The sequence below is a fragment of the Aristolochia californica genome, unplaced genomic scaffold (assembly GCF_029961685.1).
Source record: "Aristolochia californica isolate CCGP_79_NKW_82.1479 unplaced genomic scaffold, dmAriCali1.0.hap1 SCAF_4, whole genome shotgun sequence".
Lineage (NCBI taxonomy): Eukaryota > Viridiplantae > Streptophyta > Magnoliopsida > Piperales > Aristolochiaceae > Aristolochia > Aristolochia californica.
Genome location: NW_027182103.1, coordinates 35,480,336 through 35,552,424, shown reverse-complemented (window position 1 = coordinate 35,552,424; position 72,089 = coordinate 35,480,336). Strand labels below are relative to the sequence as shown.

The 72,089-nt window shown below is 38.3% G+C and overlaps 3 protein-coding genes across 3 annotated transcripts in view; all 3 read right to left on the bottom strand.

Annotated features, from left to right (window-relative positions):
* Positions 1-14,778: 14,778 nt before the first annotated feature.
* Positions 14,779-40,168, bottom strand: LOC137962498 (RPM1 interacting protein 13-like). Its single transcript, XM_068809399.1, has 3 exons — positions 39,338-40,168; positions 23,584-23,670; positions 14,779-16,043 (listed from the first exon to the last, which is right to left on the bottom strand). Exons 1-3 carry the CDS (start codon positions 39,671-39,673, stop codon positions 14,988-14,990), a joined length of 1,479 nt encoding a protein of 492 aa, XP_068665500.1. The 5' UTR covers positions 39,674-40,168; the 3' UTR covers positions 14,779-14,987.
* A 22,258-nt stretch (positions 40,169-62,426) lies between these two features.
* On the bottom strand, positions 62,427-63,521 carry LOC137963290 (uncharacterized mitochondrial protein AtMg00810-like). The gene has a single exon (XM_068810431.1). It carries the CDS (start codon positions 63,519-63,521, stop codon positions 62,427-62,429), a length of 1,095 nt encoding a protein of 364 aa, XP_068666532.1.
* Positions 63,522-71,319: 7,798 nt separating this feature from the next.
* Positions 71,320-72,089, bottom strand: part of LOC137963621 (ammonium transporter 1 member 1-like) — a 1,926-nt gene continuing 1,156 nt past the window's right edge. The window contains exon 1 of the mRNA XM_068810760.1: positions 71,320-72,089. This exon is cut by the window's right edge and continues 1,156 nt beyond it. Within this exon, the coding sequence (XP_068666861.1) occupies positions 71,613-72,089 (477 nt within the window). The 3' untranslated portion in view covers positions 71,320-71,612.

Here is a 72,089-nt window from a genome sequence, read left to right as displayed (position 1 = left end):
TATTTACCATCCTGCCATTAATGTATGTGGGCCTATAGGCCTTCTCCTTGAGCCCATCTTCTATATCTCTTGGTTCCATGGGTCTTCTGTTATGTCCCATTTCCATGGCTTATCCACCAGACATTCTCCTCCCTGTTTTTGATCGAAAAACGTGAAGATAACTGAGCTTGTGAAGGGAAGCTCACCCTATACCTCAAAGGGAGAATCCAACCTTACTAACAACTAATTTGATTAATACTTCCCTTCATATAGACTGGCGTCTTCCTTACGACAAGAAGGCCATAACGCTTACACTACTCAAGACATACCCTTCCCAAGCCTGGATGCTAACATTTTCCAAGACAAACATTTCCCAAGACATACATTTCCCAAGCCATGACCCTAACACTTCCCAAACCATGACGTGGCCCACACTCCTAACTCAATATTACATTAGACCTAGCCCTTGACATAACTTGAAAGTGACACCACTTAACTCCTTCTTCTAGTAATGACTCTAGATGCTATGGAGTCCATAACATCTTCCTTGGTCATATGGGTTTGGGCCCATCTTCTTATACACTTTGATATATGGGTCTTCCTTGGTCGTGTGGGCTTGGGCCCTATCTTCCAACACTCCCCCTCAAGTTGGGGGTGAGAGAACAATATGAACTCCCGGCTTGCTACAAATGATGTATAAAATATTTTTGTATAATATGCCTTCATCTTCTTACACTCCCGCTCCCGCTGGTGCTCTCGTTCATGAGGCCCAGCTAGTATAATATCAGTGAGAGTAAATCACTCCTAGCCACTATGACATTGCTCTGAAGTATCCACCTCCACCATCGTGTCCCTCCACTGGACACAACTCTCAAGTGGTAGAGTAATATATGATATTAATGGGGGGAAGTAAATAAATATAACAATAAGTTTCTCAGTCATGGACTTCCAACCACAAAAATGTGATCTTTTTTACGAGGATGAAGTTCCTCCGTCATAGACTTCCAACCACAAATATTTTGATATTTTTTACGGGGATGAAGTTCTTGCGTCATGGACTCCCAACCATAAATAAATTTGATATTTTTTACGGGGATGAAGTTCTGCCGTCATGGACTCCCAACCACAAATAAATTTGATATTTTCTATGGGGTTGACAATAAATAATGGTATGAGTCTATTTCTTCTTCAATAATAATGTCTAATCAAAAGAGACACAATAGCAGCAGCTTAAATGGGCTTGGCTTGGGCCCACTTACCACGACCCAAAATAATCCTTGTAATATCACCCATGAAATAATCCAATGCACATATAATATGTTGATCAAGGCATAATCTATCAATTCTTCAAAAATAATAATCCAGCCAGAGAAATTTTTTTACTGAGTCGAGGCCAAAATCTTGGGCACGTTTGTCGAGGCAGAAAATAAGTAGCCCGGGTCAGGTTGACCCAGACCGAGTTGACTCGGTCCGAGTTGGTCTGGGTTGCCTTGGTCTGGCTGGTGCACTCGGTCGGCTGGGAAGGTTGGCTCGCTGGTCCGAGTTCACTCGGGCGAGTCAGAGTTGCGCTGGCGTTGAACTGGCTTGGCACCAATTTAATAAATCACGTTTCCTAAGTTAGGTAACATGAAATTTCGTATCTTTTTCTTCCCCGACCGAATAGTGTGGAAACTTGGAAGGAAGGTTTTCCAATAACAGCAAGTTTCCCTTATTCATCCTCCCAAAAAATGGCAACACAACTTCGTCTTCTCCTTGGCACCGAACAAAGAGGGAAACAGTGCTTCTTCTTCCTCGACATCTTCGGCGAAAACAGTGGAAGGAAAGTTTCCCATAGCGCTCGGTGGGAGGAAACTTTCCCACAGAGGCCCAAAAGAGTTTCCGTTCCCCGTCGACGAGTGGCTGTCAGTCGTCCTGCTGTGAGTTCAGCTGGGAAATTTTCCACGCGAGGAAGGCGGAAACCGTCCAGAAACGGAAATCACGGCATCGTCGTCCTCCGACAGAAACCAAGCAGCAGAATTTTTTTTCTCTCGGGTGCATAGTCGTCTTCTCTGGCGGCGGTGAGTCGTCCTCCCCGTCAGCTGAACAAAGTGGAACAACAACGAGCTTTCTGAACAGGCTAGAACAGTCATCGTTCGTCTCTGTTCTCGGCTTGCCAAAAAAATAAACAGAAAAAAATATTGTGTCTCATACCCATGCAACCAAGCTGGCAATGAGTTGGAAAAGCTTTATAGATCTTTCAAAAATAAACGAAAAGATTCTCCTTTGTTCTGCATAAGATGCTAGCCGAAGATGAACGGCGCACGAGACGAGAAGAAGCAGCTATAATTTCTTTTATTCTCACTTAGTGTGATAGAGGAGGCTTTGACAGAGGATAGGGTAGTGAATTCTTACAAAATCAGTATGAGCAATTCTAGGGTGGTCATACATAGCAGCAACAGAAAAATTTTCATTCTACTCGTACCAATGAGTAGCAGAATACCAGACAAGGAATCACATAAATTCCCAACTCTCAAGGATAGAAAGGAGAAAGCTGACATCCACCGTAAAGCATTGGGTTATTAGTTGTAATGTTCTCTGGAATGAGCTTCACCCACAAGCAGACGATGCATCCACGATGACTCAGGGTTTTCTGAACGGGTGGCAATTACCGAAGTATAGGAGAAAAAAAGCAGTGTGTAATGCTAGTAGCAGGAAAAAGGAGCAACAAAATAAAAAAACGATATTCTAGCAACTATGAAAAAAACAAATCAACAATATGAGAAAAGAACATAATTGATTTATTAAACTATAATATTACAATAATACCCCTAAACTTAGGGTTTAGGGTTTAGGGTTTTAACCCTAGAACTTTAACATAATTATATCAATGTCATCTCTATGCGATGATCCTTTATTTACCATCCTGCCATCAATGTATGTAGGCCTATGGGCCTTCTCCTTGATCTGTGAGCATTGAGCCCATCTTCTATATCTCTTAGTTCCATGGGTCTTCCTTGGTGTTATGGGTTTGGACCCATCTTCTTATACACTTTGATATGTGGGTCTTCCTTGGTCATTTGGGTTGGGGCCCTGTCTTCCAACATAAGTGATATGAATAGCTAATTGGTTAGCACAATATTGACAAATAGAACCTTCTTTATAAAATCATAATCAGTAAGAAGGGACATAATCCATAGGAGTTCACTGACTGTGTGAGCCATAGCCCTGTATTTTGTTTCTACACTAGATCTCACAACCACGTTTCATTTTTTTCTTCTCCATGTAACCATGTTCCCTCCAATAAGAGTGCAATATCCAAAAATGGACTTTCTGTCATCAAGTGATCCTCTTCATGAGACTCCTTTTAAGTATCGTAGTATTATTTCCAATGCTTACCAATGGGTATGTTGTGGTTTATGCATTTACTGACTTATTACACTTACAACATGGTATGTCTGGTCTAGTTACCGTGAGGTAGATAAGTTTGTCCACAAGTCTTTGATATTTGCCAATATCAATAGTTTCTCCAAAACTTGCACGTAATTTAATATTCACATCCATAGGTGTGTCAGCTAGGTGGCACCCATCATTCTTGTTTCTTCGAAGAGGTCCAAGACATATTTCCTTTGAGATAATATTATCCCAAACTTGGACTGAAGAACTTCTATGCCCAAAAAATAATTTAGAAGTCCAAGATCTTTAGTTTTAAATTCAAGACATATATTTTTTGCATTTTTGTATGTTATTCGCATCATTGCAAGTTAAGATTGTTGAATTTATGGAAAAGATAAATACTTTATTGACTTATTGTAATCAAAGTACATGAACTTCTATTTATAATAGAGGAATGAAGTAGAGTACAATTACAATTCAACTACCTTTGTCCCTATTACACCCAAACTCTAACACTTAAAGATAAGTCCTAACATAATTAAATAACCCAATATAAATAGAGGATTAACATGACTAAAACACCTTTAAACTAAAACTCCTCTATGAGACCTGCTTCCATAATAAGTTAGACTTCTTATTGTGTCAGACTTCTTATGCCACCTCACGTGATCATGGTGAGCCCCATATCTTATGGGCTTAGGCCCATCTTCCAACACTCTTGGATATGTAGGCATTCCTTGGTGTTATGGGCTTGGACCTATCTTCCAACACACTTGGATATGTGGGCCTTCATTGGTCGTGTGGGCTTGGGCCCATCATCCAATACTCCCCCTCAAGTAGGAGGTGAGAGAACATCATGAACTCCCACCCTGCTACAAATGATATATTGGATCTTCTCGTATAAAATGACAGTCCTTCATATCTTCCAACACTCTCCCTCATGTTGGTGCTCTCTTCCTTGAGGCCCAACTGATACAAGATAAGTGAGAGTAAAATCACTCTAAGCCGTATGACATCGCTCCATACTCCAGTCATAACCCATGCTAGATGTAGGGCACACTCCTATCATTCTTAAGTAGTGGCACTCCTATCTTTCGCAGGTAGTGGGTCTACACATAGTGCTCAGAAGTGTAGTAAAAACTCCTCCATGACTGTGTCCCACCACAGGACAATGACTCTCAAGTGGTAGGAATAATAAATGCCAATGAAGGGGGGGTAACATATATGTAGTAATAAGCTCTTTCATCACGGTGTCCCAACTCAGGCACCGACTCTCATAGGTAAAAATGGCTGATAAATGTTTGTCTTTCACATGACGGCAATAAAAGACGTGATAAGTGGGTAATGTCTGTCATACACGAGACGGCGATAAAAAAACCCATGGGTATATATATATATAGATAAGTCTCAATGGACTTAAAACACCGGACCATGATGGACTTAAACTCCCAACAGAAGCAACACATAAAAGGTTGGCTCAAAGATGTATGTGAGAGTCAAATAATGTCTCATCCAAAGAGACACAATAGCTACAGCTAAAATGGGCCCGAGCTCATATAACACGAACCAAAATAATAAACCTTGTAAAAGTACCCATGAAATAATCCGATACGAGTATCACATTTATTATTCTGAATCAGCAATTTTGGTCTTCAATTTTCTTTGTCGAAAAATTTTCTTCTTAGATGCAAAAGCTTTATCTTTTTTGCTCCCCCTTTCTTGAATATTTTGGTTACATAAAACTTACCACAACATATGGAACAAAAGACATCTTTCTTGTACTTCTTGTACTTCTCCCCCTCAAGTTGGGAGGTAATGGCAATGATCCCAGCTTGAACCAAATAACATAGATTTAGTAATAAGTTCATCAATAACAACAACTCAAAAAGTGGCCCAAAACAATCGGCTTAAAATCGAATTTTTCAATGCAATAGGATACCAGTATGACCTTTGATTATTCCAATGTGAATATATCCTTAAATATAGATCCGATTGACATAAAAATTTCTCCTTATGAAACTAGACTTAAATACCTTTCATCCAAGTATAATTCTCTTCATAAAATATACTTCTTTTGAGATATATAATCAGATATATTTCTGTCTTTACTGAACTAAGTACTCTTTCCCCTTTTTTCCAGCATGACCATTGACTCTTGCAAGATCAATATCTCTATATAAAAAACTCAGATTGAGAATTTGTTGAACATGTAAGAAAATAAACTTACAGATCTTTCTTTTGATATATAATTCTCCATATAAAGTCTCGTTATTGATAGCATAAAATAGCTCGGTAGTAGAAGCTTTCTGCTACTGCACGAACCTCTTTTGCAATCTGACCTTTGCTGTTTCAAATATCGATTTCTCTTTGTAGATAACTTCGATTGCAAAAAATCATTTTTCCTTGGAAATTATACTCAAATATATTTTAGTCAATATATAATATGCAATATGAAAAGATCAGTATGGAGGTGAAAACGTAAATTAAATAACGGGTATAGGGAGTAAAAAAAGAGAAATATGAACCAAAAATTCTGGAGATAATAAATCAGAAAAGATCACATTACCTCTGTGGGTTGACCATGTCAACTCATAGAACCTACTCTGATACCATGTTGAATTTGTAGAAAAGAGAAATACTTCATTGACTTATTGTAATCAGAGTACATGAACCTCTATTTATAATAGAGGAAGGTAGTGGAGTCCAATTACAATTAAACTACATTTGTCCCAATTACACCCAAACTCTAACACTTAAAGATAAGTCCTAGCATAATTAAATAACCCAATATAAATAGTAGATTAACATTAATAAAACACCTTTAAACTGAAACTCCTCTATGAGACCTGCTTCCATAATAATTGTGGCTCTATTAGATTTTTTATTGTATAATACTTTTTATGCCACCTCACGGGATGATGGTGGATCCCATATCTAATGGGTTTGGGCCCATCTTCCAACACTCTTGGATATGTGGGCATTCCTTGGTCTTATGGACTTGGGCCTTATGTTTAATGTATTAACCATGGTTTGGGTAAATGTTCCTTTTAATTATTCAAGGTGATTTAAGATCTCTTTTCGAAGAATTTTAACAATTTGATTAACATCGCTTTCTATCCCTAGACATAAGAAAGCAACATATTCTGCTATATACTTTTCACAATTGCTTTTCTGAAGAAACTATGATGAATATCACCTAATAAATCCATTATGTTATTTAACACGGGATTTTTTGTTATGTCATCCATGAGGATGGCCTATTTTGAACAGACTTGGGTTTGTTCAGTTTTGAGCAATGTGTTGTATGAAGGATCGTTAAGTCCTTTTTGACTTATGGTGAATATCCAATATTTTTGGACAATTCTGTGATTTTCTTTGAATCTTTTATTGGAACCTTTCCAGTATTGATTCATCGGGCTACTATACATACTAGTATGAGCATAACTCTGATACCTGGTCGAATCCCATTCTTCGACGAGTTGTCGGTAGATTTTTAATGATAGTGTATCCTGGATATGCTTGTCATCTAGATTTATTTGTAGGTTGGGTCAGGTGGTGAAAGATATTGGGCCTAAATGTAAGTTTGCTCTATCTCCTCCTAGTAGAGCTTTTCAAAATTGTTCCTAATCGAGTTATCTACGATAGCTACGATAAAGGGTAAATTTTAGTTGATTTGTATAAGGGGATCTATTCATATACGAACTAGTCCATAGTGGACATCTTTAAATCTTTTTAGCTTTGCTAAATCTGATTCATTTAAGAGTCTGTATCAGAAAGTACCAAAATCAAAATCTTGTATTTCTATATACAATTCCTTCTAGAAGATGAAGGATTTTTTCTAGAACTCAATCCAGTCTTTGTTGTGGACTTAAGGATTACTATCGTGCATTGCACCATGCATTCTCCATGAAGCCTTCAAAAAATGCAATAAGCGTGGTGATGAGGAACCCCCCCCCCCCCCCAGGGGAATCTCTCCTCCTCGTAAAATCCTGTGATCCTGAAGTTCAAAGACTTCTAGAATCCACTAGCTCCGAAAAATCTCTAGAAGGGTGGAATAAGCAAAACCCATTTGCTGACCTCGCCCTCCTTGATCCAAAAAAGGGTATTCAAGAAAAGCCAATGGTTTATGCAGCTTTGGATGTTGAGGAATTTTCAACCCAAATCAATGAATTGCTCTCATTAGGATTAATTCAAGCAACTCATTCTCCACACACATCTCACGTTTTCCTTTTTAAGAATCATGCAGAGATAAAACGCGAAAAAACAAGGATGGTCATTAACTACAAAAAAGTTAATGAAGCCACCAAGATGGATGGATATTACCTTCCAAACAAGGAAAGGTTAATGGCATTAATACGAGGAAAAAAATAGTTTTTAGAGGTTCCCAAGCCGTACATATCAACCAATGTGGCTCCTAACCTGCTTCAATAGGGTAGAGCATAGCTCCGTTTTGTTTTCTACCTCGAAGCGTAGCCGAATAATACTAAGTTCCTAACTTCGTTCCTATTGGCACTATTTTGACACTATTAGTGAACAACACTATTCATAAACAAATATTGTTGAAATCAAACATTACTATTGTACATAAACAAACACTATAGAGATTACATAAAGAAATTTGCGGAAATTTTCATAAAAACTACTGTTGAGCTCACATATAACAATAACTGTAAAAACAAATACTGTAGAGATTCAACATATTACATAAATGCGGACATTGTTCAAAACATGAAAAAAAATTAAACTATTACATACAAACTAATTATTGTTGAAGTTACCGACCGTGTCACCAGTCGGCTTCCTCTTGACTACTCAGCCATTATAGTTGTTGCACATACCGTGCTTTGTCAAAAATCGCTCCGTCGTAGAACATCGCCTTCCGTAAGTTCATCTTTATCTGTTAGACTGCAGATTTTAGTCAAAAGGTGTGACCTATCTATAGACTGATGATTTTTTACTTCGGCTATTTTGAGAATAACCGTTTGTAATTTTTTTTTGCTAAGTTTTGAGTTTACAACCTTTGCTTTTACCTCTCTAATTGGTTCTAGTATCTGAGAGTGTTCAAATTGATTATCTACAAATATTTGTAGATCGTTTAAGGTATTTACCATGGGTTGGGTAAATGTTCCTTTTAATTCTTCAAGGTGATTTATGATCTCTTTTCGAAGAATTTTAACAAATTGATTTACATCTCTTTCCATCCCTAGACATAAGAAAGCAACATATTTTGCGGTATATTTTTCACAGTAGCTCTTCGTGAAGAAATTGTGATGAATATCACCTAATAAATCCATTATGTTATTTAACTCGGGATTTTTTTTGTCATGTCATCCATGAGGATAGCCTATTATTGACCAGAATTGGGTTTATCCAATTTTGAGCATTGTGTTGTATGAAGGACCACTAAGTCCTTTATGACTTACCAATTGGGGAGTATGGTACATTTGTGTTATACAAATGTTTTGGGATGTGACCGGTTTGGGTCGTAACATTTGGGAGTATGTTTTATCTAAAATATTATATTCATAGACTTGAACCTAAGCTATTATTAGGCTCTGATACAGTTTTTTAAATTTTGTTTAGTTTATGTTGACGATATCTTAGTTTTCTCTGAAAACAAAGATTAACATAAAGAACAATTACTTAAGGTATTAAATGCCTTAAAATCTGCTAGGATTGCCCTTATCAAAAAGAAATCTGAAATATTTTGTACTAAGATTGATTTCTTAGGCTTACATGTTTCTAAAGGAAAAATTATCCTCCAGAATCATAGTCTCAAAAAAATATCATTGTTCCCTGAGAAAATTGAGAATATAAAACAACTTCAAAGGATGAAGTTTACGCTGAATAAAATACTTTCGGTAAACAACCGATCTATTATGTTCAAGAGGAAAAACCATCCCCTAGTAAACAAAAGGAAAAGCAACAAGACAATGAACCAGAAGCTAGAACTCTGACGAAGTTGCAACAGAAATTACCAAGAAAGACCATCTCTTTGCTAAAGACAAAAATGTAGATGATCTTGGTAAAAGATTCAAGATGCTTCAAGGAAACAATAGAGCAGAATCGTCAAGAGAAAGAGACTCTATTATGGAAGACAACTTCTGAAACAGATACTCTCACTTAAAAGTCTTATTAGGAGGCCAAAGGTATTGGACAAAATACACTAATGTTGATCCATCAAATGCTACCAAGGGACAAAGTTCTATTGATAGTATAAACCCATTTGGATTTTATCTCAATTTGGATTGTCCCAAAGTCGGAGAAAAAATCCTTTTAGACTAGGAAAGAAGCATGAGCAATACTACTAATATGCATGAATCTTGGGATAAAGATTCAGCATATAACTTCTTTACCCATCCCTTACAAGGTAATGTAGCCAATTGGTGGGACAACCTTCCCAAAAACCGAAAGGCACAATTGGATGGAATATCCATTGCTTCAATTCTAAAAGGAATAGTTGCACAAATATCATAGGAATTTCTAGGACTTCACCCTACCCTAGAAACCCAACAGGAGAATTTGAAATCTATAACCATATTAGAAACTCTCTAAAAATTAAACAAGTTACAAATCTGTAACATTTGTTTCTACGGGAAGTATTATTGCAAGTTTGCAAGTTATTTCTACAAATCGAAAAAAGTTGATCCTAAACCTTATCTGCATATATTTTATTCAAAATTGCCCAAACCTTTTTCTATAGCATGTGAAAAGGATTATGTTGCGAAGTTTTGAGAAAATAACCCAAAGTATCCAAATAATACGATGGAAATCTTCCTACAAACATATACTCTAGGAAGGAGACAGATTTGTACAAGACATGTTGGCAAATCTATGCGAAATGCAAAGACTACAAAAGAATAGTTGAACGTATAAACACACGTTATGTTGTTCTAATCAAAACAAAAACATTGGAGCTTATGGTTGAAAAAACCACAGCCATAAGAATAAAAAATATTCCAAGAATTTTCCAAAAAGAAAATTCAGGATTCAAAGAAGTTCCCAAACAATATACACTCATAAAAAGAGGTATTTTAGAAAAAGAAATTTTACAAAAACTAGTTCTAGCCCCAAGACGTCTAGTACAAGTTCAAATGTATATTGCCCAAAGGGAAAATCCCCAAGCAAATGCAAATGTTGAATTTTCCAGAAAGAAGGATACTTCGCTTGCGACTATCCTAATGATAGAAAATGGCAGCAATACAATACCTATATGGTATTAGCCGACAAAAAAGGATTGGAAACATGTCATCATGATGACATCCAATCAGATGATGAAGTTTATGAACTTCATCTAGAAACAGAGTCTTCTACCTCAAAAAACTCTGAGAATATGTCAAACACATCAGTATCTGAATCTGAATGAGTCTATGCATAAGCGCAAAGCATGTAGCCTCTAGAAATTCATATATCAAGGTCGTTCTCAAACTTCTAGGCTATATAAAATTCCATCTACACGCCCTCGTAGATACTAGCATTACCTTTTGTCATGCCAGACATACCCTGCACCCCCACGTGTATCAATCGGCTCAGGTGAAATTCTTTCTCTTCCATATGAAGCCAAAAATGTTCATCTCGACGTCGTAGGAGAAAACTTTCTCATTACTTCACTTCGTAGTTTAGGAAAAACTATAAACTCAGGACTAGACTTAGTCCTAGGAAATGAATGGTTGATGTTCCACGCCCCCGTAGAACGAACACCATTATACTGCAAAATTTGATGTCTAACAAGACACGAAGTAAATGGCATTACTGTATTTGTGTATGCCATAAAACCACCTAAGGCATATGCCATTTCTGTCAATGGAAATCTTCTCCATGAAGCCTTCAAAAAACACAACAAGCGTGGTGATGAGGTTCCCCCCCTGGAATCTCTCCTCCTCGCAGAATTCTTGTGATCCTAAAGTTCAAAGACTTCTAGAATCCACATGCTGTGAAAAACCTCTAGAATGGTGGAATAAGCAAAAGCCATTTGCTATTCTCAAACTCCTTTATCCCGTAAAGGAAATTTGAGAAAAAACAATGGTTTATACACCTTTGGTCATAAGGATTAATCCGAGCAAGTCATTCTCCACACACATCTCCTGCTTTCCTTATTAAGAATCATGATAAAACGTGGAAAAGCAAGGATGGTCATTAACTATAAAAAAGTTAATAAAGCCACCAAGATGGATGGATATTACCTTCCAAACAAGGAAACGTTAATAGAATCAATATGAGGAAAACAATGGTTTTCCTAGTTTGATTACAAATCAGGGATGATATGAGTGGCTTGTTATGCGCTTAACTGCATTCAGCTGTCCTTCGGGATACTATGAGTGGCTTGTTATGCCCTTCAGGTTAAAACAAGCTCCGAATATATTTCAAAGAAGAATGGATGATATCTTCAAGACATTCTTTAAATTTTATTTAGTTTATGTTGACAATATCTTAGTTTTCTATGAAAACAAAGATCAACATAAAGAATAATTACATAAGGTATTAAATGCCTTAAAATCTGTTGGGATTGTCCTCAACAAAACAAAATTTGAAATGTTCTGTACTAAGATTGATTTCTTAGGCTTACACATTTCTAAAGGAGAAATTACCACATTTTTTAAATGACAAATTCTAGACATAAATTGTTCCCGTTTGAAGGGAAATTGTTGGAAGATAAGCTCAAGCCCACACGACCAAGGAAGGCCCACATATCTAAACTTATTATAAGATGGGCTACACAACCAAGGAAGGCCCACAAGATGGGCCCAAACCCATAAGTAAGACCCACAATGATTACCTTGAGCTGGCATCCTTATCACATCAGTTGGAAGAGCAAGAAAGACTCACAAAAATATATTTATCTTAGGGTCACGACCAAGAAGAGTTTTAGTTTAAGTTATGTTTGTCTTTTATCTATATTGAGTTATTTGATTATGTTAGGACTTATCTTTAAGTGTTAGAGTTTGGGTGTAATTGGGACAAGGGTAGTTTTATTGTAATTAGACTCTACTACCTTCCTATATTATAAATAGAAGTTCATGTACTCTGATTACAACAAGTTATTGATGTCAATGAAGTATTTCACTTTTTCATAAATTTAACAAAAATTAAATATGTGGCGTTGTTAAACCAGTGAGTCAGGCTTTTTGAGAAACTCCTTCGGACTAGTAGCCCTACGTTCTCGGGTTTCCAGTCGATCTACTTAATTTAATCTCTTGCAAGATTTGATACTATTGTAAGTAATAGTCTCTAATAGGCCCAACGTGACTTCTACTGTTACCTAATACTATTCTGGGTCCCTATTCCTATCGGCTTAACACCAAGTGGACTAAATCGCATTGCGAACTCGCAGTTTTCAGAGGTCCCCAAGCCATACATATCAACTGATGCGGCTCCTTAGCTGCTTCAGCATGGTAGAGCACAGCTGCGTTTCATTTTCTACCTCGGAGTGTAGCCAAATAATACTAAGTTCCTAACTTCATTCCTATTGGCACTATTTTGACACTATTAGCGAACGACACTATTTCTAAACAGATACTGCTGAAATCAAACATTACTATTATACATAAACAAACACTGTAGAGATTAAATAAAGAAATTTGTGAAAAATTTCATAAAAACAACTACTGTAGAGATCACATATAACAATAACTGTAAAAACAGACACAATAGAGATTCAACATATTACATAAATGCGAAAAATAAAACATTGTTCAAAACATTAAAAAATTTAAAAATTTAAACTATTACATCAAGTGTGTCACTGGTCGGCTCTTTTTTTACTACTCAGCCATTATGGTTGTTGCACATACCGTGCTTTGTCGAAAATAGCTCGTGTCAAATCTTGCAAGAGATTAAATTAAGAATATGGGTTGGAAACCTGAGAACGCAAGGCTCCTGGTCCGAAGGAGTTTCTCAACAAGCTCGACTCACTGGTTTAACAATGCTACGTACTTAATTTTCCATTCAAACAAGAAAAATTTATGTCTAGAATTTTGTCCTTTTAAAAAATGTATCAGCCTAAGAATAGCTTAGGTTCAAGTCTATGAATAGAATGTTTTACATAAAACATACTCCCAAAGGTTACGACCCAAACCGGATCACATCCCAAAACATTTGTATAATACAAATGAACCATACTCCCGAGTTGGTAAGTCAAAAAGGATTTAACGGTCCTTCATACAACACAGTGCTCAAAACTAAAAAAACCCAGGTCTGTCCAATAATAGGCCTTCAACACTAGAGCCAGAGTCCCCTTGAAGTTTTTTTATACAATCCTCACCAGTATTGATGCCTTGTAAACAAAAAATCTTTTCTTCAGTATTAGCTTCTGCAAATACTGTATGATGTTTCTGATGCCGACGACGCGTCGTTCCATCCACTTATCTTCTGGACACATCTTGGCTTTGGGTTTCTCCTTAGGGTTGAACCGCTGTAGTTCCCCGTCTTTTTCCAAAGTTTTGATGAGAATTACGTACATGCCAGGAAGTAGCTTACCAGGTCCAGTAATTTCGGCAATGGCAAATACGAATATGAGTCGTATCGTTTTACTTTTTATTACTGAGCAGGATGCTTTGCAGGCCTCAATAATTTCCTTTGGTAGTTTTTCTAATGGGGATAAATCCAACACTTGTAACGAAAACTGTCCAATTAAGCTGTCCAATTAATCCGTAGTTGTATAACATACGGATGTAGTTTCCATCCATCTCTGGATATATGACTAACCTATTCCAGCATTCGCTAGAGTCGGTCGTCATAAATTGATGTGCGAACACTATTTGATTACCATAATCCTTGTCCTCTGTTTCCAAAGAGTTCACTAGCATTTTTTATCTCGCAGAAACGTCCCCACTAAAACTCCACTCTATTTCTCCTTACCATCCTCCACTAAGCTATGGAATGACCGTCCTAAGCCTCAAGTTCCTTAAAACTCCCGATGCTTCTTGCTGGACTAACCCTTTTTTCACTGGAAAGTTCAGGCTAGATCTTCTATACGTCGTATCTTGATCTCATGATCTCTGCTACAGAAATCAGATAAAGGCAAAATATGAATGAAAATTGTCTTCATCTTCAGGACTTACCTACGTCCCACATGTGCATCGTTGCCACCACCTAAAATGTCATAATAGAACTGATAAAAAAAAAATAGGCATTTTCCTCTGCGTTCATGCAACAATGCCAACATCGCACCACCTCTAATTGTCTCTTATTTCTTCTCTCAGTCCACAATCTAATCCTCAAATGCCATTTATCTTGCATCCTTACCGATTCATGGGTGCTATCAAACAGTTCCCTGATTTGCTTCAGAATCCACTGCACAATCCACCCTGAATCCTTACCTCAAAAACTAAGAATTACTCAACTCTGGTCCAACGCCGTGCTTTTCGTTGACTTCGTATCTGCAAGAGTTGTAACGAGGAAATACTTTTTAATATGTAAGTCCTGAAGATCACCAAATAACCCTGTTCCTATTCAATTAAGTTAAAAGCAAAAATTACAAGCACTGCTTCTCTGACCTCTATTAACATAAAATCTATACGCTGTACAAAAGCGTGTTCCTGTTTCATAAAAACAAGATAAATGAAGACCATTACATTTACATAAATAATATTTTTATAGCCCATATATAATATCAGCTGACTGCATCTAGAGTTGTGCTAGAGTGTGCTCCATGAACCTTCATACTCAGGGAATGTTATCGGCTGCAATGGAGCAGTAATCATTCCACTTGGAGCTGCAGAAGCTGACTCGCCCTGGGAGGGCACATCTAAGAAAGAGTACGTCCAGCTAGCTGCATCAAAGTCGACCATAACACTTGGAGGAGGCTGGCTATTGACTGGTGACCCAATTTGTGTCATTGATGTCAATACATTTACCACTGCTGAGTTCCCAGTAAAATGCTGGGTGGTGTTCTGAGATGTGGCATTTGGCCACATGAAGTCAGAGCTGAAACAAGATGTGTTTGTCCCAGTGGGAAGATTCTCAACGGCATCACCATTTGCATTCACATTCAACTGAGGAAAATCCGGGTTGTAGGCTAGCTGAGGACAAGCAGAATATGCAGAGGAATTGGCAGAACTCCAATTGTTGTTTCGTTGAGGTGTGTTTGGTAACATAGCCATATCTGAATCCAAACCTGCAAGTAACTCCTGCAACTTACTGATGTTGTCATTGCCCACTACTGAAGACATATTATTATTAGATGAACCATAAATGCCCACCGTCTTAAAGGCATTAGTATGTGATCCCACCCTTTTAAATCTATTACTCTGGTTAACAACTTGAGGACCCAAAGCACCACTTCTACTGCCTTCATTGCAGATATTATGTTTTCTAGGAAAGAGCTGCTGTGATCTGCTTCTGGTTGGATACTGAGGCAATATGCTAGCTCCATGGGCATACCCCAAACGATTGTTATGGCCATGATTTAACATGGTTTGGGTCGCACAGCTAGTTTTTGGAGAACTCTGAAGATGAACCGAACCAGATGCAGAAGGGACTAGTGGTACAACGGTGCCAACTCTAGAAGAAGTCGTAGAGAGAGGAATCTCCGAGTTCTTCACTACAGGTGGTGCAGGGGTTCCACACTTGAAAACTCTCCTTTCAGCTTTCCACCTTTCCTCTTTGTCAGTGGAGTGACAGTGGTCGGTACTAAGTTTACCAGTACCCCAGAAGACACAGGGAGCACGTATGTCACAAACATAACAATGGCACTGCAACATTTCCCAGAAGATTTTGTTAGAACACTTTTAGATATCCATGGGATCTTTAAATAAATAAATAAATACAAAAAACTATAGGCAGCATTTGCCAAAAAAATATGTGATTTGGGGAGAAAATAGAAGAGAAAAAAGAGTTCTGGAAGAGGAGCAGTTTTGCTACCTTGGAATCCAAGCCAGATAGGCCCTTCCAGCTTCTTTATAATCAGGGTTTAAGTAAAAAATTACAAAAGGACAAAAATACCCCTCAATACTCAAGATTACATCTCTCCTAAAATACATGTCTAAATTAAATGAAAATTAACTTGAGATAAAATAAGACATTCTCTATCTAATAACCATACTATAAAAGAAAAATATAATGTGGAAAATAAGGGAAATGACCAAAATACCCCTGGATTTGTCATTGAACACTCTCCCTCAAGCTAGAGAGTAGATATCAAACATACTCAACTTGTCACTTGTGAATACATATTCACGTCTTCCCAAAGGCTTGAGTGATCTAAAGACTTTATAGAAGCAGTTATTGTAAGTACCTAACCAATACAACCCGAAAGGACTAGTCTATTAAGTGGGACCAAGGACCCACACTTACACCCACCCCACCAAATGCAAAGACCAAATCAAATCCAAAGACCAAACCAAATCCAAACAAACCAAAATCCCCTCGAGGATTCGAACACGGGGTGGAGTGTCAAATGCCAAGTACCAAGCCATCCGCACCCAACAGACTAGTTGATTAAGTGGGACCAAGGACCCACACTTACACCCACCCTGCCAAATGCAAAAACCAAATCAATCCAAAGACCAAACCAAATCCAAACAAACCAAAGTCCCCTCGGGGATTCGAACACGGGGTGGAGTGTCAAATGCCAAGTACCAAGCCATCCGCACCCAACAGACTAGTCTAGTAAGTGAGACCAAGGACCCACACTTACACCTACCCCGCCAAATGCAAAGACCAAATCAAATCTAAAGACCAAACCAAATCTAAACAAACCAAAGTCCCCTCGGGGATTCGAACACGGGGTGGAGTGTCAAATGCCAAGTACCAAGCTATCCGCACCCAACAGACTAGTCTATTAAGTGAGACCAAGGACCCACACTTACACCCACCCCACCAAATGCAAAGACCAAATCAAATCCAAAGACCAAACCAAAGTCCCCTCGGGGATTCGAACACGGGGTGGAGTGTCAAATGCTAAGTACCAAGCCATCCGCACCCAATAGACTAGTTGATTAAGGTGCGGAAAGTCAAATACTTAACAAAGATCACCAACATATTCCAACACTCCCCCGCAAACCAAACCCCCGGGTTAAACCTAGGACAAATTCCAAATACAAATGCAAATGCAAAGTCAAAGGCCCCGCGCCAAACATGCGAACGTGCGGGGATTCGAAGGCGGGACGTGCAGTAACCTGCTCTGATACCATGTAAGAAACCAGTACGCTAAAAGGAGAACTCCTTAATAACAAAGGCAACCCCACATACCAAATACAGGAACTAACACCCACCCCGCCAAATGCAAAGTCCATACCAAATCCAAACCAAATGCAAAATCCCCGCAGGGATTCGAATGCGAGGCGGGCCAAACAAACCTGCTCTGATACAATGCAAGTACCTAACCAATACAACCCGAAAAGACTAGTCTATTAAGTGGGACCAAGGACCTACACTTACAGTTACCACTTTCTCCTACATAACTGCATCTCTAAGAAATTGGCAGTCAACCTCTATAAGTTTCAGTCTCTCATGAAATACAGAGCTGCTAGCAATAAAAATGGTTGCCTACTTATCACAATTTATAACCATAGGGTCAGGCAACGTAAAACCAACTCAAGAAGCACAGACTTAATCCACATAAGCTCACTAATTGTATGAGTCATTGCTCGATACTCGGCCTCTGCACTTGACCTAGCCACAACTATCTATTTCTTACTTTTCCAGCTTACCAGGTTGCCTCCAACAAAACAACAGTAGCATGACGTAGAACGTTTATCCATCTTACACCCAACATAATCGGTATCAGAAGACCCAAATACATCAACTTTCCCATTCTAAGTATACAGAAGACCCTTTCCAAGTGCACCCTTCAAGTACTTCAAAATCCTCTGAGCAACTTCTAAATGGACTTTCTGAAGATTTTCCATGAACCGGCTCACAACTCCCCACAACAAATGAGATATCCGGCCTGGTAACTATAGCATAGATCAGTTTACCTACTAACTGTCGGTATTGAGTTTTATCCTCGAGGGTATGACCCTGGGTATCATGTAGATTATGATTAACTTTCATGGGGGTGTCTATGGGTTTAGCACCTAATAAACCATACTCCTATAACATATCTAATATATATTTTCTCTGAGAAAGAACAATACCTCACTTGCTATGAGCAACTTCAATGCCAAGGAAGTACTTGAGAGAGCCCAAATCCTTTGTCTGAAAAAGTGTGGCCAACTATTGTTTAACTTCTATAATACCATCAAGATCATCACCAGATAGCACAATATCATCTACATAGATAACCAAAACCACCAAATCAATCTTCCTTTTAAGTAGGAACATAGAATGATCACAATGGCTCCTATAGAACCCAAAATGTAGTACCACATCACTAAAATTTTCAACAAGGCCTGTGGACTCTGTTTAAGTCCATTAATAGCCTTTTGCAGCTTACACACCTTTCCTGTATCCCCCTGAGCAACAAACCTAAGAGGTTGCTCCATATACACTTCCACATGTAGATCACCATACAGAAATGCATTCTTTACATCGAGCTGAAAGAGAGGCCAACACTTATTAACAGCCACAGATATTAGAATATGTACCAAAGTAAGTTGAGTCACAGGAGAGAATGTCTCAAAGACATCAACTCCAAAAGTTTGCATATACCCCTTCGCTACCAGCCGAGCTTTGTACCATTCAATAGAGTCATCAACATTATATTTGATAGTATAAACCCAATGACACCCCCACAATAGTTGCTCCTGCAGGTGGATCACATAGACGCCATGTTCCCTGAGACACCAAAGTATTCATCTCATCATCCATAGCTTGTTTCCATCCTAGAGAGTACAAGGTTCCTTGCACTGAACAAGGTATACAGGAAGTAGACAATGACATAGCAAAGGACTTAAAGATGAGGAAAAAAAATCAAGAGACATATTTGGATATCAGATGAGAAGTACAAGATCGTTTACCTTCTTGGAAACGAATAGGCAAGTCCAAATTAGAGACAACAAGATCTGCAGGCAATGAGGAAGGTGGTGGATCATGAGAAGAGAGCTTTCAAGAGGTAAGTGTTGGAAGCATTGCAGGAGCACAAGCGTGACAACTATAAATGCGAAGAGGCAATTAAGAACTCGATGAAGTTGGTACATCCAAAACTGCAACAGGAACAGAATTGTCTGAAGGAGATTCAGATGATAGAAGAAGCTCAGTAGATGATGAAAAATATGGAGTATGTTCAAAGAAGGTCATATCGGCTGATACATATGTCTTCTATTGAATAAGATCATAATATTTGTACCCTTTTTATCGACGAGAATATCCAAAAAAAACACATTTGACAGACCGAAGTGCCATCTTATCAACCGAAGTTTCAAACATATAAAAAAACAAGTACATCCAAAAATACGAGGAGACACATTAAACAATTTACAATTGGGCTTTAAAACCTAAAGAGGAACTTGACCACTCAAAACAGATGAAGGCATACGATTAACCAAGTAGCACGAAACTAAAACTACATCTCCCCCAAAAAAATTAGGAACAATCATATGCAGTAATAATGTCCTTGTAACCACAAGGAGATGTTTATTTTTACGTTTAGCCACCCCATTTGTGTGGTATATAAGGGTAGGATGTTTGATGGGAAAAATGTTGAAAATTTATGGTTAAGATATTTCAAACCATTGTTAGTATGAAGCACATGAATACAATCACTAAATTGATTTTTTTTTATTGAAAAAATCAAGGTATACATCAAATACTTCGGACTTCTCCCGTAGGAGATACACCCAAATGACTCTACTAAAATCATCAATGAACAATACAAAATACTTAAAACCAAATGGGCTAGGAACTCGACATGGATCCCATATATTAGAGTGGACTAATTCAAACAACTTGGTGCTTTGCTAGAACTAACTGGGAAACTGGAGCAACGATGCTTTCCCAACTGATAGGATTCGCAATCAAATGAAATATCGGCAAGCAAAGAAGGAAAAGACTGATGCAACTTAGCTGGTGAGAGATGTCCCAAACGCAGATGCTACAAGTAAGAAGAATCTACAGTACTAAGAGTTACATCTCGAGAAACGGATACATCATCCAACATGTAGAGCCCTCCCTTCTCATATCTTGAACCAATCGTCTTCTTCATCTACAAGTCCTAAAAATCGCAAGAAGTAGGATAAAAGGTTATTGAATAGTTTAAGGACTTAGTTATATGACTCACAAACAAGATATTAATTGGAAACTTTTGTACAAATAAAACTAAATCTAAGGATATTTGTGGAGTAGTGTAAACTGTACCCTCCCCCTAAATGGGAGAGGTAGATCCATTAGCTAAAGTAACTCGATGACATGAATAAGATGGACTAATGGACTGAAATACGGAGGGCATACCTGACGTGTGTAGAGGCTCCTGAATCAATGATCCAAGAGGGGGAATGAGACACATTCAATGCATTCATACCTTTACTAGCCATTGTCGCACTCATTGAGGAAGAAAGAGGAGTCTCGGTAGTCTGAGAAGCAATAGATGAAGCAGTCAGTTGACCCAGATCCATTTATTTTTACGTTTAGCCACCCCATTTGTTGTGGTATATAAGGGTAGGATGTTTGATGGGGAAAATGTTGAAAATTTATGGTTAAGATATTCCAAACCATTGTCAGTATGAAGCACATGAACACAATCACTAAATTGATTTTTTTTTATTGAAAAAATCAAGGTATACATCAAATACTTCGGACTTCTCCCGTAGGAGATACACCCAAATGACTCTACTAAAATCATCAATGAACAATACAAAATACTTAAAACCAAATGGGCTAGGAACTCGACATGGATCCCATACATTAGAGTGGACTAATTCAAACAACTTGGTGCTTTGCTAGAACTAACTGGGAAACTAGAGCGACAATGCTTTCCCAACTGACAGGATTCGCAATCAAATGAAATATCAGCCAGCAAAGAAGGAAAAGACTGACGCAACTTAGCTGGTGAGAGATGTCCCAAACGCAGATGCTACAAGTAAGAAGAATCTACAGTACTAAGAGCTACATCTCAAGAAACGGATACATCATCCAACATGTAGAGCCCTCCCTTCTCATATCTTGAACCAATCGTCTTCTTCATCTACAAGTCCTAAAAATCGCAAGAAGTAGGATAAAAGGTTACTGAATAGTTTAAGGACTTAGTTATATGACTCACAAACAAGAGATTAATTATAAACTTTAGTACAAATAAAACTGAATCTAAGGATATTTGTGGAGTAGTGTAAACTGTACCCTCCCCCTAAATGGGAGAGGTAGATCCATTAGCTAAAGTAACTCGATGACATGAATGAGATGGACTAATGGACTGAAATACGGAGGGCATACCTGACATGTGTGTAGAGGCTAATGATCCAAGAGGGGGAATGAGACACATTCAGTGCATTCATACCTTTACTAGCAATTGTCGCACTCATTGAGGAAGAAAGAGGAGTCTCGGTAGTCTGAGAAGTAATAGATGAAGCAGTCAGTTGACCCAGATGCTATAATAACTGTTGAATTTCCTCATAGGATCCAGTGTGTGAGGAGGCATCCTTATCTGTGACTATAGAGTTGGCCCAAGTAGGTTTACCAAATTTTTCCCAACATTTCTCAAAAATATGATTAGTCCTACACATTTTTTATCCCCCCGATATTTTATCCCCCCGATCATTTCTGCCACGGCTATGGGTAGAGTAAGAACGACCTCTACCTCTATTATTACCACCATGAAACTGACCATCAGGCTTACCAGTAGAAGACCGAAGGTTAAGAGCAGCTGCTTCTAAGAGAGTTCCACCTAACTCATTCTTATTTACAACTGCACCTTCAGCTCGAAAAACTCTGGTAAAGGCTTGTCCAAGGGTGGTCACATCGTCATTGACCAATAGCTAGGCTCTTATAACGTCATACTCAAACCCCAAACCATCCAGAAACAGAGCTACTTGAATCTTATTTTCTTTCTTACGAATGTCTTTAACATTCATAGTAAAATGATGGAATGTACCAAACTCCTATAGTACTTCCCTAATCTCAGTGAAATAATTTGTCACTAATCTACCTCCACGCTTCATATTAAAGAACTTCACATATAATTCATAGATCCTTAGCAATTACTTTCTTGAGACAAAATGAAAACCAAGGTAGTCCACATTGCCTTAGCAGTACTGCAACTCAAAATCTGGTCACTAAATCTGGATTCCATATTGTTGACCAACCAAGTCATTACTAAATTATCTTCAGTAACAAGCACCGGTGGATTTTCGGTTATAGATTTTGTCATTCTTCTGGCCATCAAATATATCAAAACTGATCTGGACCAGTTTACACAATTCAATCCATTCAACCGGATCGTAGTTATTTGAATAGACTGACTGAATTTCACATTTGAGCTCTTAGCAGTCCTCTGGACAGCAACCCATGTGTTGGAATCGGCTATTAAATATTACCAAACACCACAATTCAGCACACTAGAGCGTCAATTAACCAAAGGGAAACATTTTTCCCAAATTTCTATGCTTGCATAGTCAAGTGTGCCCCACACCGAATTCAATTAGGGCAATTCATCACCCAATTCAATAGTGATCAATTTCAGCAATTGAGACCATAAATCGATAAAAGAATAACCTTATTGCAAGAAACCAGGGTGACATAGGCTATACGGATGATGATGCAAGCATTGGGTTGATAACGAAGGAAGATTTGAAAATTTTCTTCAAATTGGGATCATCAAATACTTATAAATCCCAATAATCAATCAAATAGAAGCAGTAATCATTAGCCAATAGGCTAAGATAGGCAGAAAAAAGGGAAAAATTGGAACTTTTACCCATACCCATCCAGAAATATAGGAAACACCTTCAAGAAGATTGCTGAAAATGGAGAGAAGATCCACAAAATCGAAATAAACCTGCCCAAGACTTGCGTTACTGTTCTGATATCATAAAAAATATGTGATTTGGGGAGAAAATAGAAGAGGAAAAAGAGTTTTGGAAGAGAAGCAGTTTTGTTGCCTTGGAATCCAAGCCAGAAAGGCCCTTCTAGCTTCTTTATAATCAGGGTTTAAGTGAAAATTTACAAAAAGGACAAAAATGCTCCTCAATACTCAAAATCACATATCTCCAAAAATACAAGTCTAAATTGAATGAAAACTTAACTAGAAATAAATAAGACATTCTCTATAAGAGAAAAAAGTAATGTGAAAAATATGAAAAATGACCAAAATACCCCTGGACTTGTATTTTAACTTTTAGATATCCAAGAATAGAATCTCACGAGATCACAATGCCTTGCATGGGACGTGGAGCTGAAAGGAAATTTTACACAATCATGACGTGTATGTGCAAAGTCTCTGCATGCTACCTGTAAAAATAGCAAAAAATTTCATACCTTTAAAATCTTGCAGTAGAGAACAGATCTTAACAAGTCAAGCACAATTCTGCGGAACCAGTTGACGCTAATAATAGAAAAAATGAGAAATTAATCACACAAAATCCTTGTAACAAATATGATCATTAGTTATGGTGTTTGTCAAAGTTAATTCCTACACAGAATTTTAAGAAGTGAAACCAAATATCATGAAAAAAATTTAAAAATTTTTATCCATTTCAGTCGGTCAATATTCATGAAAAATGAAAACTGCAGATTATTTTTCTTTTTTTTGGAAGTTGAGGGGATGGCCTCGTGGGCACAACCAACTACCAATCATGAAAGACGCAAGCAACACATCCCATCTGTTGCCAGGGTATAATTGACAAAATTCACTCATCAATGAGTTCGTTTAGGCAAGCTTGCCCCCAATCGTAATTGCTCCAAGATATGAATGGATTAGGGTAGAATAAGGGGATGCATAAATAATTCTGGACCTGGTAATAATGGGAACAATAGTGCAACTAAGAAAGATAAAGTCAATTTTTTTAATAATAAAAGGTCAATTGTGTAATTCCCAGTTTGTTACAAACCTAGGCATGCAAGAGATTTCCCAAGCACTCAAACTTTGGCTGGATTAACAGTAGTGTGGCGTAAGAGGGGAAACAAGCTATAGATACCAAACAAACAAAGAGAAAGAGACAAATAACTTAGGAATTCCAATACTGGAGATTCCCTCTAGTGTTAATGAATCATGATCGAATACAGTAGTGGATGGATCCTTAGAAACGCTTAACTCTTACAAATACCCTTGTTTCACCACCACCCCTTTGGTGGAAGCCTTCACTTTTGCCCCAGCTAAATAAAAATGACAACTCTACTTCTTACAAACTCATTCCCCACACTTAATGAAGTAAATATCAAAATATCAAAAACACCAGCAAAACTCCCCTTAAAGAAGCACCTTGTCCTCGAGGTTTGCTACTGCAGCTCTTCTTCGAAATGTTTATAAAACAGCCCACTTGCACCTTCTCTAGCCAATCAACATGATTGGTCTGCTTGTTTACACCTTGATTGTCTCCGTCTGCTATAGCTTCAACAAAGGGGTATCAAAATCCCCACATTCACTTGGAACAAAGCGCACACATAGTGCACGCACAAAAGCTTCCCAATCTATTTTCAGCCTTGAACGTGAGTACTACTAGAACCATGGCAGTACCTCCCTTTCAAATGAAAAAAGGGTAGTAGCATCTTTTGATCTTTCCACAATCTGGTGGGATTCTAAAAATTGCCCTGCGTTACAAGCCAAATCTGATGGGTCCTCATCAGTCTTGAACATAAGGAAATTGAGCCTTGCCAGCTTAGGCTGCAAATTTCCTATTCACACAGGCTATGGGTCTTGAATTATATAGGCTGAAAAGTCTCCAGCCTCACTATCTTCCTTTACCATTGTCTACTACTGGTTTGACATGATACAAATATCCCAATTACCCAGGGTTTGTCAAGGCACCTCTAGGGGTGCTCAATTCACCTTAAGAGTACCACAAAGCTGCTTGTGAATACCAGATGTGATCTCAACTCGCCTTGAGGGTAGCTTGAGTTAGCTCTAGTTTCTGAGAGCTGCAATGTTTTTTGTCAGCCTGCAATTTGCCTCAAAGTGGGGTTGAGTTGACTCGATGGATTGCTTTAGTGTTATCATCTACCACTCAATTTGTGCAAAAACCTCCTTACTTGTGAGAAGAAAAGAGAGAGAGACAGCATAGGGTCAAAGAATCCCTAATCAAAAATATCTTAAACAAAATCAAAGAGAACGTCCAACACACCATTTCAGGCATCTGACTCTTTTGTCAATTGCTTTGTGACTAGTAGCCCTACAACCATCATTACTCTTATCCAAAATATGTATGAACCTATGCTCAAAAGAAATTTCTCAAGCTTAAGGCAGTCATTTCACGGATCCAATGTAGTCCTTCTAGGTTAAAAATTTCTCATGGAGTATAATGCTGCAAGTGTCCTTCATCATTTCTTTATCTTCTTTCTCGTATTAGCATATATATGCATTTTGATCTAGAGGGGCAGCTTGGTCATCTTATGTAATGTTTTACTTAAGTGATTAATACAGGGGTTAGGGGTCGACTGTTGACTCCTAATGAAGTGGCTGAATTTAACACATCCTGGTCTCTCTTTCTCTGTTCATCATTTTCTCTTCGTTGAAATTTTGCAAAAAGAAAAAAGATTGAGAGATTACATTTCCCTTATTTATAACTTAAATAATATAAAAAATTACATCCATATCTCTGCTATCACTTAAACCCTAGGAAAAAATTTTCCTAGAAAACAAAGTAAACTAAATAAGTCTAACTATACTTTCCAACACTCAAACTAGAGCATATAGCTTCAACTTGTTACAAAAATTGTCTCACATTCCCCATTAGCATAAAAAAAAATACAAATTTGGTCTTCCAAAATTTGTGGTCTTGTTAAATTGAGAGATTAAGGACTAGAGAGAGAAGAAAGAGGACAAAAATCTTCCAATGTGTAATGCCGTCAGAACCTCTTGGCACCTACAAACTCAATGATAATTGTGGCACTCTCCTCAACTCTTTAAGCAGCTCCAATGGGACAGTGTTGTCTCTATCAAAAACAGAGCCTTCTTGCAAGTGAAAAAGATGTGGCTTCTAGAAGTGATAAACCAATGCACCTTCCTCTTCCTCTTCAATCACTACATCGCCACTCAATTATCTCAATTTTGGCAAGGAGGGAGTCTCTATTGTTAGAGAGCAGGAGGAAGACGGTTGTTGTGCAGAGATCAAAATCACCGTCGAAGTCGCAAATCTAATTGTTGCCTTCTTCTACTCTGTTGATGTCTTGGTTTGGGTCAGTATGATGAGTTCCCTCGCTGCCAAAATCGATCCTCTCTAGCAGCTCCAGTCATCAAAGCCTCTTAAAAAAACATAACGAAAGAGCTCACCTGTGTGGGGGTGCTTTATGTTTGTATAATGACGTTGCTTGACAATGTCACTGGAGATCGTAGGAGCCAATCCCTCAACCGAGGAAGGATGCCATTTATCTAAGCAGGTCATCCTCAATATGGATGCCAATGATAGACATCTTTCTCCCATTAACCTTATCCCCAGGAGTGAGTTCAAAGAGATTCAGGAGGGTCTTGATTCTTTTAATTGCGACAAGAGTACCGACTCCAAAGAAAATGGTATAATCCGCAAACTGCAAAAGGGGATAACAAACTATGGAAGAGGTGAGGTTGATTGTAGCCATCCCCTATTCTTGGCAACAAGAGTCATTGCCGAGAGATGCTCTACCACCACATTGAAGAGGAGGGGAGAAAGGATCCCCTTGTCATATTCCCTTCGTTCCTTTGAAGTATCCAGACATAGTGCCATTGAGAAGGAAGGAATAATGTGCGGAGGAAATACAACTTCAAATCTAGAACCTCCATTTGCTGTTGAATCCCATGCTATCCAGAGTGTCATCAAGGAGGTTCCAACTGACCCGATCAAAAGACTTTTCAATATCCAACTTAAGGATAAACCTTGGTCTTCCAGTGGTTTTGAAGTGGTGCAAGATCTCATGCATAGCCATGAGTCAAGGATTGATCGATTTTTTATGAAGGCACATTGACCGGCATTGATGACTAGGGGAAGGGCAGCCTTGAGCCTTCTTGCAAGGAGCCGGGCCAGAATTTTGTAGATGCTAGAGATGAGACTTATAGGCCCATAGTTCTGTTATGGACCCATTAGTGAGCCGAGTCAGGCGGAGACACCGTGGCTGAGCCATTTACTTTGACTGAGTTAGCTATGTAGCCATTTAGTTTATTTTCATGTTAAATATCATAGAGGGGCAAAATTGTAATTCTCTCTGGAACCTTGGATCATGAGTCCTATTTAAGGGATGTCATGGAATGAAATGGATAAGCAGAAAGTTGCAAAGGATCTGTGTTCTCCTCAACGAACCAGGGTCGGCGTTCCCCTGGAACCCTAGGTTGCGGGCTCCCTCAGAGCCGTAGATTACGAACTCCCTTAGAGCCGGGTTATCCATCGCCGTTCTTCCTCTTCGTTCTCTTCTTCTTCGTTATCTCCTTCGTCTTCCCCTGTGAATCTCCATGTTGATCTGGGACCATAACAGCTTGGTATCAAAGCAGGTTCACAATGAGAGATTCTTCATTCCGAGAAATAGTCGCAACGACGGTCCGATAGGAAATAGCCGCAGTGAACGCAGAAATAATGTCGAAAATGGAAGCATTACGCACAAAGTTAAAATCAGCAATACGGGATGAGATGCGTGCCTTGCGCACAAAAATAATGGAGATACTTCGGGCTGAAATCGAAGCTCTTTGGGATAAGGAGTCGGAGCGAAGGGTCACCGTTTCGAAAGACAACAGTGTTCGACCTCAAAGCTCTGCGGAACGGGCCCAACAAGATTTGCCTGTTTTAGTTCGGCCAAATGCATCCATGGTCGACACTGTTGTTGTTCACCAACGGACAAAGCCTCCTCAGGTCAGGAATTTCGGTGACAACGGTGAGGGGCAGAAGGTTAGCATCGCCTCCACTTCTCACTCAACAGAGACATACCTCAACTCATCGACATCAAGACCAGGTGAGTCTTCAAATTCCTCAATCCTGCGTGTAAAAATTGGGGAATGACAACCCCTGTTTTGGGATACCGGTCAATAGCAGAAAATTTTTTGTTGTGGGGACGTCAAAAAAAAATTTCCGACAGCTTCTGTTGTGCGCTTTCTGCTGGTTAATCTTGGAACGTCCCACTTACCCGAGATGGTAATTGGGGATAGTTCTTCAACTCTTTTACATAAGGAGACGTTTTAACACATTTGATGCTCTTAGTGAGTGGAAGCATGAAGGTTTACCGCCTGTGGAAGTCCCCGCTACTGCCAAGTGGAAATTTAGAAGCAAGCCTTCTTAGCAGGTGATACTTGATGATGATTATACCTTCACTACAGCTTATTGTGGGGGTGAAACAATTGACAAAGATCCAGAGAAACTTGACGCAAGTGACAAAGACTTGCGTTTGTGTTGGGAGAATAGCAGAGAAGAAATTGCTTTAGTTGCATTGGCATCCAAAGAACTCATTCTCTTCTATGATGAAGTGGTTCTCTGTGCAGATGAATTAGCTGATAGTGGAGTGTCACTCTTACCAGTAAAAGTGAGAGTAATGCCAAATTATTGGTTTCTTCTACTGCGTTTCTGGCTAAGAGTTGATGGAGTACTTATGAGGTTGAGGGACACACGATTGTATTGTAGTTTTGGAAGTGATCCCCATGTGAAACAGGAGATGAGTTTACTGTTACAGAAGGGTCCTCTTTGTGTAGCCAACAGACCTCTGGAATTAACAGCTACTCTACAGTTTCGTGTTAGTGGGTGGGCCACACTTGTGCATGATCTAAATTTCAAGGAGGTTCCTACTCATTGTGGGACGGATGTAGCTTACAAGATGTATGTTGAAATGCTAAGAAGAATAACGACAAGAGCCAGGTGCAGGGTTCTCGAGCAGCATTCATGATGTGCTACCTTTGACCACCCAGTGTGTTTGCAATATGATGCGAGGTACTTGGGTTCTGGATTAGATATGGCAATAAAGACTCTTCAGCATAAAGGCTATCTAAATTCAGATATTTCACAATCAGACTACCAACTCATGTTATCAGAAGCAGGCTATAAGTTCAAGACTACTGCTTACTCCAATTCTTGTACCGTAACAACCACATGGTTTGGGTTCTCTCACACATGGCAGGGTAGTAATCAAATATTTGACACAGTCGACCTTGCTCTTCCGAATTTTGCATATGCATCTCAGGCATTTTGGATTCAAATTTCCCAGCCAGTAAAAGCAGCAGTAGAGCATCAATTTCAGTCGTTTTGTGCTGGCCAGCATGTTGCTTCTCATGCTCTTCTTAATGTGGTACCTTTGTACATTATATGCATTACTTCGGACAGGGGTTCAGCATGTGCAAATTCCCCTACCACTCGCTTTGTTCCAGAAAGATTGTTGCTGTATGATAGCCATCCTGCAGGCATTGCTCTTTCAGCACTGGTTCAAGCAATTTTTGGGGACCTCTTGCCAGCAGCATTGGAACTTGTACAACATGCAACTGCTCAACCTATTGTGTTTGCTTTCAGAGACCGATGCCAACAGCCGCTAAATCAATTGAGCGGGTGAAGCTCTTCATCCAGAATCTTGCTGCAAAATTCAAATCTGGCAGGTTCTATGAACTCTACAAGGTCAGGGATGACTACCTTGCAAGCAAACTCAAGGACGAGGCATTTGTGTCGTTGTGGAAAGGCAATACTCCATATGTTATCCACTTCTTTCCCAACCAGGCACTTATCTTTACCTTTAAGGATTATTTCCTGAAACTCTTCAACTTCAAGCCAGACAGAGAAGGATATTGGAAATGGATTGCTGGTCACTTCGTATTGGGTCAGGCACTGCAAAAACAGCATCATGCAAGAATGCTGGGGCCCCATGCAACCATTCAGGAAATGCATCAAACAATGGCAAGGTCAATTGGTGATTCTTGTTTACAGGTTTATGTGGTGATCTCAATCCCTGAAATTGGCAATGGGCTCGATGAAGTTCTTACTCAACTGGAAGTCGCCGTGGATAGTGAATTTGCCCCACACCAGGACTATGTGGTGACAGAATCAGATACTGTGCCATTAGCCATTTTTGTTGAGTTGTTTGCTGGAAAACTTCCTCAATGGTCTCAAATCATCTATACGATTAGCTGTTTCGATGTGCTACAGTCACTTGTTGTTACTGCAAATTCTTCAATGGGGTCCATGTGTAGACCTGTTAATTCGTCACATGATTCAAATTCTGCAGTTTCTTGCCATGAGCATGGAGGATCTTTCCTTCAAATCACAGGGCTTTGGCACTCACATGCTGTTGCTGATAGTGGATTGTTGACAGGTCCAAATATGGGTGGGAAGTCCACACTTTTGCGTGCTTCATGCTTGGCTGTTATACTCTCTCATTTGAGATGCTCTGTAACTTCAGAAATGTGTATTTTGACAACTACGGATACGGTTTTCACTCGTACCGGTGCAACTGACAAAATCATGATTGGAGAGAGTACCATTTTTATAGAATGCAGGGTGACTGCGTCGATTCCTCATGTCGCCCTCCAACCCATGGCATGTGCATTCAAACAGCGCTCTGGGATCACTTCTAACCGTGGCCTGGAACTTGTTTTTCTCTATCGACTTTCACCAGGAGCCTGCCCAGAGAGCTATGGTCTTCAGGTGCCTCTCATGGCTGGCGCACCGGAATCGATGGTAAAGGCTGCATCAAAAGCCAGTCACTCGATAACAGTTTCACTCAGAGTAAACTCAGGTCAAGTGAGAGTACATCACAGTTTTCTAGCCTCCATGTGGATTGAACCAAGATGCCTTGGATACATTACTTTGTCTTGGCAGGAGATCAGAGGTCAATCTCGAGCAGCGTGCTCAAAGGACTCTCACTGTCAGAATCACTTGAAGTACCAATGCTAAAAGTGCTTGTAGACACGAGTTACAAAAAAAAAAAAAATTGTTTCTTTTGTAGGTGGAACAAGCAGGACCGCTTTGGCTCCCACAAAATTTCCAACGGACACAGTTCAAGGGGGTGCCACTTGGGTTGATGTAGATCAGTTCGGCAAGCCTACCCTACCATCGAGCTCGCGGACAAGTTCGTTCTCCAAGAGGAGTGTGATGTTATGGACCCAATAGTGAGCCAAGTTAGGCAGAGACACCATGGCTGAGTCAATTACTTTGACTGAATTAGCTATGTAGACATTTAGTTTATTTTCATGTTAAATGCCATAGAGGGGCAAAATTGTAATTCTCTCTAGAACCTTGGATCATGAGTCCTATTTAAGGGATGTCATGGAATGAAATGGATAAGCAGAAAGTTACAAAGGATTTGTGTTCTCCTCAACAAACCAGGGTCGGCGTTCCCCTGGAACCCTAGGTTGCGGACTCCCTCAGAGCCGTAGGTTACGGACTCCCTCAGAGCCTGGTTATCCATCGCCGTTCTTCCTCCTCTTCGTTCTCTGCTTCTTCTTCGTTATCTCCTTCGTCTTCCCCTGTGAATCTCCGTGTTGGCTGAACAAGGGAGTTAATTTTGGGAACCAGCGAAATGGAGGCGCCTATGCCTCTGAATGTAATGCCATGATGGTAGAAATCCTTAATCAATGCCTGAATATCCAACTTGACGGTATGCCAATAGCGATGGTAAAATTCGCTATTAAATCCGTCAGGTAAAGTGCACGATCAGCTGCAATTGCGAAAGTGGCTTTCCCAATTTCCTGGGTTGAGAAAGGAAGCTCCAATAAAGCAGCCATAGATGAGGGGATTTAGGAGAGTTGAAGGCAATTGATTTTGGGGCGCCTGGGACATTCCTCTTTGTAGAGATCTGCAAAAAAACTTATGAAAGCATTAGAAATAGAGGACCTGTTCAAGGTCACACCTGGCAGAAGCTATGGCATGGAAGAACTTGGTATATCTGTCTCCATCAATGAGCCATTTGAATCTGGCCCCTTTTTTTCCAGCGGGTAAGATACAAATGGGAGAGATGCTGGTGCTGATTGTGGAGAGATACGATTCTGGAATTCAGCAAAAAAGAAAAGATGACATTCTTCGATGCTGTCCTGATCAGAGATTTTGGCAAGGATGGAGGCTTTCTTCGCGGCAGTGGTGATCTGAATGTCGGAGGCCCAAGCCTTCAATTGTGGTTTGATTAGTTTCATTTTCTGAGGTAAGTTCTAAGCAGTAGGACCCATCGTGTCAATGCTAGGCCAGACTTCAGTAATAAGCTGATCAAAGTCAGTCTGGGAGAGCCAAGTGTTCTCAAATAGGAAAGGTCAAGGAACTGTACCCCAATTTTGGTATCCAGGAGAATAGGCCAAGGGTCCGGACAAATTCTATTGAGGACCCGACCAGTGGTCTACTGATAGAGTTGGAGCCATTCTCCATTGGTGAAGAAACGGTCAAGTCTAGAGAGAACAGGATTCTGTTGGCGCCCATTGGACCAGGTATAGTTCTTCCCAGAGAGGCAGATTTCTTCTAATTCACTTCTGCCAATGAAATCAGTAAATTTTCTCATGGAAGAAGAGATGCGGCAATAAGGAGGAGATTTGTCCCCACATAAACGAATGACATTAAAATCACTTGTGATTAGCCAAGCTTGCTGCCAAAGTTGGGAGAGAGAGTCGAGCCCATACACCCCAGTAATCCCCCACATGGTGCCAGTGCAACAAACCCGAATGTTAAGGCTGATTGAGAAGGAGGCAATGTGCTCACTTAGGACCTCGATGAAGTTGGTGTTCCACATAGCCAGAATACTCCCAGAGTGGCCAACAGCGGGGACAGCAGTCCAAGCAATTGAGGAGCAATTCCAGAGATCATGGACCAGTTGAGCATCCATGGTCTGAATCTTAGTTTCTTGAAAAAAAAGAATAGAGGCTTTGGAGGAAAGGAAGTTATGGATGGAGGATAGTTTTTGCAAGGATCCAATTCCACAAGCATTCCAGGAAAGCACAATCATTTTTTTCTTGGGGACTGAATTTTGATCCACACCTGGTAATTGCCCTTGGTACATGATACCCATTAATTCAGCTAGTCACACCAATTGGCTCCAGGTCTCATCATCAAATTTGTGGCGCTCAAACTGAAGTACAGCCATCAAGCAATGAGAGTTCTCGCCAACAGGGGGAAAGATTAGACGTCCTGAATGAGGGCCAATTGGGTATTGGGTTGGTGGCCCGTTGGGTTCGCCTGGTAAAAGAGGCCGGGTCTGATTTTTATGTCTTCGCTGATAGGTGGCAAGGCCAGAGGGGCTAGCAGTTTGCGGGCTGGGGGTCGGAAGCAGAGAGGTGTGACTCGGTGGAGGTGGGGATGAGCCGCTGGATTCTGTGTCACTATCTGGGTAGAGGGAGTGAATCAGGGTTCACTGTCTGAATCAGAACTTTGACCAGAATGGATGTATGGTAGATCAGAGGGTTTAGGGTGGGGAGACGGTGGTAGCGATGGCATGCCTGGAGGGCGGGGGAGTTGGCTGGAAGTCAACAAGGAGCTGCAGAGGTTTGTCAATGCTGGTACAGTGAGTGGATTTTCAATGGCTAGGAGTAGATTTTTTTGGCAGGTGTTAATGGAGGGAATTCACCAAAAAAACAAGAGGGATCTACAAAGGGGTGGTCTATTTCAGGTGTGCTGTTTTGGCTAAACAACTTAAGAAGCTAGGGGGGAATTCATTGGCGAAGAGAGTTGACTTGCAGATGGTTGTCCTATTGTCAGGTTCCTGCTGAAAAGTGAGGGATGAAGTTTCAGGATGTGGGACGTGGTCAGAAGGGGTGAGCGGGTTTACATCCATAACAGTTGAGTCACGGGTTGAAAGGTGATTGTCAGGGGGCTGAGGCAGATTTGTCAGGGGGGCTGCAGGTGTGCCAGCCCTCGCATTAGAACAGGTGGCGATAGACAGTAGTCCTCCGGAGTTCAAATTTGAATTCTGCCAAACATGATTCCCCAGGTAATGACTGTCGGTATCCTGGTGCCGAACTGAGTCGGGTTGTATTGCTGAGTTGATGCGGGTGTCACTCGAGCCGGCGACAGGGTGGGCTTGGTATCCCTCCGGGTGTGTGCAGATCCCAATAGCTCCAGCGACTCCAGACATCATCTGCCAGAATTCAAGGTAGATCCAAAAGCTGAGTTCACCTACTTCAACTTTGAGAAGAGTGAATTCCTGCCAAATGCAGTGTGGAAGATGAAAAGTTCAACAACATCAAGTGAACATAAGTGAAGTACAATCTGCCAATTTGACTAAGGAGCCAAACTGGGTGACGCTAAGTGAAAACTTGGTCTTGCCAAAGCTTTAGACGGTAAGCCTCTAACATTGACTCATTGGCCCAGAGTCTGAGTGAAGGAGGGGGATTCCCAGTTGCTTATCACTTTAATATCGTGCTCGGAGCTTGGGGAAAAAAAGGAGTGCAATGTCTTTATGCCCAGTGGTCTGGAAATGGAAGAGAGTCCTTGTGGCCCAGGAAGGAAAAGGCCATGAGGTAGTCAAGTTTGAGGGATTCGGCAAACCAATTGGAGATTGAAGAGGTTTCCTTATCAACTTCCCCATCATCGACACGGGGGACCGGGTGAACATCTCCATTCCAACGGATAGGAGTTGAGGGTCCAGGGTGATTGTAGCAACAGAGTGTGGGAGCATATTTGGAGTAATGGGGGGCTAGCTAGGGTGGGGGGTGGTCCCGATGGGATGATGGGTTGGTGAGTTGGTGTGTGTTGATGGTTTGATGGAGGGTTGGCTATTTGTGGAAGTGGGGGAAAGAGATCGGTAAAGTGTTTGATTGGGGAGAGTGGTTATGTGGAGTGAGCTTTTGGATCTCCTCAATGAAACTGCTCCAACCGAAACCATTGTTGGTGACTTCAGGAACGTAGGGTCCAACCATGATAATTCCATCTCGATATTGGGTGATCTTGCATTCATTTACACCCTTGTACCAAAATATCGAGAAATAGAAGATTAGCTTCTCTGTCCAAAGCTCCTTTGATGTCCTTTCCACTCCAAAAGCAGTTGTGGTTGAATGGAATTGGTGGATGAAAGCAAGGCAGGAATTCAATTGTAGTAGTCACTCGAATCACATGGTTAGACCGTACAACGAGCCTGGAAAAGGAGAAAGTAGACTTTCCAGCTCAAAATGTAGATTCGAATGGTGTTCCATGCTATTTGCTAATCATCAGATCGACGAAGAGAGTTAAGGAGAGAGTCCGGTGTGAGATTACGTCAATCGCCAGGAGGGTTAATAAAGTCAACCAGATCCTCCCGTCTTGCAGTAGCAGAGGCGAAAATGTGTTGTTGTTGTTGCTCATCAGTCCTTATTGATAGAGCAAAATCAGCTTGTTACCAAATACCGTTGTGCGCTGAGCCAGTGCTTCCATTATCCAGGAGCAAACCTCCTTCTCCTAAATTCCTTCTCTCAAATTTTGTTGGTTGTCGTTTACCAAGATTATGGGGTCCATCTTGGTTTGTTGTCGTCATGTTTGTCCCCTTGGTCAAGTCCGTCACCCCATCTTTAGCTACTCCTTTCATCTCGTCTCATCTCTTCTCTTCTCGTCTCCTCTCACCATCAGCATTGCCCTGGTAAGGATAAATGGGATGGAATAGAGTCAATGTCATACTTGACAAACAACTAAGCAAAAAGGAAAAAACACAGGACTTGTAAGAATCGCTACAAGTGCCACACACCCCTTGGCATATGGATTTTGTGCTTGGTCTTCCTAAATGTCACAAGGGTCCTGATTTTGTCTATGCAGTAGAGAATCGGTTTTCTAAGATGGCACATTTCAGACTATACAACAAAACCACCTATACTTCCCACACTACAAAGATCTTTCAACAAGTTATTTGTTTACATTGTCTTCCAAAAACCATAACATTTGATACAGATGTGAAATTATGAGCTATTTTTTGGAAAACTCTTTGGAAAAATGGGTATAAGGCCGCAATTTTCCTCTATACTCCATCCCCTAATTGATGGGCAAACAGAAGTGGTTAATAGGAGCTTAGTTGATCTTTTGAGGTGCATAGTTGGTGAATATATAAAAAAAATGGGATCAAGAGCTCCATGTGGCTGAATTTGCTTATAATAGTTCCATCAATTGTTTCACAAGACTTGGGCCCCTTTGAAATTATGACATGACACCAACCCAAAAAAACCCATTGACCTCATTCCTCAACCTCAAGAATCCAGACATAAACCAGCTGAATCCTTTGCTAAACGTATCTCTAATTTGCATGCTAACATTCGTAGGAAAATCTTTTCACACTATGAAAATTAGAAAGCTTTTGCAGACATGCATCGCAGGTACCAAAAGTTTCAGGAAGGAGATATGTCTATGGTGAGAATTAGACCTAAAAGATTCCCAAAAGGCAGCTTTAAAATATTTCAAAGCAAGGGTGTTAATCCTTTCAGGTAGTGCACCAAATTGGATGCATACCCTAGAACTACAATGAAATATGGAAATTGGAAACATGTTTAATGTGGAAGATCTTTGTTTTGTACAACCCCCAGCCTGAACCTTCCAATCCTTCTCAAAAAGTACCTTCACCAATACCAACTTTCACCCCTCCTCAACCTTCACCTTTTTCCAGGTCTAATCCTTCCTTTGGTTTTGACACACCAAACATCCTTGATCCATTTTCTTCTTTACTGACTTCACCATTCACAAAAATTTCTCTTGCCAGACAAAGGAAAGATGAGGTTGAAGCCATCCCTGATAAGTAAGTAGTTTCCCCTAAAGCCAGAGGGTACAGAACATATCTAGTTCTTTGGCATGGAAAACCTGAGTCTGACAACACTTGGGTTGTAGAGACAGCACTCCAAAAGCTGAAATCAGACCTTTATGAAAAATAGAAGAGCTTTATTTCATCAGTGGTGAACTTCTCTATGCTGGGGAAAGAAATGATGGGATCAAGAGTTTTAAGCAAGTGCAAGGAAGAAAAAGAGAAATGTGGTTGTTTGGCTCAATGAGGAACCCAAGATTTGAGTTTTGTTAGTTAGTAGACTTAGGAAATTAGGTGGGTTGTCATTGTAATTTCGTTTTTTTTTTTTCAATGGGTTATATTGAGTTGGGTTTGTCTTGGCCGACAAGAATTAATTGGTTTATTTGACATTTTCATTTTTGTTTAATGGGCCCTTTTAGTGCTTGTTTAAGGTCCATTAGGGTTCTTTAACTTTAATCTTGGCCTTTAGTTTCAATTAATAAGAAGTTCTATTCAGGATCGTTAAATTTTAGGGTTGTGGCTACTTAAAAGCAACACAGTCCTATAATTGGCACTTAATGAATGAAGTTCCTGAATTATGTTGTTTGGGCGTGAAGCTATATCTCTCTCTCTTGGAAATGAATTCCAAAAATCAGGTGTGACGCCTATTTTTCTCCTTCTTTGTTTGTTTTTCTCTTAACTTTTACCTTCCAAAAAATTCTTCCTTCGTTGTACTTTCATTCCAGCTCTATTTCAGCAAGAAAGAAGTCTTCTTTTAAGTTTTTAATGTCACATGATACTGTAGCAAATCCATAGGTTATGTTTTTTTTCTCTTCAATTTCAGAACTATTTGTTTCAATCACAGCACCTCTATTAGATTTCACATTCACTTTTAGTTCTTTCATCAAAATTATTTTTTTCTTGTTTAGATTGCCTAAATCAAAGTAGGACAAACCTAGAAAATTGGATATTTTGATTTCGTAACATATTTTGAGGCCTTTTGAGCTTTATTTTCCTTTTTGTTTTTCTTTTTGAGAGGGGCGTGGCACGATTCAACCTCGCGACCTGACACACCTATTGTGAGAAGAATACCACTAGACCAAACGGCCATCGGTTAGCTTTATTTTCCTTTATCCTCTCATTTTTTTAAACAACATTCATCTCTAAGGTTTTTTTTTCTATAGTTAGTGATTGTTATGCATGTTTGCAGTAACTTTAGTACATTTTCATTATTTAAGTAATTTTTCTTATGGTGTTAGCACACAATTAATATACCCTATTTCCTGATTTGTTTAGTCAACCTTTGTGACCGAATTCAGCACCTATTAGAACCCTAGAACCCGAAGTCCTTGCTTTCCTACGTCACAAACCCATAGGAAATGCACTGAATGCAAAGAAAAATTTTGAGATCAGCTTTTCACATTATCAGTGATAGCAGAATACAACGTAGAATAACTTCCAAAAGACCCATGCAGAATTTGAAAATCACCTCAATGAAAAATCTAATCCAACCTGCAATAAACAGTCAAGGCTCTATACCCAATACATGAAAATCAACTATTGGAAGCAAAGCAATTGCTAAAGCAGCTATGTATAATATCTATGGCTCACATCTCCTTAAGAAAGTAAAATTCACCTTTGCAATGAATAGTGAATGAAATGCTGAGAAACGTTGTCGGAAGGTGGCAATCACAGATAAGACAGAAAGATTAGCAGCAAGTTGAGAAACATTAAGACAACACTGATTCAAGATAGACGATGGAAATTAATGAGACTGAAAAGGTTTTATGAGACAGTAGAAAATCTTCCATGCACCACTCAGCTGTTTTTTTTTTTTTCAAATCATATTCTAACCAGAAAATATTCTAGGGAAGACCATGTATTGTCTGCCAGCGTTTGCACAAATAGGCCAACAATTTAAGCAAACAAACATAAAAGTGAACACGTCATCCAATAGCAGAAACAATATCAGAACTACTCGTACCAGTAGCAGAAAAATAATCACGAGTTCTGAGATATTGCACCCTATTTTAGATAATGAATCGACACTTCCACAGGTGACTATGCAAGCCATTGTTACATGGCCAAAGCAAGAAGGAAACTATCAAATACAGAATTTCTCAACTAGTCTGAAAAGATTATAGAAAAAAAAGAGGTTCTAAATAAGAGGTTCATTTACAGAAAGACACCATTCAAGAAGGTACAGTAAGATATATCGGAAAACTAAAAAAGCAAGAAGCCGTCTCCATTAAAGGAAATTGAGTACGCTCAATGTATGATGATTATCAGATGCAGAAAATGACGAACACTCTGAAATAAGAGAAAAGAAAAGCCTGGGAAAAAAGGAAACAAAAAAAAAAACAAGAGGATACACCTATACCTCTCCCTTTTCTCCAACAATCAACAAATCATCTGATCCCTCATCAGCAGCGTTCATCTTGGGAAGTACCTCATCAGGGTCACCGTCTAAAACCAAACAGTCATCATCATCATCTAGTCTACCGCTTGCAACAGCTTGTTTCGGCTTCGCGGGCAAGGAATTATGCTTTTGTGATGTTGAGAGTTCATCTAAAATTACTATATCATCGGATATATCAACTGCTTCTGAATCATCGTCAAGAAAGTCAGAAAGCCAATCAATATGCAGATCATCGTATTCATCCCAATCACCTTCTTCATCAGAGCTAATCTCAACAACTACTGGGTCCAAGGCCATGGCACTACTAGCTATTTCAGAATAAAACAGTCACAGCTTCTGGGCAATTTGAAATAATGCGAATACATGTCAATTGGATGCAAAGCAACAACGGGATATATGATGTTGAACGAAAACTGAGGGATCTAGTCGACGGAGGGAAAGGAAAGGAAAAAGAGAAAAAAGAAAATCTCTTCCGCCGTATTTGATCATGACCTCCGCTAAGATCCCCGAGATCACAATAAAGAAAAGAAACAATCTCGACTCCGGATAGCTAGTACTGGACGACGGCCAATACCAAGACGGCTGTGATACCAAAGCAATCGGATACCGAAGAACAGGTTTTATCAGGTTTCAACTGCAGACGACATTTGCTCCGCCTAATAAGTCAGCAAGGCGCCAGCTACCAAGTGAAGAGAAGTTCTCAGGCCGAGGAATCACTTCCATTTTCCTTCTGACTCAGAAGCCCCAAAAAGCGAAATTAAGATTTGCAGGAAGGGGACAAGCGTACCTCTAACGAGCACCAGCAAACGCTGGGAGACAAAGGACTTTTTCTATTTCCGACTGGGTCCCTGAAGACTCGTGGAAAAGGTGTCTCGGACGTTCTGCTTACAAAATAAAAATAAAAAGTAAAATAAAAAAATTCAACACCATTAAGACAACGACTTAAGGTCAGCGTTGTTGAATTGGACATAGTTGCGTTAGGGCTCAATAGTAGGATAGTTCTCAACTCTTATGTACCACTCTTATGTACAACTACTCTACCCACCTATCGAGCTCCCTTATCTTAAGTTTCCGAATTGGATATTCTTGCTATAGTTCTCAACAGTAATTTTGAGGGGCTCATCCGACAGTTCGTGACATAGTTGTAGGTGTGGTAGAGTTGCCACAAAGTGTAAGCAATGGGAACTAAACCACAACTTAGTCTTAGATATTAATCCAAGAACCAAGAACCAGATATGTCTCAAACATGTACGATATGTTGTAATTTAGATTTATAAGGGAATAAATAAATAAAAAATCAACAAAGAAAAGGAGCACAATTTACATGGTTCAAAGTAGGGGTGACATCGAGCCGAGCCGAGCCAAGCCGAGCCGAGCCGAGCCGAGCCAAGCTGAGCTGAGCCTGAACCTGCTTATGTTCGAGCTGAGTTTGATTTAAATATTTCAAATTCTAACTTGAGCCGAGCCCAATCACGAGCCTAAAATTTTTATCAAGCTCGAGCTTCAATATATATTTAAAATTTTTCAAAAAATATATATCAAATAAATTATATATAAAATTATGCATACATTTTACATAAAATTGGGCATGACCTCTACATAAAATTGGACATAACTTACATATATAATACTTGTATAAGATTGGGCATGACTTCTACTTAAAATTGGGCATAATCTATGTATATAATACCTATATAAAATTCGGCATGACCTCTACTTAAAATTGGGCATAATCTAAGGCATAATCTATATACATAATACCTGCAAAAACACTCCATAAACACTCTCATAAACACTCCATAAACACTCCGTATACATTCCATAAACACTCCATAAAATTGTTTATACACTCCATACACTCCATAAAATAGTTTAAACACTATATACGGCATAACAATATGAATAAACTCCGTACAATAATCAAACACAACAAAATTAAATGAAATATCACTATCAATTTACAATCACCCAAATAAAAACTATAAATCCATTATAAATTTACAAACTATAATTGTTTCTCTTCATGTTAGAAAATAATATGCGTCCCTGCATGAGCAAAATCTCCACCTATGACAACAAAAAAAAATTAGTTATTGTCAGATAAAAAAATACTCTTCCACTACTAGTTACTTAATGTTGTTAAAAATATTAAAATTACCATGATGAGAAAAACATGAAAAGTCATGTAGCTGGTAGCATTATCTCTACACTCTTCTTCTAAGGCTGTAATCATAAAATAAAATTTTAATAAATAAAACTAAAAAATATATTAAAAAATATCATAATAAATAATTAATCAAAGAAATTCACCTTTTGATTTTTCTTTACACTGTGAAGAGCCCGAACCCAATCACTGCCACAAATCAAAGCTTGAACTGTATTTGGTGCCAAGGAAGAACAATATGAATCTATTATTCTACCACCAGCACTAAATGTAGACTTTGAAGCTACTGTGGATATGTGAATTATAAGGATGTCTGTTGCCATCTTAGATAATACCCAAAATTTCATATGATTCACTTTCCACCTTTCCAAAACATCAAAATCATATTGTACACCTTCTTCAAGATAAATTTTCAATTCTGACCTTGGTGAATTATCTACTTCCACTTGTTTCATATAATTCATTAACTATGACCAACCCGAACTTGATGAAGAATATGACCTACGACTTGTGGAAACACCCATAGAGCTAGTACTTGAAGGAATCTCTTCATTTCTAATATCTACATTATATAAGGATACATATTCATCGTAGATCTCATATAAGGTGCGTCGAACTAAATTTATATTCATCGTAGCTTCCTCCTTAGATTACATCTCTGGAAAACACATTTCGATCAACCTTAATTTGACCCTTGGATCCAAAACTGAAGCAACAACCATCAATAAATTACATTCACCCCAGTACTTCTCAAAATTTTCTTTCATTCTACTAACCATTGTCCTAATGAAAACATTTTCATTTGTAGAATGAAAATTCAGAACTTCTTTTACCTATATAAATCTCTAAGGTACAAATTAGAAGTAGGGTAGTCACTCCCAGAAATTATAGTAGTAACTATATTAAAAACTTCTAGAATATCACACACCATGTCAACCTTTTCCCATTCATCAAGACTTGGCAAACAATCATAAGTTGGTTCTCTAACTTTAAATCTAGAGAATGCATCTTTGAATTTTAATGCAGAAGACAACATGTCATAAGTGGAGTTCCAACGAGTTGGACAATCAATAACCAACCTTTTTTCACCAAGTTCGAGTTATTGTACAATTTCAGAGAAAAATGTGAAGTCTAGCCTCAGATAGATTTATGAATTTGTCACTCTCACGGACATTCTCAATGATATCATTAATCTGAACAAGATCATCTTGGACTAATAAGTTCAGAATATGAGCACAATAATGCACATGAAACAACTTTCCACCACAAACCAAATTTTTTTCCATGAAAAATCTTCTTTCAAAACTCTCATACAAACATCATTATATGTAGCATTATCAACTGAAATACTAAAAACTTTATTTTTCGATCTCCCACTCTTTCAAACACTTGTAAATAGCATATGTTATATCAACGCCACGACGAGGAGAAGGAATATGCACAAAACTCAAGACTCATTTTTGTAGCTTCCAATTACTATCAATAAAATGCCCAGTAATAACCATGTATTCAATCTTTTGATTTTGGGACTTCCAAAGATCCGTGGTAAGACTAATCTTGTTAATCTCCTTTAATAAAATTTTCAATTTCTTTTTCTCTACCTCGTACACCTATACACTCCTTAATGGTCTACGGGATATTTTCTCATAATTCATATTTGCCATCTTCATTAAAAAATTAAATCCCTCCTCTTCTACTATTATGAATGGATGCTCATGCATAAGAATCCAATGAGCAATGAGTACTCTCATTTTAGCTTGATCATATTTGCCTCCAAAATCCATAAAAGGAAGTTCAAATGGACTATCAACATTAAATCCCACTCCCACTGGTTGAAAGTTTAAGGTTTTTTGTTTTCTCATTGCCACTTTTCTACTAGGGCAACATTTCAAATGTCGACTCATATGTGTGGTCACTCCACTACTAATAACAATCAAATTGATTTTACAATGAACACACTGAGCCTTTGTACCATTAAATGATACTTCCTTGAATTCCAACCACACATGAGACTTTTTCTGTCTTTTTGAAGTATGGGTAGAGTTACCTTCATCCTCATTTATGGTAATTTTATTTGAGCCTACTTCTATGATAGAGGGTAGTGACTCTGGTGGACTTGAGTCACTATTTATGGCCACACTAGAACTATTGTTAATTATTGATGTCAATTGAGGAGGTGTTGACATTCTTACTTCTACAAAAAAAAATTACAAATTAAAAACATAAAGAAAAGAAAGCAATCCAAACAACAAAGATCCTACACATAATTTAAGATACTTATCAGCAATAAGGAGAACAATGCCTACAAAGATTAACATTTCTAGGGGGAACACTTTAATGACATTGATAGGAAAAAACAAAGCAAGATTATCTAAAGATTCAAAAGTGTTGAAGTAGGAACTTGTATGTACCTCCTTAGGGAGGTTTCTACATTAACTTTAACTTCATAACACAATATCCTAAAATAAAATTACCCAAATACCCCTGACCTTTAACATTCTTATAAAACTTAGGCCTAATCTTATTTTATCAAACTTGTCTATTCTTAGAGGAAGGTACGTGACATTGTGACAATTAGGAATGACCCTTGTCTTTCAATGCAGTGGGGTCTCTTCGAGCCAGTAGCCCTACACCCAATAGTTTCCAGTCCAATATACCGTTCCTTTTTTTTTATATATAAATTTATAAACTTCTAAGAAAAGGAAATAAGCACACCAACACACACACACACACACTCTCTCTCTCCGTTATATTGCTTGATATGGAACATGTATTGGTAATAAGGGTACCCTTGCTAAAAGGATAGTGCTTTCGATATGGAACATGTATTGGCAGTAAGGGTACCCTTGCTGCAAGGACAGTGCTTCAGGTAGGGAGCAAGAAACACCTTTGGACCAAGTTTGCTAGAGAAAAAAACACTGACAAGTTTGCTCTTTCACTACTCTTCTAATATTCTGATGAAATTCAACCTCAATACCAAGAAATTAATGATTTACAGAAAGTTATAGGTCATGTGTAGAGTGGTCGAACCACACTGGACAATACAAAACATTTCTCTTATAGTATCTCTTATTTTCTGAACAGTTCATTGATCTATGTCAGGACCTTGAAGAAACCTATGAACATTTGACAAGGTTTAGGCATCATATATCATCCAATGAGTGAATTTAAGACATCAAAGGTTCACACACAAGAAGGTCTCAATTTCCAAAAGATAGAAAAGGAACTATCAAATCGCTTTTGCTAATACATCAAGCCAGATAACATTTTAGAACAACAACAGATATAAGTTCAATGGGAGTTAAGAAAGAAGGACAAAAACTAACATTTTTTTATTTTATTTTACAATAAAGAGAAGATGGATCCAATTAAGAAAACTCCTGATTCCATTAACTATGATAGAGTATTATTGAACAGAATATGTTATCAACACTCAAAATCATGAAATAAAATTCATACCGGTAGTTTCTTCTAAGGATTTCTTCCCGAGTGTACTCTTTAAGTTCAAGAAAACTGTCATATGCAAATATTTTCAAACAAAAAAAAAAAACAGATTGTTATCTTTACTTAGGCATAACTGCATTCTAATACAGAACATTTCACTTACTGAAACAGAGTGTTCGCCATTCAGATATCTCCTAAAGCCTTTCCAAGGATGAAGGAGCACTGCTGAAATGAAGCGAAAGTTAGAGATTTTGTAGGGTTAGGTCGGCAAGGAAAAAAAATAGAGGATTAAATAAAAATCTTACCTCCTTCCGTCGGACCGTCGCTTTTGTCTCGTAGTCAAGGAAGAACTTCAGATGAAGAAATCGAAGAGGAAGAAGATAAAAGAGGAACAAATTGGAAAGGAAGAAATCGTAGAAGAAAAAATCAAAGTCTGAGACAGAGAGTGAGGAATCGAAGAGGGAGAGGGAGAACGAGGGATATGAAGACCAAAATCTCCCATTTCCCATGAATCCCCGTTGATGGACAACGATTTCCATGAGAAAATCGTGTTGAAATGGCAGAGAAGCATGGGAAATGGCAGAGAAGGATCGGAATCACAAAGATGGAATGGAAGAGAGTCCCGTGATGCAACTCTCTTCCGGTCCCGAGACATCCTCCCAAAAATTTTCCAAATCCCCCCGATTCCCGAATCACCGCTCATTAAATTAACAAGCTGGCTCGCGAGCCGGCGAGTTGAACCTGGCTCTGGTCGAGTTCGGCTCATTAATTTAAACGAGCTGATTTCGGAACTCAAGCTCGGCTCGAGCTCGAGAGATGACGAATCAAACCGAGCAAAACTTGAGCCGCTCGCGAGCCGGCTCAGTTCGAAGCCACCCCTACTTCAAAGAGCTCTCCTACATCTACAGGGAACAACGACTTTGTAAACTCATAGCACATCTAGGGTGTAAGTTTTATTTATGTTAATGAAGTCTATTTATATTTTGCCTTTCTTGGGACCATTACACATTATTCAATTGAAGATATCCCCATATTCATCAAAAGCATAGTAGGCATCTTCCTCAACATCCCCCCTCAAATTGATAATGAGTTGAAACATTGGAAGTTCTCTGCACAAGAACTAATGACAATGTGTACATGAGGCTTAGCCAAAATATCTGCTTACTAATCATAAGTCATAATATAAAAAACATGTATAACTCCAAAATCAATAAAGTCTCAAATACAGTGGTAATCTAATTTAACATGCTTTGAACAATCATGAAGAATGGAATTGACAATCATAGCAGTAGTAGTTTGTTATAAAAAAACATAAATGAAGTTCCATACAACAAGAAATGTAGTAACTGGTAAATCCACATAATCTCCACCTAAAATCCTAGTATAGCTCAAGTATTACCCTCCTTACTTGAAAGAGGAATAGTATGTTGTTTCTTACTACACCCAAAAATCAAATTAAGGCCCAATTAAAAAAGTTAAGCACTAGCAGAAGCAACAAACTTTTAGATTACCAACCTAGTAAAAATTTGTATAATAAACAAAATCTAAAAGATAAACCAAAGGAGACCCCAAACCTCTTAAAAATGATAGTTATATGAAGAGACACCTTAACATTACAAAGTATTCACTTTAATGCTTCCATGTAACGATGACGAGGTGAATGCATAAATTGACAAACCCGATTCACAACAAAAGTAATATCAAGACAAGTCATAGTGAGGCTTCAATCAAACTACGGTAAATAATTTGCATTATCTAGTAAATTCTCACCTATATTAGAAAGGTTACCTAATGTGAAGTTGGGTTCCAAGCCCATCCCAAAATAACTAGCCAACTTAGGATGCCTTTTTTCCAACTAATAAACTCATGATCTTTGTATTCACTAATCCTCGTGGGACTATTCCTTTACACTCCCCTCACTTTTAGGTTCTCTTTTGTAGTCCTACATGTGGATAATTTTGGTGGAGGCTCACATATGAGTACTTGTTCTGATACCATGTGAAGTTAGGTCCAAGGCTCATCCCAAAATGACTAACCAACTTAGGAAGCCTCTTTCCCAACTCAAGATATTTTTACTCACTAATCCATGTGAGACTATTCCTTAACACCTGATAAAACAACGAGGGTAGCCACTAGCTTATAATTGACATAGAGACTCTATCTAAAAGGTCTATGACATAATTTGAGAAAAAATTGGTCACACCAGATGTTCTATTGTCTCAAGACCCAAAAAATACTTAAAATTCCTCAAAATCAATCAATCTTAAAATGAATAGCTAAAGATGTTGAACATGTTGTATAAATTTAGGATTACTCCCAATGACTATGATGTTGTCAACATAAACAAGTATTAATTTAAGTAAAGTTCACTTCGATGAATGAAAAGAGAATGATCAGTCTATACTCGATGAAAACAAAAGCCCTCAACAACATAATAAAAGGTCTTGAACCAAGATATAAAGCCCTACCTCAATCCATAAATAGATTTACAAATCCGAAAAATATATCCTTGATAGTCCTTTTCCTCAAAGCTCTTTGGTTGTTCTACATAAACTTCTTCCTTGAGATTACCATTCACAACAAGATTTTTAATATCAAGTTGAAACATAACTAGTGAAAGTGAGTAGCCCAGAAATTAAAAATCATATCATAACCATTTTGATTACAAGAATAAAAGTCTCCTCATAATTAAAACCATATTGTTCTATGTATCCCTATGCAACCACACTAGTTTTGTGTTGATCAACACTACCTTTACACTGATACTTCACTTTATAGACCCATTTACTCCGAACTATGTTTTTATCTATTGGTCTCTCAACCAACTCCCATGAAGAATTTTGATGCATAGTAGAGGCCTCTTTAGCCATGGCACTAAGCCTTTGGGGATTCTAGGTTGCCTCATTATATTTGACAAGTTCTTTCATTTTTAGATTAACAAAAGAAGGTAGAGAAAAAAAATGTATTATAAGTAAAATAAGGATATCAAGTTGATGAATGACAAGGATGAGTGTTGGGTTGATGCTCAAAAGAAGAGGGACTAGACTCAAAAGGAGTGACAGACAGAATACAGGTCTCGAGAGAAATAACTGGTTTTAAAGATGGTTGAGTCGACTCAACCATGGAACAAAAAGAGGACACAAGGGTGTAGTTGATAGAGAAGAAAGAGCAAGGCTTGAGTTGGCTCTAGTGGAGTGTTGAATCAACTTGAAAAGCAATCCAACGGAATTGTGTGGAGATGTGGAGATAATAACAAATGAATACTCAACATGTCATCCTCTCCAAATATTGGTAGATAGAGGAACCAAAGGAATATGTGCCACCAAACTTTCATTAAATGAATGATAAGAAAAGTAGATTCATTTCTTTGGTGCATCATAAAATCTATTGCCCTTAGAAATATTATCATAGCCAACCAATCGACAAAAAGAAATTCAGGAGAAAATCTATGTATGCAAGTAGGATCAATTTGGATATAAATAATTGATCCAAAAGTACGAAGATAAGTATAATCAGGCAAAGTACCATACAAAAGCTCATAAGGAAATTTATCATTTCAAACAATAGTGAGGAGACAATTAAGAACATCTTTAGCACAATTGAAAGCCTCAACCCAAAGAAAAGTAGGAAGAGAATTTCCAAGAAACATAGCAAGTCATGTCTCAATAATACTTTTATGTTTCCTCTTGGTAACTTCGTTCTATTGGGTGTACATGGGAATAAAGACTTTTGATGCAAAACCCATGCTGGGTCAAATAACTCTAATGGGAATGAAATATATATAACCATCCAACCATAACTTCGAATAATTTCCACAAAAGTATCAAATAACTTTTCACATCATCTTTAAAAGCATAAATTTATTCCTAAACTTTAGACTTATGATGCATAAAATAAACCCAACTAAATGAGAATAATCGTCAATAAAAACTACATAATATCTCGTATGTGGCATGGGTGTAATAGGGGCAGGTCCCTACACATTGGAATAAATAAGTTTTAAGTACCCTATCAGTTGTCAATTTGGACAACTAAGTGTGCTTGGCAAGCCGACAAGTTGAACAAATAGATAGAAAATCATCTTTTCAAGAAGAACAAATACGTCAAAACAACTTATCAATAGTTTTATGGGAATAACATCCCAATCTACTTTGTCAAAAAGATGAACTAGAGGCTGCCAAAGACTTGAGATGAAAGATCGGAGTTCATAGCATAGAAGTGAGCAAGTGTTACTTCTTTGAACCTGACAATCACCTTCAAAGAAGTATAATTTCCCAATTTTTTTTTCTCTAGCTAGAGTGTGTTGGGATATACAATTCTTTAAAAAATGCATAGGGAAGGTGTAAAGACACACTCGACATTATGAAAATCAATGAACTGAGGTATAAAAACAAGCTATATTGCAAGGAAGAAATCAACAAAATATTCTTCAAAATCAAAGGACCTTTAGCAATGTGTAGATGCATAGAGCGTATGAGAAATAATTGTTGGCCCCGGCGGTTTCCCAAGAAGGGAGTGAATTGAGATATTTAAATTAAAACTAAGTGCACCAAATTAAAATTAAAACAAGTTCAATATAAAAGCATGTACACACCAGAAAATGAATATAATGATGTTTTTTTATCGATATTCCCTTAGTGGTATTCATGGCCCAAGAACCCTTGCTTGAAAAATTCCTTTAATTAGCTCTATTAGCTAGAATTTACATAAAAGAGATTTTCGCTCTCTTTTAAGCCACAATTATGCCCAAATACCTACAAAAATATCCCTAGTGATATCTGACTAGATTTTAGCTCTAGCAAGCTCTTCTATCTAGAACTAAAGGTCCTATATCAACCTATTGTGTACTAAATTTTGACTCTCATCTTGTTTTTTATGATAACAAAACTTAATTGATCTAACAATGGTAATTTAATATTTCATATGCAAAACCTTCAATTGACACAAAAGTCAAGGTCTGTACAATGAATCAAAAAATGCTTCCAAAGCCCTCGAGCTACACAACCGTGTCAAAGTGATATTGAAGAAGCATCCTAAGAAAGAAGAAGCAATGAATTGAAGACTAGAGTTTAGGAAGTCTTGGAAAATCTCAAAAAACTCAGTTTATGTAAGAGAGTAGCCCCAAACATTCTTACTTGAGGTACAATGGAATTTTTTAGAGCCTTAGGAAAAAAATGCATTTGTACATGTTTCCCAATGCATAGACACATTTTAAACATGTTAGAATTACTTAGGAACATTTTTAATCATGCTTTGAACTTAATTTGGCACTGAATTGATCGATCAAATCTACTGATGATTGATCAACCAAAAGTAAACAAGCCAAAACATGATTGATCAATTAAGATTGATTGAACGATCAACCAGAACATGACAAAAATTAGCTATAAAACATGATCAATCAATTCCTATGGATTGATACAAAATTTTGCCAACCAAGGACATAAAACATTATTGATCATAATAATACCATTGATCAATCATACTTGTTATGTACTGCCAATAGGAATTCTAATTGATTGATCATTCCTTATACATTGATCGATCAACTTAACTTGCTAGGCCCAACAAGAGGATATACATTGATCATACCATTGATCAATTTCATTTTTCTGACAAAAATACAGTCATTACACCCAATTGATCGATCAATACTTTGCATTGATCGGTCAATGTAAAGTCAACCTTTTGCAAACTGGCAAAAATGATTAGTTTGGCTTGGGGAACTGATAAATACGCCACCAAGCATTGTTTTGAGAAGTTAATTTGCATTCATTGGCATACCCATTATATTCAACATTCTCAATCTTGAAATTTCTTTCCTTAATCGATTTTTGAGAAAGAAAAAGCCTTATTTGCAAATCCTTTCATCTTTTCTCAATCCTACTCCTTGCTTTCAAATTAGACAAGCTCCAAATTCATTCCCATTGTGCGCTAAGTTTTAGGGCTTTGTGAAATTCAAAGGAGAAGGTTGTCTCTCCGAGGATTAAGGGCGAAAGATTTTCTCTTTTCTTGTAATTTTTTGTTTTATTTGAAGGGTTCATCTAGAACCGTGAATCTAGATTGATGAACTAGCTAGAGCTAGAATCTATCTTAATCTCAAGGGAGATTACCTGTAATCATGTATTTGAGCACACACATGCCAAAATCTCTTTTGTGTAAATTCCAATCTAATAGATCTTCTATTAGTGGAATTTCCCAAGCACAGGTTCTTGGGTGGTGAATATCAATAGATGAACACCGATAAAAAAATCTGGTGTTTATTGTGGTGTGTGAATTTATCTTATTTTTCTTGCATTTTCATTTATTTAAATTTGTGCACACATGCCAATTTTTTTATTTGTGAAACTTAATTTACCCCTCTCTTGAGAAGCCACTTGGGCCAACACCTATGAAGGAAATAAGTGAAAATACTATAGAAGAAAAACTTACACCCTTAAATTTAATGGAGAGACAACCTTGTCTTTTGAGATGTCCAAGGCTCCAACTTTGAAGCACAATTGAGAATGATTTTGGAGCTTGAACTAAGATGATGCAAGGAGAAAAAACTTTGAGGTTTGGTGGAATTTGTAATTTTCTATTTTTTTTTTCAAAAGTGGTTTGGATGGAATTTCCAGTAAAGTTTGCTTTGAATGTAGTAGGTTTTGCAAATAAATGCTCAATAATTTCTTTGAGGCACATTTAGTGTGGTATTTATTGCTTCCCTAGCCAAACTAACCATTTGAAAAAAGATGACAACTCAATGTTTGATCAAAGAAAAGGTATGATTGATCTATCCTGCGTAATGACTATATTTTTATTAGTCCTTAAGCTAATTGATCGATTAGTTGATTGATCAATGCATTGTCAAGTCTTGTAGAAAACTTGAGTTGATCAATCAACCAACTTTGATTGATCTATCATGTGTGAAGCTCTGGCTGTGCAAGACTAAGTATGATAGATCAATATAGTGGGTATGATAGATCATACTTCATGTCCCTCATTGGCATAGTGCTGTCTGATCAATCAACACATAGGTACGATCGATCATGCCTTATAAATTTTCAATGCCTGAACATGTATGATTGATCAGTCCAATGGGAATGATTGATCATGTTATATAACTCATTTTGGCATAGTTCTATTTGATTGATCAATTGACTTGATTGATCATTCATGCTTTATATTTTTTTTCTAGTTTGCACTCTGGATGATTGATCATTACTAGATAACACTCGATCATGCTATAGCCACTTCTCTAAATTAGGCTTCTAAGAATGATAAAAGTGATCCTAAAGGTTTCTAACAATTTTAAAACATTGACATGCATCGAACAAACGTGTTTTCAATGAGATATGTCCTAAAGCTCCAAATCCAAAAACTCATTTGTACCTCAAATTTGAATTTTTGGTGTTGTCCTCTTAAATTATTAGAGTTCTTGAGATACAAATTGGACTCTAATATTCAAGTCTTTGTTCCTTGCCTTGTGTCCTTCTTCAAGATCTTGAGAATCGAGCTTGAGGTCTTGTGATGCATTTATCGGTTCTTTTTCAAAGACCTTGATTTTTGTGTCTCTTGAAGGAAAAACATCTAAAAAGCTAAATTTATAATTATTATCACTATTAAGTTTTTTATCATCAAAATATGGATGAGATTCAACTCTAGGTCAACAATAATTTTCTTTTTAATTACCTTCTCCAGTAATAACAATCATTGCCCAAATAAAGAGTTAAATTTAAATACTTACGTGGATCACTAGTGACATGTTATACTCCGCCATTGTTGACAACCTATGCCTTATCATGTGTTTCTATCATAGTGGAGATATTGAAATGTAGTAGCTAGAGTAGTAGCAATCACTTGACTATCCTTCTATCCACCAACAATTTTCTACTAAGTCCAATAGTTTTTGGTGCTGAGATTCATTTTAAAATAATACTAACATTACATCTATTAGGTCTCGTGGTGAAAAAACTAGGGGAGAGGGGGTAAATAGGTTTTTAGTTTTGCCATCAATTTTGAAGTTCATTTACTCAAATTTATGTGTGTTTAGTACTTAAAATAATCCTGTGTGCAAAATTAATTTCACATTCATGGTTCAAGCACAAGCATTCAGACACATAAAGAACACACAAGAATTTGTAGTGGTTCACAAGTTTATCTTGGATTATTAACCCACTTCCAAGGTGTTTTCATCATTGAGTCAATTCATTGTGTTTGGGTTGTCAAACACCACCAACATCAAATTGTCTCTATAACCAATTATAATGTTGCTCGTATAGGGACATAGCCCACTCAGTTGACCATAAAAACCAATTTAGAATGCATGCTTTCACATAGATCTACAACAAAAAACTAGGCTTCTAGCCTGGACCCATAAAGGGATTTTACACAAGTTAATTAGGCATCTTACACTAGACACAAAAAAAAGATTTGTGGCAGCTCACTAGGCTACACAGACCTAGATCCACAAAGAGATTTTTAGCAACACCAAGCCACATAGGGACTTATGATCAACAACAGCTAGGTACACTTACCTAGACCCATATAGGGATTTTAGTGGCAGCAAACAAGGCTTAACAATGTTTATCCTTGAGGAATACAACAACCAACTAAATTTATACAACTTAGACCCACTAAGGGCTAATCATTAGCTAATCACAATCACACAAGCTTCTCTCAATCTAGTCGAGATCAGGAGTGGTCTTGCTTACATGTGTTGCAAGAGTTACTTGCTTACACTTCAGCCCTGATAATATCCTCCTAATCAAGCAAATATTACAAAAACAAGCATGAAAGATAAGTACAACCAAAGTTATATGCATATTAATAATGGATCAAAGAGTTCTTAATGATAAGATTTCAAAATCAAAGCTCATATAAAGAATAGTTTTTAAATTTGGGGCATATATAAAACTATTTCAATCAAATATTAGTTTTACGATTTAAGCCACAAGTAATATTCTGAATTTTTTTGCAGATTTAAAAGTATATGATCTTTAGTTCAAACTTACTTGATCAAGTGTATTTATTTCATTTAAATAAATGCATAGCACTTCAATATTTGAAAAAACAACCCCACCAAGCAGTGATCTAATCAAAGTAATAAATTTCAAAATAAAGGCACTCTAGCTCAAATATGCTCCACCAAGTGTAATCAATTGACTTTAAAGTATATGCACATGCAATGGTATACTTGGTTTTTTATATGCAGCTCCAAATCCTAAAATCACACAAATGCAACTTTAAGGAAGCTTGCTAGAGTAGATAATATAATTACAAAGTAGGAGACCAATAATTCTAGGAAGAAAGATGTGAAAAGAATATAGATTTCAAAATAAAGACTTAGAAAGTCATAGCTCCTTCAAAAGTGGCTTCTCAAAGCTCTAATTCTCACTCTAAAAATTGATTTCAAAGTATAACATCCTTACGAATGGATGTGGGAGCCTTCGCATTATAAATTTTGAAAATTTTGGGGATCAACTTAAAATAAACAAGTTCTTAATGTTTATAAAGTGAGCCATTGAGTTTGAAAAGAGACATTTTTCCCTTTTGACACAGTAAGATCTCAACTAAAATTCATAGGAAATACTTAAATATTTTATTACAAGCTCCTAATCACATAGTCATGTCATTTAGAGATTTGGATACCTATCTTGGCTGAATGGAAGCTTGCAATCTCTTTTGGTCACCTTTTGCAAAGTGTCATTTTGATGCTTAATATCAGTTCAGATGATCTTCATTAGGTTCATTTTCTTTTCTTCAATCCATTCAATTGGTTAATCAAGCAGTTTGTCACAATTTTCTTCAGTTTTTTTAAGCCTCTTTTGATAATTGGAAAGTCTCAAGGAGTTCTTATCTTTGGAAAGTCTAATTTTGGAAAGTGATACAAATCTAGGAAAGAATATTTTTGGAAAGTTTCTTGTTTGTTATTTTATTTTTAATTTTTTTGTCGAATCAGGATTCCAGCCAGAATTTTGCTGGGATTTGGATTGGAAACTTTCCTCATATGGATTGATAATTTAGGAAACAAATCTTGTAGTTCAAGTCACAATTACCAGGCTTTTTATACTTGTTTTGCTGCTGCTATTACTATTTGTTGGAGGATGAAATTCTGGGCTTACTGTGTTGTTGTTCACATGTCCAGCTTTGGTGTTTTTTTGTGCGCTGAAAATTAATCCTTGAGACATCTATCCTAGGAGCAACTGTATGAAATATTTGTGGCTTCATTACTTTGCATTCAGCAGGATATATTGCTTTTGTTAAACACCTATTACAACAGCTCTTATATCTTCTTTACGGCAGTATATTACGGTAACAAAAGACTATTGTTCAGTAGCTATTTTATTTTTTCTAAGACATGCTACTGGTCTCTATTATAGCAGAAATATATTAACCTCCTCTTCATATTTGATATTGCACAAGGATTTTAGAGATAAATATCTTTTAAAGCTCATACATGGCTGGTGAGCTAAATACTACAATGGTTGTCATTTGCTTGAAATCACTACGATTCCTTTAAAAGAAGTATCTAATTATTTAACCTAGTCTCAATCAGTGAGTAGGTTCCTCATTGTTGGAAGATTAGATCAAGCCCAAACGACCAAGGAAGACCCACATATATAAGATTATTATAAGATGGGCTACATGACCAAGGAAGGCCCATAAGATGGGCCCAAGCCCATAAGAAGAAGGACTCACAATGATTACCAAGAGTTGGCATCCTTATCACATCAGTTGGAAGATAAAGAAGGACTCACAAAAGTATCTTTATCTTTGGGTCACGACCAAGAAGAGAGTTAAGTTATATTTGTCTTTTATCAATATTGAGTTACCTTATTATGTTAGGACTTACCTTAAATGTTAGAGTTTGGGTGTAATTGGGACAAGGGTAATTTTATTGTAATTGGACTCTACTACCTTTCTCTAATATAAATAGAGGTTCATGCACTTTGATTACAACAAGTTATTGATTTCAATGAAGTATTTCACTTTTCCATAAATTCAACATGGTATCAGAGCAGGTTCTGTGAGTTGACTTGGTCAACTCACGGAGGTAATATTCTTTTCTCTAAACCCTAAACCTAGGTCTAGGTTTGTAGTTATTTTTTTCTAGTCCCTACACTTGTAGATTTCATCAGGATTTTCACCTCTATACGTTGTTTTTTATACTGAAAGATATATATTTACGAAAAGATATTTGAGTCTACTTTCCAAATAAAACCTATTTGTTTCAATCCAAGTTATATAAAGAGAGATATTGATGTTTTAATGAGCGAAGGTCAGATTTCAAAAGTGGTTCGAGCAGCAGCAGAAAGCTTCAGCTTCCAAGGTATGTTTGCTATCAAAAACTAGGCTTTATATGGAGAGATATGTATCAAAAGAAATATCTATAAGTCTATTCTGTTAAATATTCAACCAATTTTTTATTTGAGTTATCTAAAAAGAGAAATTGATATTTGAAGCAGCAAAGGTCAGATTTAAAAAGAGGTTTGAACGACAATAGAAAGCCTCAAATTTTGAGATATTTTATGTTATCAAGAAAGAGACTTTATATGGAGAATTACATATAAAAAGAAATATCTATAAGTCTAGTTTCTTACCTATTGAACCAATTCTCGGAATGATTTTATTATGAGGAGATATTGATCTTTGAAGAGTCAATGGTCATTCTGGAAAAACAGGCGAAACAGTATTTAGTTCAACCAGATGACAGAGACCAAAACCTATCAGATTATTTATCTTCTAATAATTATATTTTATGAAGAGATGTTATACTTGGATGAAATTTTTTTAAGTCTAGTTTCAGAAGAAGAAAATTTCATGTCAATCTGATCTATATTTAAATATATATTCACATTGGAAGAATCAAAGGTCATGATGGTATTCTGTTACATTGAAAATCCAAATTTAAGCCAATTATTTTGCATCATTTTTTGAGTTGATATATCAGAAAATTATCTCACTTCTCCCTGGTTTGAGGGCTTATTTATACATCTATGTTATCCCCCCCCCCTGTAATGGCTTTTATGTCTCCTACCACTTGAGAGTCGTAGTCCTGTGGAGGGACACTATGGTGGATACTTCAGAGCAATGCCGATAGACACACTACCGATAGCAGTGGAGTGTGCCCTACATCCAGCATTAAGATTGGAGTATGAAGCAATGGCTTACCAGCTAGGAGTGATTTTTACTCTCGCTTATAATGCCGCAGGGCCCCATGGAAGGACGTAACAGCGTGAGGGGGAATGCTGGAAGATGTGTCATTTTATACAAAAATATTTTATAAATCATTTGCAGCAAGCAGGGAGTTCATGTTGTTCTCTCACCCCCAGCTTGAGGGGGAGTGTTGGAAGATAAGGTCAAGCCCAAATGACCAAGGAAGGCCCACAAGATGGGGCCAAGCCCATAAGAAGTAGGACCCATAATGATTACCAAGAGCTGACATCCTTATCACATCAGTTGGAAGATCAAGAAGGACTCACAAAAGTATTTTTATCTTTGGGTCACGACCAAGAAGAGTTTTAGTTTAAGTTATATTTGTCTTTTATCAATATTGAGTTACCTAATTATGTTAGGACTTACCTTAAATGTTAGAGTTTGGGTGTAATTGGGACAAGGGTAGTTTTATTGTAATTGGACTCTACTACCTTCCTCTATTAAAAATAGAGGTTCATGTACTCTGATTACAACAAGTTATTGATATCAATGAAGTATTTCACTTTTCCATAAATTTAACACTCATTACTCATGATTTTTTTAGTCACTTAAGTAAGCTTCCTCCTCTAGTGGATGAAGAAGATAGTATGTACATGAAATGGCTTAATGAAGATATACAGGTTCTCAACTGGATGATTAACAATATGGAAGAAAATGATGCCAACAATGTTGTCCATTTTGAGACCGCTAAACAAGTATGGGATACTTGTGCCAAGTTATACTCTAGAGCTAATAGTCTACAAAAATTATAAGATGTTTTCCAAACAATGTATAATATAATACTAAACATGGGGAGAATGTACATGATTATCTTGCTCAATATCAAGGACTTATTCAAGAGTGGAATAATACTCAACCTTATTCTACAAATATTGTGGTCCAAGAGAAACAAAGAGAATCATTAGCAGCCACTATTTGCCTTCCTAATATCAAGCCTTATTTGGAAGTAGCTAAGTCTCAAATTCTTAGCTCCTTGCTCTTCCTTCCTTTGATGATTTATCGACTACTTTGATACATATCCCGGACCCATCCTCCTCCACACACTCTGATGTTTCTTCAGCTATGTACTCTAGCAATAGAGGTGGAGATTTTGGGAATAGGGGTCGATGCACAAATAATAAAAGTGGCCATGGTAGGTCTGGTCAAAAATTTTCCTAACCTGAAATGGTCGGAGTTGTACTCAATGTGGAAGAACAAATCACACAGTGTAAATATGCTGGAAAATTCATGGTGAACCCGACTAAGTTACAACACATCGAGTCTCCACCACTAGTGGTGATATAGATGAGGCCATAGTTGAGCAAATCAAAGGCAAGAAGACTATCTCTGAGGAGGATTTTGACTTCCTTACGAAAATAAAGACCATGGTGGTATCTCCTAAGGCCTCTTCATCTACTACAACCACCGCTATAATAAGTATGGTCTCTACTATATCACCTTTCCCATCCTGGATTATTGATTTTGGAGCCTCTAAGCACTTAACTGGTAATTGTAAATTTTTGAGTTCCATCTATCCTTGTTTAACTGACAAGTTTGCTTCAATAGTCGATGCGTCCCAAACCAAGGTACATGGGATGGGATCCACTTTTTCCACACTGTCACTTCCATTAGAAGATGTGTTATTTGTTCCGTGATTTCCATTAAATCTTTTATTTTTCAGTCAATTAACCAAAAAGTTTAACTACTCCATTACCTTCTTCCCTACATCTTGAGTTTTTTAGGACTTGCAAACAAAACAAGAACAAGGGGGACTCTACTGTTTCAATTGACCAACCGTTACTACCACATCCAGTTCACAACATAAGGCAAATCAATGGCACAATAGACTCGACCATCCTTCTCTACAATCACTTAAAATTTTGTTTCCATCATTCCATTCTATTTCTAACTTGAATTGTGAAGTTTGTCATATGAGTAAACATCAGAAGAGTACTTATTCCCTTTGCAGTGAACCTAAAGGTGTTGCTCCTTTTTTATTAGTCCACACTAACGTGTGGGACTATTAAATGTTTCAAATATTTCTCAGTCTAGGTATTCATTATTTTTTTATGATTTTTTAAGAGTCACACGGTTATTTTTGCTTAAGGACAAATTAGAGGTGTTACCTATATTTAAATCCTTTTGTGCCATGGTTTCTACTTAGTTTCATAGCACCATAAAAGTCCTTCACTTCAATAATGCTAAGGAATACATGTTGGGCAATTTGATTCCTTTTGTGCTGATAAAAGAACTAATCACCAAGCATCGTGTGCCTATACACCCAAACAAAATAGTGTGACTGAAAGAAAGAATCGCCATCTACTTAGGTTACACAGGTCCTTCTACACCATATGCATGATCCTCACTTCTATTGTCCACATTCTATTCTTACAACCTATTTTCTAATCAACAGATTACCATCTTCAGTTCTTAATAGTGCCACTCCTTATTCATATCTTTTTCCTAGTGATAACATGTTTTCTTTTCTAGTGCGTGTCTTTGGTTGTACTAGTTTTGTTCATGTCACGTCTCATCACACTGCTAAATTGGATCTAAGAGCACTTAAATGTATCTTTTTAGGGTACTCTTGTACTCAAAAGGGATATGTATCTTATAACACTTCTCTTTGAAAAATATTGGTGTCTAGAGATGTGACATTCCTTGAAGACCAACCATTTTATTCCCCTATAGATGCCCTTTGGGTTCTCTCCGCTACTGACTTCCCAAAGAATATTGTGCCAATTGATTACTTCCCTTCTCCAGGCCGCAATGATGTCTCTCTTTAGGCCCCCGAGGCCATGGTCGACACCTCACCTATGCAATTTGTAGATCTTCATGAGGTATCTTCTTCCCCTCGTGTGTTTGGTCCTCCTTTTTGTTGAAAGATAGGGCCCAAGCCCACATGACCAAGGAAGACCCACATATCCAAGTGTGTTAGAAGATGGTTTCAAGCCCATAAGACCGAGGAAGACCCACACATCCAAGAGATGTGGAAGATGGGCTCAAGGCCCATAGATCTAGGAGAAGGCTCACAAGTCAATACAATGATGGCAGTATAGTAAATAAAGGGTCATCTCATAGAGTTGGCATTGATGTATGTTGGTATCAAATTTTGGGACAGTAGAAGCACTCAACAGTTGTCTCTTGGCAATCTCAAGATGAGGTTTAATATTTCTCAAGCCAAATATTTTATTACCTATATTGATGATTTCACTCGCACAATTTGTTGCTTATTTTTAAGGAGTGTTCTGAGATACCATCCATTTTTAAGTCATTTTATGCTATGGTACTCACACAATTTGGTCGAAAGATAAAAATCCTCCTGTCAGATAAAGCCAAAGAGTATATTTCTAAAGACCTTGACTCATTTTGTCAAGCAAATGGTACTATCCATCAGACATCGTGTGCCTACACTCCTTAACAAAACGGTGTAGTCAAACGGAAAAATCGTCATATTCTTGAGGTAGTTCGAGGTCTTTTATATGCCATGAAAGTTCCACACTTTTATTGGCCCCATGCTGTCCTTACAATGTGTTTTCTTATAAATTGTCTACCGTCTACCGTTCTTGGAAATAAATCTCCCTACTCTAAACTATTACCACATGATGACCCGTTTGCATTACCATTGAAAGTCTTCAGTTGTCAATGTTTTGTTCATAATACATTGCCCAGACACAACAAACTTGATCCTAAATCTATCAAGTGTATTTTTTTAGGATACTCTCGCACACAAAAGGGTTATGTTGTTATAGTCCTTTGCAATGCTTATTTGTGTCCAGGGCTGTAACATTTTTTGAAGACTCCTCATATTATTTGCATAGCGATCTTCCTGGTATGTCATCAGTACCAAGTTCTCCTCGACCGGTTGTGCCTCATGATATAGAGATTGTTCAACTCCCAGAGCCAGTGGCCGATACCACACTTGCCGAGTTATTAGATGCACCAGAGGTAAGTCCTTCATCACCAGTCATTTTTGGTCCTCAATTTGATACTCACCCTATTGCTATATGAAAGGAACCTTGATCATGCACTCAACCTTCTACTTCTCATCCTATTTCCAATTTTGTGTCTCATCATCGCCTCTCACCTTTATGTTGTCAGTTTCTTTCTTCTATTTCCTCTGTATTTGTTCCACAGTCATATCAGAAGGCTCTACAACATCCAGGGTGGAAGGCAACAATGGATGAAGAAATGAAGGCACTCAATGATAATCACACATGGTCACTGGTTCCTCTACTTACAGATAAAAAACCGTTGGTTGCAATCCGGATGGGACTATTGCATGACTAAAGGCTCTACTGGTTGAAAAAGGTTACACTCAATGCTATGACATTGATTATGATGAAACATTCTCTCCAGTGGCAAAAATGTACCAATTGGTTAAGCCTTGACTAGGCAAGACCATTTTCATCTCATTCGTTGATAGAAGCTTGTGTGGCTGAGTAAAGGTTGGTAAACTTGTTGGCTGCTATTATCATAAGTCCCTTTGTGGGTTGGTGTTGATAAAAATCCTTGTGAGAGTCTAATCTTGGAGTTCCTAGTAAACTACTACAAATACATTGGAGGGTCTAGGTAGAATTGTCTAATTATTTATTATAAAATTGCTTTATAAGTCTAATTTGGATAACTTAGTGTGTTGTTGTAAATCTATGTGAGTGCACATTGTAAATTAGCTAATGGGGTCGATTGAATGGTATAAATTCTAGTGTGGGCAATAATGTAACTACCCATAGAGACAATTGATGTAAATACTCTTTGGTAACCAGAACATCTTGAATTAACTTTAAAGTACAAACACCTTAGTTATTTTTCGAGAAAACTATCAATCTTAGAGAAGATTGTGAACTACTATAAATTCTTTTGTGTTCTTTGTATGTTATTGTATATATTATTCTTTACTTTGAAAATAATATTACACATTACGAGAGTGAATACACATTTGAGCAAAGAAAACAAAAAGAAAAAAGTTACCGATCCCATCCTCCCTGAGAAGAATTTCAATAAAATTCACCACATTGTACGGGTGCTTTGATTTCATTAATTTATAACTATGATATCCCAATTACGAGATTTACAATGGATTACAGTGGATTTGATGTATACAGAAAGGGAATGATTGAGCTTAATTAGCTCCTGTAATGGAGGAGCAATTCCTCTGCAAGGAAGGCCCTAAACTGGGCAAGGATTCTCAATCAGCGTCTCTTAAGTATCTTCAACAGCCCCCCGCAAGCTAAGCGTCGGATTAGGACAGACATGTAGCTTGAATCAAAAAAATTGAAAGAGAGGCCAAGAGACGCTTTTGGTGAAGATATCGACAACCTGTAAATGAGATGGCACATATTGAATGTGAATCTTTCCAGCAACAACAAGTTCATGCAGAAAATGGATGTCCAACTCAACATGCTTAGCCCGCTTGTGAACAACAGGGTTGGAGCTCAAGAAAAGAGCGCTTTTTTTTATCACATAAGAGAAGAGGCCGCTCAGGATGGAAACTTTGAGATCATGAAGAAGATGAGTGAGCCAGAGAAGTTCAACGGCCGTGAGAGCAAGAGCACGATATTCAGACTCATAGCTGGAACGAGAAACTGTAGGTTGTTTCTTGGCACTCCAGGAGACTAAGTTGTCACCAAGGAAAATAGAGTAATCAGAGGTGGAGCAGCGAGTGTCAGGATAACCAGCCCAGTCAGCATCAGAATAAGCCACAAGAGATCCCGATGAAGCAGATGGACGGAAGGATAGGCCATAATGGAGAGTGCCTTTGACATACCGAAGAATGTGCTTAACAACAAGGAAGTGGTCAGTAGTGGGAGAGTGTAGAAACTGACTGACCGAGTTGACAGCATGAGCAATATCGGGACGCATGATGGTCAAATACTGAAGAGCACCAACAAGAGATCGGTAATCAGTAGGATCCAAAAATAACTGACCATCAGAGGAGAGATGCTGAGAAACCACCATAGGAGTGTGAACAGGCTTGCTGTCAAGTAATAGAGCCCGGGCAAGGACATCACGCGCATATTTTAGCTGACTAAGAAATAGTTCATCAACGATGGGTGCAACTTCAAGACCAAGAAAGTAGCTGAGGGAACCCAAATCCTTTGTAGCGAACTCAGAATGAAGCTTGCTGGCAAAGCTATCAAGAAGAGAGGAGTTGTTTCTTGTAATAATAATATCATCAACATATAAGAGCAAATAAAGGATGTCAAAGTGTCGACTGCAGTGGAAGCCAAGATGAGTAAGAAAAGAGATGAACCGCTGAAACCAAGCTCGAGGTGCTTGGTTGAGGCCATAAAGAGCTTTCTGAAGCTTGCAAACATGATTAGGAAGGCGAGGATCAATATACCCTACAGGTTGTTTCATATAGAGTTGTTCATTGAGATACCATTGAGGAAGGCATTTTTGACATCTAGTTGATGGAGAGACCATCAATTTGTAACAGCAAGAGAGAGCACAACGCGAATCGTGGTAGCTTTGATGACTGGACTGAAGGTGTCAGAATAGTCGAGCCCTGGTACTTGTGTAAACCCCTTTGCAAAGAAACGGACTTTGAATCATTCAATAGACCCATCAGGCAAATATTTGGTTTGAAATACCCATTTAGAACCCATAATATTGGTATGATCCGGTCGAGGTACCAAAACCAGGTACGATTATTTTGTAGAGCTTGAATTTCTTCATCCATAGAAGCAAGCCAGGCAGGATTTTTGGCAGTTGATTTGAATCCTTTGGGCACAGTAGAGGTCAAGATAGCATAATGAAGACCAGAAGTGCCATAGTAAGCAAGATCAGTCGAGTGATGAGGTTTGAAAATTCCAACCTTGGCGCATGTGAGAATAAGATGAGATCTCATCGGGAGTGCAGCAATAGGAGCAGTGGGTCCAGGTGGACTAGAATCTGGGGATGGCTGAGGCGGACCTGTAAGAGAATCAGTGGCATGCAAAGACTCATCCACAGGATCAGTACAAATAACACATGGACGGGAGCTGGATGGAGTAATGTGCGGGGAATGAGGGGCCGAAAGAGATGGGGATAGGATTGTAGGCGATTGATCAGGTTCCAGAAAGTTGGAGAATTGGAGAGAGGAGAGGGGTTGAGCCTGAGAAGAAGCTAAGGAGGGGAAAAATGTCTCATCGAATTGAGCGTGTCTGGTGATATATCCTAGAAGCAACGGGATCAAGACAACGAAAACTTTTATAAGATGAGCAATACCCCATAAAGAGACATGGAAGACTACGCGGGGAAAATTTGTTAGGCATATAATCACGTAGACAGGGATAAACACGACAACCAAAAGGATGGAAATTTGCATAATTGGCAGGAAAACCAAAGAGAAGTTCAAAGGGGGACTTACCTTTGAGGAGTGGTGTTGGCAAGCGGTTGATGATGTAGGCCCCAATGCTAAAGGTATCAACCCAGAACCGAGGAGAGATGTGAGAATGGAAAAGCAGAGCCAAACGAGTTTCAATGACATGACGATGTTTACGTTCAGCAAGACTGTTTCGAGCAGGGGTATATGGACAAGATAGTTTATGATGAATGCTAGATTGATGAAGGTGGTTTTTAAAATAATTTCTTGTATATTTTTCACCACCATCACTTTGAAAAATTTTAATATGAGTAAAATGTTGATTTTCCACGAATTTTTGAAATTGAAGAAAGATATCATAGAAGTCAGATTTCAATTTCAATGGGTAAAGCCAAGTAAATCGAGAAAGGTCATCAACAAATAAAACATAGTAAACAAACCCCAAATTTGATGTTACTGGAGATGGACCCCATATATCGCAGTGAATTAACTCCAACACATGAGATAATCATTTTTCGTTTCAAGAAAAAGGTATATGATGACTTTTGGAAAGTTGGCACGTGTCACATAATTTAGGAGAGGGCAATAAAGAAGTAAGAAAAAGCTGGCCTTTTTATTTAATAAAGAAAGAACAGAATGATGCACATGACCAAGACGAGCATGCCACAATTCATATGAGGCATGGAGAATTTTATTTTGCAAAACAGAAATGAAGGCTGAATTTCCACGCTCTAGCACATATAAACCTCCATCACGGCTACTGGTTGCCACCACCTTTCCCGTTTGGCAATTCTAAATAGTGAAAAAATCATTAGGAAATGTAACAGATAAAGGGAAATCATTTGTCAATTTACTAATAGACAAAAGATTTTTGGTAAGGTGGGGAACAACTAAGACATTTAACAGTTTGAGGTTTGGGGAAGGAGAAATATGACCTGTATGGGTAATGGGTAGGGACGCCCCATTCCCTACAATTACACGATCCTTACACGTGTAGGAGACAGACTGGTCCAACGTGGAGTGAGAAGGAGTCATGTGGGCCGACTCTCCCATGTCCACTTATCAATCAAATGCGTCATTTGGTTCGGACAGGGAGAGCATCGAAGAGAAGTTTTCGGCAAGCTGCGCCGACTGCTCCTGTGGAGAATATCTCTGGTGACACCGGTCGGCGTAGTGGCTGTCCTGACGGCAAATCTGGCATCTCCATGGTCGGTGATGGTGGGTAGGGTTGGAATGACCCTGACTGGGAGAGAAATCACCGTTTTGGCCACTCGCGAGCCATTTCTGGAGTTCCAGCCGTGATTGTGTCCTCGGCCGCAATTAGGGAGAGAGGAGGTGCCGAAATGGGAAGACGAGGTCTGATTTTCCGTGAATGCGGTAGTGGAGGTCACCGGAAGTTCCATCGACTTCTAAAAAATTTTGAAGCTTTCAACCTTCAAAACTAGGTCCCAAAAACAGGGGAGAGGTGTTTGCACCATCTGAGAAGTAGAAAAACTGGAGAAATCGGGGCAAGACCATGAAGAAATCAGTGTACGTTATCGATGTCGTCGAAGGGACGCCCAATGGCATGAAGTTGATTGCAGAGAGCTTTGAAGGCTCGAGCATAGATAGAAACCGGACGATTTCCACGCTTCATCAGTTGGAGGTCGTCCTTGAGGCGAATCTCACGGGCTTTTGATCGGTGACTGAAAGTATTTTCTAGGGCCATCCACACCTCATGGGATGTGGTCAGGCCAACAACTTCTACCATGGCCTCTTCGGACAGAGACGACAACAGAAAGCTGAGAAGGCGTTGGTCTGTCGCCTTCCATGCCAGAAATTTGGGATTTGGTGTCTGAGATGTGGGAGGATCGAACAGAGGTGGTGGCACAAGAGTACCGTCCACATGGCCTAGCAAACCTTGGCTGTAAAGGAGGGGAAGAAATTGACTCTTCCAGATGAGATAATTTGAAGAAGAGAGCTTGATGGTGATCATATGAATCAAGGTGTTGAACGGGAGGAGATCGGAAGAAAATTTTGACGCCATTGAAGATCGAGGGATGTTAATCCAAGTAAAGCTCTGATACCATGAGAAAATTTTCAATAAAATTCACCACGTTGTACAGGTGTTTTGATTTCATTAATTTATAACTATAATATCCCAATTACGGGATTTACAATGGATTACAGTGGATTTGATTTATACAGAAAGGGAATGATTGAGCTTAATTAGCTCCTGTAATGGAAGAGCAATTCCTCAGCATGGAAGGCTCTAAACTGGATTAGGATTCTCAATCAGCGTCTCTTAAGGCAGTATCTTCAACACTCCCCTCTCAACATTTGTTCCTGTTGCCCCTCCTTGTCTCTATTGTGTCTACCATTGCAATTGAAACTAGTCCAAGTGGAGTTTGATCGCCAATTGAGTTGGGTGATATTTTCACGAAGTCATTTACTTTCAAAGATTGAAAAATATGTTTCTAGAGAGATTGAGGAAGAGCTCTTTTTAAGGGGATCTGGCATTGCTCTCCCTTCTTTCTATTGGTGTAGGACAAGGGTTGTAAAGTGGGAAGGAAGTCGGTTGGATCCAAACTAATTTCTTGTGATTTACTAATCAGGCCACAAAAATTGATCGAGTTCATCGACTTTCCCCCACCCTCATGGATTTTAGTATATGCATCGGCCTAGGGAGCCAAGTTTGATTGAACCTAGTTTAATCAATTAATTTTGATAACATTGGTATATTTCATGGTTAACGGATATAATAGGGCAAAAAATGTTTTTTATTAGATGGGGATTAAACCAATTGGTTAAACTAAGGTTAAAATGAACCTAATTCTTTTACTATGCCAGATAAAATAAAACTTAGGAACTAGTTAAAATTTGATTAAGCAACCTAGTTTTGATGGTTATTTGTTTGATCTGGTTGAGTTAGCTCAATGATCGCAAGCTCTACTCTCTAATGATGTCAAGTGAGGGTGGTTGCTATTCCTTCTGTCATGTAGAAGTTTCATGTTGTAATGGTGAGGGTGGGAACTTTTCTTTGCCACGAAGTAGATTGGAAAGGGATGGGACTCCACCTTCCCATTTGTGTAAAATGGATATGAAACAAAAATCTTTACTCATGTAACATACTAGTATACAAATTATTAAAGGGAATGAATACTAGTAAAAGTTATGTCAAACAAAGATATAGTCAACTTTGTAAACTTTTAAGTCATTTATATGTGAGTGGAAACAAATGTCCTTTACTTTAAATATGTTTGATTAAGGCTAGCTTAACTATATGTTTAATTCATATTTTTATATACTTTACTCCATTTTTAATGTTTATGTTAAAAAAATTATAATTTTATCATGCACTTTTACATTATATATATTCTAAAATGTGTACTTACCTATTTACCCGATTACTCAGGGATAATCGAGTAAATAAATGATTCAAGAGATGAGATGAGAAACGTGAAGTAGTAACAGAATCACACGCCAAGAACAGTTCAAGTTTTTTTTTTTTTTTTAAATCATCGACAGTCACCAGTTGTACCTTTTGGACTATTTGGAAGCTTGACAGGTTACTAACCAATCAAATTACTACCATTTGAAAATTCAAAGCCGAGGAATATTCAAAATCTTTAGACCAAGTTTGTGGTGCCATTGAAAACAAAACGTGTTTCGATTCTAGAAAAGCGAGAGAGAAAGAATTTTCTTGGTTTTATTTTCCTTTGAAATCAATTTAACCAAACCAGAGCTACAGAAGAAACTGGTTGTCCGCAACCGGCACCCCAAGATTGACGCCTCCTCTCATTCTTGATCTTTCCTTATTAGAGATGACTTGTTTTTCGTCCAATGTTGGACTCCAGTTGAGTCGCATGGCCGTGACCATAAGGTGTAAACATTATGCCGATGAAACCGATTGAAGTTTATGTGTATATCATTCTAATTATCATTTCACTAATTTTCTATCGCTTCTGTTTCATTATTTAAAGGTATTTTAACTCTATTTATTTACTGAGTTATCGGTTAGGTAAATGAGTAAATGGGTAATTAAACAAAAAATAGTAAAAAGTTATAATAAAATAGATAAAATTATTTAAAATTTAAATATATTATAACATATTTGTAATGTTTTTAAATAGTAAAAAATAAAATAATAGTACATCGCACATAAATATGTTAAAATTTCTAATAATTTCTTTATATAATTGATATTCGGGTAAATGTGTATAGAATATTTAACCAATTTGGTCCATTGTATAGATAAACTTACCCGATTATATATATGGCTAAGATTTTTTAATATTAATTCTATTTAATAAATAACAAAACATGGATAATAAGATAAAATTGACACATTGAAATTAAAGAGAAAACTATAAATCAATAAATTTCATTGCGTCCGTTTGGTTATTTATTTTGTTGATCCTTGTGTGTTATTTTCAAGGGGACTAGTCTGCTAATCGAAAAATGTACGGGAGAGAGTGTGAGTGTATGCTCACTTTAATGAATTTCGTAACCATGTATGAAATTCTTAAACCAAAAATCGTACTTCCTAACATAGCGTCAACTTTCGATAAATTGAGGTTCTTGGCTATCGTATCTGGTGAACAGAATATTTTGTCTATTGCAGAGTCTCATCAATTACAAGCATAGATCCCAGACCCACTTTTTATAGCCTCTTGTCGTCAAAGGAGACCACGGACGGGTCATTAAGTGACGGATCGTGAATGTGTTATAGCGAGGACATTTTAAGACGCTCAGATCCCTAATCAAAGTTTGCAAATCTGAGAAAAAGATTTCCAACGTAGTTTTAAAGTCCTACGAGGACATCTGATCGTTTTAAATTCCAACCTAGGAAGTCGTACTTACGCCTTTCTTAATCTTAGAAATTATAATCTTAATATGTATTCGAAATCGAGGAAGTGGGTTTTTCCTCTTTTTCCTTTTTTGTTTAAAATTTGATGCATTGACTCAAACGACTGTAGTAAGCAAATGGATGGACTGTAGAAGATGAACTCCGCCGCCGCAAAACTCAATCAAGGGGTTTTACATCTTCGCAAATGCAAACATCTCATCTTTACACCGCCGTGATCACTGCCTACTCCTCTGTCGGCGACTCCGGTGCTGTTTTCGTTTTTTACAATCAAATGTTTCGTCGAGGCCAGCCTCGACCCAATTATTTCATCTTTCCCCATGTTCTGAAATCTTGTTCAGACGAATGCGAGCTGAAAGGCATTCAGTCCCAAACGGCGTTGGTTGATGGGTATGCCAAATGTTCGCAGATTTACTCGGCTCGGGATTTTCTTGACGAAATGTCCGAGAGAAATGTGGTGTCTTTGATGGCTATGCTGTTTGGGGGCGCGATGATGGGATTGGTGGGGAATGCCTTCTCCTCATTCGAAGAAATGCTGTATAGGGATGTCCCTTCATGGAATGCTGTGATTTCTGGGTTCCTGTGGCTGTCTAACTTTTCCAGAAAATGGTGTCGACAGGGGAAAGACTTAATGGGACAATGAAAGTGGGTGCTCCGGCGAAGCCCGTGAATTCACGGGTATGTTTACAGGAACAACATTGGAATCAATTCGTTTATTTGGATTTGGAATACCTGCTGGACATGTACGGCAAATGGTAGCTTGGTCCAATCAGCTCTGTTATTAGTTATGGTTTCCGGAAAGAGCTTGGCATCTTGGAATTCATTGATCAACTGCCTCGCACTTCACGGACAGAAAAAGTCATTGCTGTGTTTCAAGCCAGAGGGAATCACATTCGTTGGATTGTTAAACACATGTACATGCGGATTATTGGATGAAGGCCGCAAGTATTTCAATTTAATGAGTGAAGATTACGGAATGCAGCCCAAAATTCAGCACCAAGGTTGTTTCATAGATCTTCTGGGTCGAGTAGGGTAATGAAAATGAAGCCAGATGAGGACGTTTGGGTCTCTCTGCTTGATGGTAGTTGGCAGAATTCGCAATACAAAACGACTGTAAAAAATCTTTTTCTATTCTGAGTTGCTTTCGTTTCTGGACTGCCACCAACAATGTCGTTGATGTCGCGGTGATCAATCCCCATCTGAGTGGAGACAGTTTCGGCAGTTGGTAGCAGAGTCGCAACTGTATAGGAATCCGATGGTACAAAGGATTCGGATTCGGAAGCATCGTTTCTATGTTCCCGCACGGCCTCTGTTTTATCGCTCGTTTCTCTACTTTCGTGCTATAGATTTGGTGATCGAGATTCGGGAATCGTTCGTTGAGCTCTTGACATGCTCATGTAAGGTAAAGGGGATTGCGATCAGAAGGATATGGCTCTTTTTTAATTTCGTTACACTGCCATACGATGTCAGGACTCAGGAATCTGATTCTTGGATTGATTTGATTTCCTGTTCATATCAGCCTTGGATCACCGGGAACGGAGACAGTGGGAATCTCTGATAACTTGAATGATTCTCCTAAAAAATCGCGACACCAGAGGCGTGTGTAGTAGGTAGACAGCGAAGTAAATTAAGTTGAAGAGTAGACGAACCTGGTGGCCTCAAAATTTTCAAGGATTCCGAATAAAAAATTTAAAATGCAATAGATTATAGAGGACAGTAAGAAACTACAAACTCTTAATAATGACGACAGCTGTAATGGCCCTCGAAGATTCCAGGAAGATTCAGCCATGGCCGACCTGCAACCCATCTCGCCTTCTTTTTCTCTGAAGCTTACTAGTCGCAGCCGTGTTTCTCTAACCAATTACCTCTTTTTTACATCTGAGATGGGTTCGTTTTTTCAACAAGGAGAACAAAATGTCTTTACTGGTTTATTCAATTTCACTTTTCACAGTTCATTCTGAGCTCGAAAGCTGTAATTTGTATCCTTCAAGAAGAGGAAGAGAGGATTTTTCATGCCGAGAAAAGATCAGAGGACTCCTCTCTTTCGTTTCATATTGAAAATTGAATGCCAAGTCAAGATTGAAAAGAACTCTGGTGTTTATGACAACATTTTTTAACCATCTGAACTCTCTAAATCAACAATATCTACTTTCCACCAAGTTCTTTAATAAAAATTACTCTTCTTTTATGCCTTAACCATGTGATGCCTCTAGCCAACCTCCAATGCACAAATTTAAGAGGTGAGGCAGTAGGAACTAGGAAAAGAAGCAGACGACGATGAATGACGGGCCAAGGCGCCCTAAACCCGATTGTTAGGAGTAGATGTGCCGGAAGCCGTGGGTCCGACGGCCATTGACTTGAGCATAAACCCGGTGTTGTGGTGGCTCGCGTCGTCGTCATGGTAGACGTAGGCGAAGCCGCCGTGCCGGGTCAAATCCATTCCGGCCATTTCGTCATCCGATGAGATCCTCAGCAGATTCAACCTGTGCAGAACAAAGAAAAGTGTACCCATCAAGGCGCTCACCCATCCCGTGATCACCAGTATCTGAATCACGTGTGCCGCCAGCAACCGCCCACCACCGCCCATGAACAGCCCATAGTTGTGGCTCGGACGCGTTGAATACACCTCTCTCACGTAGGCCTCCTTCGCGAAGAGCGCCGTGAAGATGATCCCCCACGCCCCGCAGCCGCCGTGCAGCTGCGCCGCTTCCAACGGGTCGTCGTACTTCATCTTCTCAGCTAGCTTGTTGCAGCCGATCAGAACCGCCGCTGCCAC

Bases quoted from the DNA above. Each gene is read 5' to 3' on its own strand.
- LOC137962498 (XM_068809399.1), bottom strand. From the start codon at position 39,673: ATGGCCTTGGACCCAGTAGTTGTTGAGATTAGCTCTGATGAAGAAGGT. The intron at 23,671-39,337 runs GTATAGGTGTAT...CTATTTTTACAG, and splicing joins TTGTTGGAGAAAAGGGAGAG to GTAGCATGCAGAGACTTTGC. The intron at 16,044-23,583 runs GTGAGATTCTAT...GAAATGTTGCAG, and splicing joins ATGCAAGGCATTGTGATCTC to TGCCATTGTTATGTTTGTGA.
- LOC137963290 (XM_068810431.1), bottom strand. From the start codon at position 63,521: ATGAAACAACCTGTAGGGTATATTGATCCTCGCCTTCCTAATCATGTT.